Source organism: Capricornis sumatraensis, chromosome X (genome assembly GCF_032405125.1).
Source record: "Capricornis sumatraensis isolate serow.1 chromosome X, serow.2, whole genome shotgun sequence".
NCBI classification, from domain to species: Eukaryota; Metazoa; Chordata; class Mammalia; order Artiodactyla; family Bovidae; genus Capricornis; species Capricornis sumatraensis.
The window spans coordinates 37,643,376-37,715,464 of NC_091092.1; the positions used below are offsets into that span (position 1 = coordinate 37,643,376).

At 39.1% G+C, this 72,089-nt stretch overlaps 1 protein-coding gene and 1 non-coding gene across 3 annotated transcripts; both read left to right on the top strand.

The window, feature by feature from the left end:
• Positions 1-10,806: 10,806 nt before the first annotated feature.
• CUL4B (cullin 4B) lies at positions 10,807-42,946 on the top strand. Of its 2 annotated transcripts, XM_068962825.1 has the most exons (21): positions 10,807-10,849; positions 11,602-12,147; positions 14,262-14,377; positions 23,605-23,708; positions 24,342-24,411; positions 25,149-25,222; positions 26,024-26,186; positions 26,468-26,557; positions 26,798-26,880; positions 27,498-27,565; positions 28,776-28,894; positions 29,499-29,691; positions 30,672-30,776; positions 31,267-31,377; positions 31,838-31,923; positions 33,027-33,134; positions 34,072-34,185; positions 34,898-35,003; positions 35,936-36,108; positions 38,431-38,583; positions 40,625-42,946. In XM_068962825.1, the coding sequence occupies exons 1-21, from the start codon at positions 10,822-10,824 to the stop codon at positions 40,718-40,720; spliced, it is 2,706 nt and encodes a 901-aa protein (XP_068818926.1). In that variant the 5' UTR covers positions 10,807-10,821; the 3' UTR covers positions 40,721-42,946. The 2 variants fall into 2 exon arrangements, with proteins under 2 accessions (XP_068818926.1, XP_068818927.1); XM_068962826.1 differs by lacking the exons at positions 10,807-10,849; positions 11,602-12,147 and adding an exon at positions 12,429-12,450.
• A 16,347-nt stretch (positions 42,947-59,293) lies between these two features.
• TRNAG-CCC (transfer RNA glycine (anticodon CCC)) lies at positions 59,294-59,366 on the top strand. The gene has a single exon. It is a non-coding gene; the product is annotated as a tRNA-Gly (tRNA).
• Positions 59,367-72,089: the final 12,723 nt, after the last annotated feature.

Sequence of the window (72,089 nt, forward strand, 5' to 3'; positions counted from 1 at the left end):
AAGACAGGCAGCTGGCTGAGTTTGGTCCACTGGCCATCATTTCCCAAACCCTGCTCAAGTTCATCTGAATTCCTGACCACTATCGTGGTCATAATGTGCATCTGTATCATCTCATTTCTTTTTCATTATCTTATTTCCCATGCCTCATCACACCCTCATCCTGCCCTTTGTGATTCTGAGCTCCTGTAGCTAATGATGAGGCCAACTTTTAAGTCCAATTCCTAAATGAGTGTGACTCAAACCAAGAAATAGTATCAATAGCCACAGTTGCAACAGCAAGTAGGGTACAGAAGTAAGGTCCAGTATTAAGAAGCCTAGGAATTGCTATATCAGATTTGAGGCGGGGATGCTGCCTTGATTTCTCTCCTGAGCATTCTGGGGTTTCCAGTAGGACTAAAGCTATTCCCTGAAAACTAGTTTCCTTGCAATTTCCTGAATATGCCTTATTTTCTCTCACCTTCAGGATTCAAAGTGAAAGTGAAAGTTGCTCTGTTGTGTCTGACTCTTTGCCATCCCATGGACTATATAGTCCATGGAATTCTTGAGGCCAAAATACGAAAGTGGGTAGCCTTTCCCTTCTCCAGGGGATCTTCCCAATCCAGGGATCAAACCCAGGTCTCCCACATTGCAGGCAGATTCTTTACCAGCTGAGCCATGAGGGAAGCCCAATGTGCTCCCTATTTTCCTTCTTTATGCCTCCTGCTCATTCACACTCCCCTTGCCTGGCTAATTCCCACTTCCCTCTGAGATTTACTTTCTCTGAAAGCTATTCTTAACTCCCCAGCCCAACCCTTTCTCCACCCCACAACACCCTACCTTCCTAAGCTGTGCAGAAGTCTCTCCTCTGTGTTCCTATTCCAGTTCAGTCCCTCAGTAATGTCCAACTCTTTGCGACCCCTTGGACTGCAGCACACCAGGCTTCTGTGTCCATCACCAACTCCTGGAGTTTGCTCAAACTCATGTCCATCGAGTTGGTGATGCCATCCAACCATCTCATCCTCTATCGTCCCCCTCTCCTCCTGCCTTCAGTCTTTCCCAGAATCAGGGTTTCTTCCAATGAGTCAATTCTTCACATCAGGTGGCCAAAGTATTGGAGCTTCAGCTTCTGCAGCGGTCCTTCCAATGAATAATCCAGATTGATTTCCTTTAGAGTGACTACTTTGATCCCCTTGCTGTCCAAGGGACTCTGAAGAGTCTTCTCCAATACCACAGTTCAAAAGCATCAATTCTTCAGTGCTCAGCTTTCTTTATTGTCCAACTCTCACTTCCATATGTGACTACTGGAAAAACCATAACTTTGACTAGATGGACCTTTCTCGGCAAAGTAATGTCTCTGCTTTTTAATATGCTATCTAGGTTGGTCATCGCTTTTCTTCCAAGGAGCAAGCGTCTTTTCATTTCATGGCTGCAGTCACCATCTGCAGTGGTTTTGGAGCCCAAGAAAATGAAGTATGTCACTGTTTCTATTGTTGCCCCATCTATTTACCATAAAGTGATGGGACCAGATACCATGATCTTCATTTTTAAAATGTTGAATTTCAAGCCAGCTGTTTCACTCTCCTCTTTCACTTTCATCAAGAGGCCCTTTTGTCCCTCTTCACTTTCTGCCATAGGGTGGTATCATCTGCATATCTGAGGTTATTGATATTTCTCCTGGCAGTCTTGATTCCAGTTTGTGCTTCATCCAGCCCAGTATTTCTCATGATGTACTCTGCATACAAGTTAAATAAGCAAGGTGATAATATACAGCCTTGATGTACTCCTTTCCTAATTTGGAACCAGTCCATTGTTCCATGCCCAGTTCTAACTGTTGCTTCTTGACCTCATACAGATTTCTCAGAAGGCAGGTCATGTGGTCTGGTATTCCCCATCTCTTTAAGAATTTTCCACAGTTTATTGTGATCCATGCAACCAAAGGCTTTAACATAGTCAATAAAGGAGAAATAGATATTTTTCTGGAATTCTCTTGCTTTTTCTCTGATCCAGTGGATGTTGGCAATTTGATCTCTGGTTCTTCTGCTTTTTCTAAAACCAGCTTGAACATCTGGAAGTTCTTGGTTCGTGTACTGCTGAAGCCTAGATTGGAGAATTCTGAGCATTACCCTGCTAGAGTGTTCAATGAATGCAGTTGTGCAGTAGTCTGAACATTCTTTGACATTGCCTTTCTTTGGGATTGAAATGAAAACTGACGGTTTCCAGTCTTGTGGCCACTGCTGAGTTTTCCTAATTTTGCTGGCATATTGAGTGCAGCACTTTAACAACATCATCTTTTGCTCATCTCACTTTTCACTTTCATGCATTGGAGAAGGAAATGACAACCCACTCCAGTGTTCTTGCCTGGAGAATCCCAGGGACGGGGGAGCCTGGTGGGCTGCTGTCTCTGGGGTCGCACAGAGTTGAACACGACTGAAGCGACTTAACAGCAGCAGCTCAGCTGGAATTCCATCACCTCCACTAGCTTTGTTCCTAGTGATGCTTCCCTAAGACCCACTTGACTTCACATTCCAGGATGTCTGGCTCTAGGTGAGGGATCACACCATCATGGTTATCTGGGTCATGAAGATCTTTATTGTACAGTTCTTCTGTGCATTCTTGCCACCTCTTCTTAATATCTTCTGCTTCTGTTAGGTCCATATCATTTCTGTCCTTTATTGTGCCCATCTTTGTGTGAAATGTTCCCTTGGTATCTCTAATTTTCTTGAAGAGATCTCTAGTCTTTCCCATTCTATTGTTTCTCTCTATTTCTTTGCATTGATCACTTAGGAAGGCTTTCTTATCTCTCCTTGCTATTCTTTGGAACTCTGCATCCAGATGGATATATCTTTCCTTTTCTCATTTGCCTTTTGCTTCTCTTCTTTTCTCAGCTATTTGTAAGGTCTCCTCAGACAACCATTTTGCCTTTTTGCATTTCTTTTTCTTGGGGATGGTTTTGATCACCGCCTCCTGTACAGTGTCACAAACCTCCATCCATATTTCTTCAGGCACTCTATCAGATCTAATCCCTTGAATCTTTGTCACTTCCACTGTGTAATTGTCAGGGACTGTGTTCCTATTACCAGCCTTTATCCACACTGTCCTATAATCATCTTCCTCACCCACTAGGGCAGTTGAGAACTGTTTGAGGGCAAGGGTTGTCTTTGTATACTCAGTGACTGGATCATAACTGGTCCTGAGACAAGGTTTGTTCAGTGTTTGCCTGGATTTGACTAGGAGAAGGAGCTGGATTCAACCTCCAGTGAAGATCACCACTGGCTGAGGGTCCAGCCAGGGGATGGGCTGACTTTCTATAGCCAAATTGCCACTCTGTCCTTGAATGTGCACTGCTTGCTGCTGTGTCCTGTGTACTTGATGATAGCCTGCACTAAATCCAAGAAGCTTGTTCTCCTTTTGGATTTGGCTCACCTCAATAAAGGCATTGTTTCATTATTCCTCATTTTTTTCTCCTAGTGAGTGGGGCTCTGGACATTTTTTTCCTAACTTGTCTATACTTGAAACAATTTAATGGCATATCTCCTTACTAAATTATAAACTATGGGAAGTACTGTATTTGGAGTTAGAGAAAAGCTGGATTTGGTTAAGTCTGTGCTTTTTTGGGCTTCCCTGGTGGTTCAGATGGTAAAGAATCCACCTGCAGTATGGGAGACCTGGGTTGGATCCCTGGGTTGAGAAGATCCACTGGAGAAGAGAATGGCTCCCACTCCAGTATTCTTGCCTGGAGAATTCCATGGGCAGAGGAACCTGGCAGGCTGTAGTCTATGGGGTCACAAAGAGTCACACATGACTGAGAGACTTAAATGTCAGTATTCAAATGTTTGTGACTTTGGCAAGTCATTTTAACCTCCTTCCACAAGCCTGTTTCTCATCTGTAAAATTCGGATGGCACTTGACCTATCTCACAGTGTGGTTATGAGGATAAAATAAGATTGTGTGTGAAAGTGCTTTGGAAAACTGTAAAATCAACTGCAAATGGAATTTTGTATTAGTTCTGTATTCCCTTCTGACATCTAGCACCATGCCTTGCCCAGAGTAGTTTGCTCAATACATTTTTGTTGAATGACCAAATGAATTGGCAAGAGAGATGATGCTATCTGTGGGAATAAAGGACATTTAATAGAATCAGGGAAAACAGATCATTTGGCAATAGAAACATCCATATGGTGAGTGATAATTCAGAAGTTGGGCATTTATGGATAGCTCCAAACCCACATTCCCAATGTCTGCTCTTTGTTTTGCTTTTTTTAAAAAGATGAATTTTCTTTTAACATGACTTTGGCAGCTGAGATAAGCTGTTAAATTTGACTTGAAGCTAAAAATGCAGTCCTTTCAAAGCAGGGTTGGCCCCAGGCAATACTGTGAGGTCAGCAAAATGTACTCTCAGAAATCTTTCCTCCCTTGATGGTAACTTTTCCTCCTACCCACACTGCAGGGCCTGGATAAAGTTCTGTTTACTTCCAAGCACTGAAGACTTTTGTATTATCCTTTGTTTCTAAGAAGCATTCACCTAAAAGGGTCAGGAACTAAGTCTCTCTGGTTAATATGCATTTGAAAGAAGGATTCCTAGAGATGGACTATTTTTATCAAAAAGAATAAATAAATAGTTGTGAAATTTCAGGCATTAAAAGAAATACAAAGGGTTATCAGCCTCATTCAGATCACTGTGGTACTTATTTCACCTACTGCTGTGGTCTCAATCCTGGAGTTATTTAGAATCACCCAGAGAACTTCTTAAAAATACTGATAATTGAGATTTAATTCCATTGGACTAGGTTTAGTCAGTCCAGTTGCTCAGTTGTGTCTGACTCTTTGTGACCCCATGGATTGCAGCACACCAGTTCTCCCTGTCCATCACCAATTCCCAGAACTTGCTCAAACTCATGTCCATCGAGTCAGCAAAGCCAACCAACCATCTCATTGTCTGTGGTCCCCTTCTCCTCCTGCCTTCAGTCTTTCCCAGCATCAGGGTCTTTTCAAATGAGTCAGCTCTTCGCATCAGGTGGCCAAAGTATTGGAGCTTCAGCTTCAACATCGGTCCTTCCAATGAAATTTCAGGATTGATTTCCTTTAGGATTGACTGGTTGGATCTCCTTGCAGTCCAAGGGACTCTGAAGAGTCTTCTCCAACACCACAGTTCAAAACCATCATTTCTTACCCACTCAGCTTTCTTTATGGTCCAACTCTCACATCCAAACATGAAAAGTGAAAGTGAAAGTCACTCAGTTGTGTCTGACTCTTTGCAACCCCATGGACTACACAGTCCATGGAATTCTCCAGGCCAGAATACTGGACTGGGTAGCCTTTCCTTTCTCCAGGGGATCTTCCCAACCCAGGGATCGAACCCAGGTCTCTTGCATTGCAGGCAGATTCTTTACCAGCTGAGCCACCACATGACTACTGGAAAAATCATAGCTTTGACTAGACGGACCTTTGTCGGCAAAGGAATGTCTCTGCTTTTTAATATGCTGTCTAGGTTGGTCATAGCTTTTCTTCCAAGGAGCAAGATTCTTTTCATTTCATGGCTGCAGTCACCATCTGCAGTGATTTTGGAGCCCAAGAAAATAAAGTATGTCACTGTTTCCATTTTTACCCCATCTATTTGCCATGAAGTGATGGGATCGCATGCCATGATCTTCGTTTTTTGAATGTTGAATTTTAAGCCAGCTGTTTCACTCTCCTCTTTCACTTTCATCAAGAGGCCCTTTAGTCCCTCTTTGTTTTCTACCATAAGGGTGGTGTCATCCACATATCTGAGGTTATTGATATTTCTCCTGGCAGTCTTGATTCCAGCTTGTGCTTCATCCAGCCTGGCATTTCGCATGATGTACACTGCATATAATTTAAATAAGCAAGGTGACAATATACAGCCTCGATGTACTCCTTTCCTAATTTGAAACCAGTCTGTTGTTCCATGTCCAGTTCTAACTGTTGCTTCTTGACCTCATACAGATTTCTCAGGAGGCAGGTCAGGTGGTCTGGTATGCCCATCTCTTTTAAGAATTTTCCACAGTTTATTGTGACCCACACAGTCAAAAGCTTTAACATGGTCAATAAAGCAGATGTTTTTCTGGAATTCTCTTGCTTTTTCAATGATCCAATGGATGTTGGCAATTGATCTCTGGTTCCTCTGCCTTTTCTAAATCCAGTTTGAACATCTGGAAGTTCTTCATTCACACACTGTTGAAGCCTGGCTTGGAGAATTTTGAGCATTGCTTTGCTAGCATGTGAGATAAATGTAATTGTGCAGTAGTTTGAACATTCTTTGGCATTGCCTTTCTTGGGGATTTGAATGAAAACTGACCTTTTCCAGTCCTGTGGCCACTGCTGAGTTTTCCAAATTTGCTGGCATATTGAGTACAGCACTTTCACAGCATCATCTTTTAGGATTTTCAATAGCTCAGCTGGAGTTCCATCAACTCCACTAACTTTGTTCATAGTGATGCTTCCTAAGGACTAGGTTCAGACCTGGGCATAGGTGTTTTGGGGGAACCTCTGATTTAAACCTAAATTGGCCCTGCTTTTGAGAGAAGGAAAAGCTGAATGCCATTGGAAGATTAAACCTTAAAGTAGGATGGAGGTAGAAAGACTCAACTCCATAATAAGCAAGTACCTGGTAGCACCAAAGGAAGTAGTCTGTGACTGATTTGTCCCCCACTCCCAAACCCCCAGGGGAAACTGCCTGGCCCTGTTAGTCCTTAAATCTACTTTCCAGATGGTTCACAGGTAGGACAGTGCATAAAATTTCTGAAACAAGGGGATAAATACTCTAATGGTTGCTATACCCAAGTCAGTAAATCTTCAGTTGATAACTTTAGAAATGATATAACATAGAAACGATCTTGTTTTTAAAAATGAGATGTGTCATTTATTTACATTTTACTGAACATCATAGATTCAGCATTTGTAATTAAGTTCCTTGCTTTATAAAGCAATTCCAGGATGGGCAAAGGATGAATACACAGTGTATAGTTGGAGCATCATTGCTTAAGCTTTGGCCTCCTCAGTCATCCCCCAGCAGTCCCTTGTTGCTGATAGCATAACAAAGCCCTCATTATGATAAAATTTTTACTATGTCACCATTGCTTGGTTTGACGCATCTGTATTTCTCTCCTTCAAAGATCGTCCTTCAGAAAAATAGATAAAGAACATGCACCACCTTTTCCCCAGAAGTTGTCTTTTCTGGACACATTCTTAAACAAGGCTTGCTGCAGAAACATGTTTCTGAGCAAGCACTGTCTGCTGTTTTTAAGGAAAATCCCACCCATGAATAACAAGGCTTCAAAGAGTGACTATTCACTGACAAGCCCCTCCTCAGAGATGTCTAGAGAAGAACCCAAACCAAGCACCCTGGGGAATCCCTGTGATCAAAAAAGGAAAACTGCTTACACTCTGCCTTTTTAGAGAGATGCCTACAGAAAAAGAGGGATGGACATTAGATAGTTCTGTCTTTATTTGTATCTCTTCCTTTATGCATATATTTACCTTTATAAATAGCTACAGATTTATTTATTTACTTGATTAAAAGAAGGCCGGTAATAATTATACTTCATCTGGCGGTATTAAGTTTAATTAATGTTTCTAAGGTATGAGTTAAACTCACAAGTTGAAAGATTCTGTGTACAGAATATGTGTACAGTGCCCAATTGGGTTTAATCTGATAATGCCATAAATGTATGGTGTCTACATTGCACAACTTTATTATTGTGGTTTCATTGAGTTAACCATGAAAAACGTATTTTACTGTTGAGAATGTCTTTAATATTTGTTGACAAACATTTCGGTAGACACCCAGGTGGCGCTAGAGGTAAAGAATCCACCTGCCAATGCAGGCGACACAGGAGACAAGGGTTTGAGCCCTGGGTCAGGAAGATCCCCTGGAGGAGGAAGTGGCAACCCACTCCAGTATTCTTGCTTGGGAAGTCCCATGGACAGAGGAGCCTGGTGGGCTACAGTCCATTGGAGTCACAAAGAGTTGGACACGACTGAACATGCACGCATGATTGTATGTTTTGGTTAGCCCCAATTAGTTGATTCTTGACATCAAAGATATTTTACAAAGCAATGTGGGTTTTTCTTCCTTTTAAATTGGTCCAAAGTTCCAAAAAGACACAAAGTTCTAGTCGTCATACATTAGACAGTAATATCTAAGTTGGTTTGTGCCACAAAATGTAAATGTTAAATTTTTTAAATTACATAAATTACATATCCATACTAAGATGTGCTAAATATGTAAGAATCGACCTGGACAAAATTAAGGTTGTAAAATGTCAAAAGGAAGATTTTTATTAATCAAAAAGAAAAAATATTTTCCTCTAAATCTCACTTAAGGATATTTCATGGAAAACTTAACTAGTAGGTTAGCTACGGGGTCATTCAAAGTGAGCCTAGAGCTCAAGAGCCAAGTATCTGTGCTTTCAGAGCTAACATGTAACACAGAAGACTGAAGGGCTTAGATAACCACGTCAGATTGGGAGCTATTATTACAACCACATAGTTGAATATTAACAGGACTCGGCTATCCTGTATGTTAGCATAAAAGTTTATCTTTGTATGGCACTAAGATTTGTAATTTTTTAAATAGCTAGCACTTCCATACATCCTTCTAAGGAATATAATTACATAAATTGGAACATGGCCTACTTTTTTTTTTTTTTTTGGTCTTGAAAGGTCCCTGGTTAAACTGCAAATCCTCCTAGAAACGGTACCACTTTTGAGCTATTATCAGTTGGCCCATCCATATAACCTTCTAAGGAATATAACTACATAAATGAGAATGATCTTTATCATTTAGTCCTGAAAATTGGCCAGTTAATCTTCCCTGATAAAGACATGGTGTTATTTTATTCTCATTCAATGAAATATTCAACTCAATAAGTATTTACTCTGTATTTACAGTTGTTCAGCACCATGTGAAATGTGAGACACAATAAGGGAGGGTTTAATATTTTGGGACACCTTCCCTGGCCTTAAGAGCTTACATGTCTCATATTGGGCAGGAAGAACAACATGGCACATTCAAAACAAATAGGAGCCCAATCTTTCCCCTTTGAGGCCTCCCATCTCTCTTCTCTGTGGCCCTGGGCCCTAAGTTCCATTAGAGCCTTGCTTTCAGCCTGTTGTCATCAAACCGCACACAGCTGGATAGTGGCCCAAGGTGGTACCTTTTCTAGGAGGATTTGCTTTTTAATGAAGGACTTTTTAAGACAATAAAAAGTGGAACTGTGTAAACAAAATTAGAAACTGACTTATTCTTAGGATTCTGATTTGTCTGTCTCAAACTATACAATACAAACTGCTTTTATTCCCTCACAATCCCATTACTACCCTGCTTTTAAAAGCCCAGTTTGGTCTCCATACTGTCTACTTTGGCCTGCAGGGTAGACTCCAAAATTTTTTACTTCACCTGCCAGGCATCCTTGAGCCTCATCTTTCTTACTTCCAACCAGACATACTATTTTCCAGCCTCACTGCATTTTTCATATTTCCATAAAGAGGCCAGGTCGTTTCGCAACTCCCTGCTTTGCCCCTGTTTCCACTGCCCAGGGTGCCTTTCAGTCCTCTCCCCTCATCTTTTTGGCAGCTCCCTCTTTGAGACCCAGCATAAACTTCAATTCCTCTGTGAAGCTCAAACTATTCTAGACTTCTCTCAAATGTCTTTCACCTGTTCCCACGGAACTTTGTACGTTGGTTATCGTACTATTATAGAAACTTAATTTTGAAACTCTTCTCCCACTGCTTCTCAGTGACAGGACCTGGTATTGTGTCTGGCATACGAAGTGTTTTGGTACATGCTCCTTGAATGTTTCTGCGGTTAGGAAGAGCAACAGGTTGGAAAATTTAGTTTTGTTTGTTAGGTTCTCCTACCTCCCCTTCCCCAATACCCTCGGGTTAAAGAAAAACTCCCAACAAGGGATTTACGTGGCTTATTGTTGTTAATATAACCAAATTTAAAGGTTTGTTTTTAGGATTAATGTTTTAAAATTTGGGCTTGTGTACTATATTGGTAGAAAACATTGACTTTTACCGATATTGCTCTCTTAAAATGTCTGGAGAAATAACATGAACCAGGATTTCGTAAAAAGAAGTGGCTTTGTTTAGTCTGTAAATTACCGACCGGGTTAACGGCTGATGGGAGTTGGAGCTGGGATTGGCCCTAGGAATTGTGCTAGAGGGACATGTTAGTTACCTTCCTGTTTCTTGGCCTTAAAATGCACCCTTTTAACTCTAGCCAGCCATCTTAGAGAATGCTTCCGGTAGGGTAGGAAGGTAACAGGATTTGCCTGTATGTTACTGAGAAAAGTATCAAAACTCAGTATTGAGTCAGCGCTGTCCTTGACATGAAAGAGAAACAATGTATATAGCTCAACTGAATGAAAAACTCATTTATCTTCTTTGTATCTAAGCTCTTTTCCTTTCCTGTCCTATCTTAACATCGTGACATCCTCCCTAGCATCAGGCATAATGGCATGACTATGTTTTCCTCCATTTCGAGTTACTCCTCTCGCCTTGCAACCCCTCCTTATTCCTTTATCTCTTTCAAAGTTTCTATTCTCCGTTCCTTTACTTTTTACTCCCTCCCTCCCTCTTATTTTCCCAGCTAGCTCACCCCGCCCCTCACCGTCACCACCTTCCCTCCCCTGCAGACTCCTTCCCGCTCCTGCTCCCGCCACCACCCCTCCCTGCCCGCCTCGCATTCTGGAAGCTCCAATCCGGAGCTCCGAAGGTGTCTCGAAGGCCCGCCCCCTCCTTCCTTTCCCCATCTCTGCCCCCCCCTTCTCCCTCCCCCCCCAAGTCCTGCAGACCTGGGGGCTTCGGGATCTGGGCGCTATGAAAAGTGTCTGCCCAGTCACTTCCGGTAAGGGCGTTGCGGAGCGAAGCTTCCCGCGGGACCTTTTAGGAGAGGGTGGGAGTTATCGGTGGGCCGGGGGAGGAGAGTGCTGCCTAGGAAGGGGAACTGGAGAGGGAGGGGTAGGTAGAGCGAGTGCGAGGGCAGAAGCGCGAGCGTCTCCGGCGCCTCAGCGGCCCCTTTCCCACCGCCTCCCCCCACTCCAGCTCCCCCGCCCCCCGGGCGCCTGCAGTGTTGCTTTCCACCCCCCCTTTCGCGGACTGACGCCGCTCCTCCCTCGGCGCCGCGTGACCGGAAGTGGCGCCATCTTTAGCCTCCTGTGCTATTGACAATAACAAGCTCCGGTTCTCTCCCCCTCCCCCCTCCCCCCAAGCACTGCATCTCCCCTCCCAGAGAGAGGGAGAAAAGGAGGAGGAGCTGCAGCCTCACAGACTTACTGAGTCGCTCCTGCAGAAAGGGGGGAGAGAGACTGAAAAGCAGGGGAGGGGGACGGCACGGCCGTTTACCTGTCTGCCTCCTCATTCGCTCTCCCCCCTTGTTCTGCTCACTCCTGGTGTCAGCCTATCCTCCTTCCCAAACCCTCCCATTCCCCGGGTGGAGCCCCCCCTTCACTTTCCTTCTCGTCCTCTGTGTTTCTCCTCTCTTTATTCCCTTCCCCCTCTAGCATTGCCACCTTCTCTCCTACACGCACGCAGGCATATAAACGTAGGTTTTTGATGCTCGTCTGCCTGTTGACCCCGCTATTTTCATGTTTCCAACAGGTTTTTCTTCCCCCAATCCCTCAGCTGCTGCTGCTGCTCAAGAGGTCAGATCAGCCACTGATGGTAATACCAGCACCACTCCGCCCACCTCTGCCAAGAAGAGAAAGTTAAACAGCAGCAGCAGCAGTAGCGGCAGTAACAGTAGTAACGAGAGAGAAGACTTTGATTCCACCTCTTCCTCCTCTTCCACTCCTCCTTTACAACCCAGGGATTCGGCATCCCCTTCAACCTCGTCCTTCTCGTGCCTGGGGGTCCCAGTGACTGCTCCCAGCCACGTACCGATACAGAAGAAGCTGCGTTTTGAAGAAAACCTGGAGTTTGTAGGGTTTGATGCGAAGATGGCTGAGGAATCCTCGTCCTCGTCCTCATCTTCACCAACTGCTGCAACATCTCAGCAGCAGCAACTTAAAAATAAGAGTATATTAATCTCTACTGTGGCTTCGGTGCATCACGCAAACGGCCTGGCCAAATCTTCCACCACCGTCTCTAGCTTTGCTAACAGCAAGCCTGGCTCTGCTAAGAAGTTAGTGATCAAGAACTTTAAAGGTAACCAGGGCCAAAATCCATGATCACGTACTCAGGATTTGACACTTGAGTGGTCACGTGCTCTATTTATGCTAATATGTTAAACAGTATAGAGGTGGCCTAATGTTTTATGCATAATCAATGAGGAGGAGGGAGGTCCTTTTTGGGTGGAGGGTTCATTTTCCGGGGGTGGTTAGTATCCTTCTGCTGAAGCGTACACCAGGTATTTCTGTGCAGTATTTTGAGGTCTGTCTCAGCCTGTTGTATCTGATCTGTTATTCTTCATAACATTGACAGTCGGTATGATTGATCCGGATTTTACAGGTGAGAAATTTGTACTCTAAAAATGTTTATTTATTTCAGGTGCACAGTGAATCTTGGCACTGCTGGGATTTTTATTTTTATGCTTCAGTAGGCCATATTATCTAGTCCCTAGAAATTCAGGTAGCAATAGTGATCTTTTGATGTTCCAAGAAGACTTTTGGTTAGATTTATAATGTTGAATACTACATTCTTGAAACTCATGGAAGCAGTAGTTGGAGAAAAGTATTTATGATCTCTGCATTTGTTTCCAAAGGTAGGGTTTGGAAGTGAAAAATACTGTGCATACACAGAAGTAGTAACTCTAGTAGTAACTCATCTGTTTTTTTTAATCACTGAAATGGGTTTTAAAGTACTGACCTGCAGCTTTTAGGAGAATTTGTTCAAGTTTTTGAGGTATGTGATTGAGAGTATTGTGAATGCATTGATGCAAATATAAGATCCGCAATTTTGCATAATGTAATTGAGCTGAATTACTTTTTAATCTATTGAGTGTGTTTCGGTTTCTCTGCCTGACTTTTTCAACACCCTAACTGGCAACTAATGCTACAATGTTTATTAAGTGGAGAAGTCAAATGAATGAACTAAAGTAATATTGACCAGATCAGTGCCTTGCGACTAAATATTAGTATTGAGAAAATTAGATTCCCCGTGCTTGTATTTTCACCATTAGCGTAGAAATCAGGAATATGCTCTATTTTGTCTCAAGCAAAGGGATGTTGATTTTTTAACCTTTTCTTTTTCCTATCACTCCCACTCCCACCTCCAGGTTCTCAAGTGTTGTAATCTTGCTGATTTAATAGTAGACCTTTCTGAAGTAAATATGAATTGTTATTGACTAGCTTGTTCACTGTTTTACTTTAAATATATCAATTTAACAGCCAAGGATTTTTAAAGAGATGAGCTATGACTCTAATTGTATTTGTATACTGGTCTCAGAGATTTTCTTTGAGTTTTTGTTTCTCCCCCTCGTAAACTGCAACACATTATTAAGGTATCTAGAAACAATTGCTGGTCAAGGAAGTTTAAATTAAAGCCTGGATTAAGATGTTCCTGTTCATTCTGAATGTGCTACATAGGTTCTGGAGTTACCAGGATATTTTGATTTTCTTATATTTCATTCTGCTCATAAATGTAGTTTAAATTAAACCATGAGTTAAGATGTTTCTCTCCATTTCTGTAGATGGTACATAAATATGGGAGTCAAATAGACCTGAATTAGAATCCCAGTTTTGCCATTGACCATCTGTGGTGACCTTGGGCAAACTTTAGTAAATGAGTCTTCCAGCCTCAGTTTTCCTTAGTTGCAAAATAAGGATAATAATACCATCCTTAGGTCTATGGGGTCGCACAGAGTCGGACACGACTGAAGCGACTTAGCAGCAGCAGCAGCAGCAGCAGGACATTTTTAGGAAGATTAAGATGTTTATAAAGTACTTTGTACATAAGAGGCACTCAGTATTTTAAATCTCAGGTACAAAATTCATGTTGACTTAGGTTTTACACATGATGGAATAGGATCAGGATTAGTTTTATCTGTCATTTTCAGATTTTTATCTTTTGAAACAATTCAGACAATAGAAAAAACTCTCACCTTCAGTTTTAATAGGTGAGATAAAATGACTTACACAGTGTTCTGGCATTTGAAATTTTATTACTAAGCCTAAATATAATGGTTACTTTAATAATTAGGTATGATAATTATAAACATCACAATTTACGCTTGGAGAGCAATAATACTAGTAGTTTATAGATCCTTTTGTTAGTATATCTTGCATGTTATTCTGATTATCAACCTTTTATATATCATCTAGATAAGCCTAAATTACCAGAAAACTACACAGATGAAACATGGCAGAAGCTGAAAGAAGCAGTGGAAGCTATCCAGAATAGTACTTCAATTAAGTACAATTTAGAAGAACTCTATCAGGTATGTCTGGATGTGGATAACCAGATTTGGTTAGCGTAAATTGAGGCGCAGTGCATATGGAGTTTACTTTCCGAAATGGGTGCTTATGTAGATTTTTGGTTCCCTTCTCGTTCCAATTTCTTGATTAATGCATACACTGTTTTATAAACAGACCGTATATTCTGACATCAACTATGGCTACAGTCTGATTGGTATAAATTGGGCTTATCTTGGACCCTTCTAATTAGGATTTACAGTTAGGAGTACCTTGGTATAGTAAGTTTTATCTGTAATAGAAACCTATAGCTTGGATCCCAAAGATAATTTCTGGTGACATTTTCTGTTGTGATACTTCTTGCTAAGTGGTGTTACCTATAGGAAAGGCCTCAAGAAATGCTGTATACTTTATTCTACCTCTTTCCTGTTAGCATGCTTTTGTCATTTATTTCTCTTTTTCTGTTTGTCTTATCTCTTGGCCTACAAGACACACCTTAGCCCCCAAAATGACCAGCAGGTTGTTCATCAACTTGGTCTGAGGTTCAGACTTGTTTCTTTTGCTTAACAAATGGATCTGTCCTTGAAATGTTTAACTTAAAAATACAGTTACTGATTTAGACTTCTGTTACCAAGATACTTTGCCCTACTGTATTTTTGCCACAACCAATTCAAGAAGTTACTTTCCATTCTGGTGTCAACAGTTTGATATTTTTAAAAAGTGCTGCACAGTCCAGTGGCTTGAGTTTTTGTATTGATGAGTATCTTGTAAGAAATTATGTTGGTCCAGTTTATCAAAATTTGTAGTTTTCATCTATTCATTTTAGTTGAAGAAGTAGTATGGTGATGGACAAATAGTGGATCAGGAGTCAAAAGACAAAGGGATCTAGTTTTGGCTGTATTAGCCTGCGATCTTGGGCAAGGTGTTAAACCTCTCTCAGCTTCTGTTTCCTCCTCTGTAAACAGGGGGAAGAACTGCTGTATCTATTTCACCAAGTTGCCCATAGGACTCAAATAAGATGTTTGTGAAAAATACCATGAAGCACTATGATAGAAATATAAGTTGATGTTATCACTAGTTATTTCATAAGCCACAGTATGATTTTTTTACTTACAGTGTGTCAATTGAGATCACCAGTGTTTGTTTATATTTAAATAAAATATATCAGTACATGCCAAACTCAGAATGGTGCCCGCTGCATAGTAATAATGCTGTGTGGTACACACAAGTGTCAGGTAATAGTAGTAGTACTAAGGTATTACTAAGGATAAGCCCACCTCATTTGGCTGTGTTGGTACATTACACATGTGGATCTTGAGTTGTACAATAATAAATGTAGAATTGCAGTTAGACTTGAAGCGGTTATGTGGTCCAGTGTCTTTTCTTCATATAGTGTCTATGATAGCCTACAAAGTAGGGTTATCTCATTTAAGCATTATAGAAACACTTTGTGAACTAGATAAGGCAGTAGTTACTATCCCCACTCTATGAGGAAATGAAATCTCAAAGGGACTCTATGCACTGGAGAGCATATTGGCAGAGCAGGGGACTTAAACTGAGATGCCCAAATTTTTAGTCCAGTGCACGCACTCCACATGCCTCTGTAGTGCAGTGTTTGAAGCAAATAAATATTCTTACTTTAGGGGAAAAAACTCTGTCATCAGAGAAGGTAATTTTTGTCCATGCATGCATGTATATGGTGTTTCTTTGGATATGCTGGCATACAGCTTTAATTTCAGTAATGTGTTACATATTTCATGTTTATAACATTTAGTTTCTAAATTTTATTTTTTAATTGGTGGAAAATTGCTTTACAGGGTCATGTTGGTTTCTGCTGTACAACACAAATCAGTCATAATTATATATCCATATATATATATATTCTTTCCCTCTTGAGTGTCCCTCCCCCCTCATGCCACCCCCTTGGGTCATCACAGAGGGCCAGACAGGGCTCCCCGTGTTCTGTAGCAGCTTCCCACTATCTGTCTGTTTTACACGTGATAGTGTACATATGTCGGTGCTACTTTCTCAGTTCATCCCTCGCCTTCCCCTGCTGTGTCCACAAGTCCATTCTCTACTAGGTTTCATCCACTACCATTTTTCTAGGTTCTATATAAGTGCCTTAATACATGATGCTTGTTTTTAGCGTTGTGATGATTGTAGTTGTTAATGAACTCTATTTACTTTACTTTGAATATTTTTCTGGAGCTTGTAGGTTAAAAACTATTTTTCCTGATAATTTTTTTTTTTTTTGGCCATGCAGTGTGGTTTGTGGAATCTTAGTTCCCTGACTAGGGATAAAACCCGCACCCCCTACAGTGGAAGCACGGGGTCTTAACCCCTGGACTGCCAAGGAAGTCCCTTTTCCTGATAAATTGTTTCTGTTAAATCTCTTTATGTTTCAGGAGCTCATAGCTCACATATTTTGTGTGTTTTTCCTTTCTTATACTTTGGAACTTCTATCTGGTGTTGTTCAGTTGCATTTCTTTAGCCTAAAATCAGTTATAACTTTTCACTGTTAGCATTTTTAATAATACTTTACTACTTCTGCTATAATCAATTTAAAAGCATTTGTTTCTAGCTCTTTTGTTGTTTTCTACCTTAACTTTGTAAATGCTCCTTTGGATTGTTTTCAGAAAAGATTATACTGAGATGTTCAAGTTCAAAAAAGAGGATAAAAAAGTTACACTGTTTCATGCTATCTGGATTTCAGGTGCTTGTTTGATTTTTGAGTGGTTGAAATGTAATTTAAAAGTACTCTCCTGAAATTGAAACAATATAGAAATATATAACATACCAAACAAAAGTTCTCCAAACTCCTCGTTCCCCACCTCTCTCTCTATCCTTGATGTAAATACTTATTTGGCATATGTCTATGCAGAACTTTTTTCTATGAATGAAAAACCATTTTGCTTTAAAGCATAAGCATGGAAGTCTTCCCTAGTGTAGATTGCATATACTTCCTCTTAAGTTTTTAATTTCTAGGAAAGACTGAGTATATTTGCAATAAGTAAATGTCGTCTTTTAAAAGTGATTCAAAGTGAGACTTATCTTTCCTCCACAACCTTGAAATTCTGTAAGAGTGAGACAGTGGTTCATGTTGTTTTGGTTTGAATATTTTTGTTTGCTTGTTTATTTTTTAATATTTATTTATTCTTCATTGTGGCATGCGAACTCTTGGCTGCGGCATATAAGGTATAATTCCCTGACCAGGGAATTTCCCTCTGTATTGGAAACACGAAGTCTTAGCCACTGGACCACCAGGGAAGTCTCTGCTTCTTTATTTTTGATTGATAGGAATATGGTTAAATGCACTGACTTTTGAATTGATCAGCCTGCCTTAGATTAGAGATCTGCAACTCATAATAACTTCGGGTCAGTTACTTCTCTAAGCCTTGGTTTTCTCATTTGCAAAACAGGGAGACTAACACTACCTGTATGGCATGGTTGTAAATAAATACTGCGGAAAAGTACTTAACTACACAGCCTGCTATATGTCTGTGTCATCGATGATGATAATGATAATAAATAGTATGAGTCTTTAAAAAAAAGATATCTTTATTTTGAGATTACATTTTATTATACAGCTCTAAAGCCACACATTTTTAAATTCTAAATCCACACTAGGCCAGAACAGCTGGCTGGTAAATAGATTACATTCCAAAGGTGTGTCAGAAAACATCATTAGCCAAACTGAAAAAATAATAGAAAAAGAAAAGAACTGTCTAGGAACGGTGTCCCTCTGCACTTCTCAAGAATGTGTCTTGTTTTTACATGTGGTGTCTTAATAGTTGGAATCTTGGTTTTAGTGTGTGACTTTTTTTACTAAGTAATATTTTAAGTAATGGGATTATTTTCCTCATGTTCTCAGCCTTGTGTGAGTAGCTGTGTACTGTTTGGGTTTTTTTTGATAATTTTTTAAAATTTATTTTCGGCTGTGCTGGGTCTTCATTGCTGTGCCGGTGTTTCTCTAGTTGGAGCGAGCAGGGGCTTCTCTCTAGTTGCAATGCTCAGGCTTCTCATTAAGGTGGCTTCTCTTGTGGAGGACAGGCTCAATAGTTGTGGCGCATGGGCTTAGTTGCTCCATGGCATGTGGAATATTCCTGAATCAGGGATGGAAGCTGTGTCTCCTGCATTGGCGGGCAAATTCTTTACCACTGAGCCACCAGGGCAGCCCCTGTGTAGTGTTTTTAAATCAGCTGCCTTTTTTGGAGCTGGCTGGTTATTTCTATATGAAAGTGTTACATTTATTCTTAATATAAATGTCTAATTCTTATCTTTGAAAATAAGTTTAGTTCCCACTTCAGATCTGATGAAAATAATTCATTAATAATGGAAACTCTTGTTTGCTTCTTGTGAAATAAATATTAAAAATATTGAGCCAATTAGTGATTGTAAATGAATCAGTTAGTGATTTATTAATCAGTGGATGGCCACAATACTAGAAAGAAATAGTGCATCCATCCAAGTATAGTTTATTTCCCATTGTAAAATGGGTTTCTTAAGCAGTCATTGGATATGGGAGACTAGGTAGATTCTTAGCAGAGGTGATTATTCTGTGTTGATCACTAGCTATTGTGTTCTGTAAGTTTAACTTGATATTTTTAAGCTTACTCTGTCACATTACTATTACTCCTGTTTTTACTGAATTGTTAATACTATCCCTGCTATTTATCCCACTACAAATTCTTAGTCCTTGATAATTTGTCTTATTTAAGCTGTTTTTACTGGATGTAAAAAGAAAAATAATTTAGGTTTTATTATTTGGCTTCCTTCCTTCTTGCAATTCTCAGTTTTTGATATATTTTGATCATTTTATTTTAGCCATTTTTACTAAATGTAAAAAGACATAATTTGAGTTTTATTGCTATATCAGTTGAAAAGTTTTGTGATGTGCATTTTCTTTCTCTATTTAAGCATATGGTTTGAAAAATAAGCCCCAGTTCATTAGATCAGCGACCAGAGTTCAGCACCCTGGAGGGAATTGAATCTTTCTTAAGTGTCTCTTGTTGCTGAATCAGAAAATTTTCTACATTTCCTCCCTTACCATTAATTTTTGCATTCTTTGTATTTTTTATCCTTGTTTTAATCTTCACTTTATTATTTCTAGTCGTCTTAACCTCATTTCCCACTCTTCGTCCTAAATGGGAGCTTATGTGCCTTTGCTGTTTCTTAAATCTTGTATTCCATAAAGCATCAAATTTCAGGAACTATAGTTTTGTATTTCATTTGCTACACATTTATATTTTCTTTGGAGTTTTGTTTGTTTTTCTTCAGATAAACATGTTTCTGATGCATCCTGAAGGGAAGAGGCTGGGATTTGGAACAATAAAAGTTAAAACCTTATTAAAATGTTCTTATTTTGTAGCTGACACCTACAAAAAGGATTTAAGGCAGCATATTTAACCAGTAGTGATTGGGAGCTTAAATAAAAAGATAGTTTTATTTAAGAGTCTTATAGAACTATCTAGATTGTTTAATATAAATAGTTACCTGTGTAATGAGGTTATATTAGTAATAATTGTACTAGATCAAACTTCCAAGGATTTCCAGAGTGTTTAGTGAAGTGTAAAATAATACATTTCTAAAATTCCTTTTCAAAGATCTGGAATAAAATAGAGTTTACCTCAGACTCCTAAGTGGTGATTTAACTCTTATTCATATTTCTACCCCAGCCCCTAACAGGATAGAGTTCTTAGTAAACACCCCATTCTTCTTGAGTCAGTGACTGTTTACTATGTGCAAACCTAGACAAACGCCATGGACATACAGAGATCAGTTAGTCCTTGCTGCTGAGGTCTTTATATTCTAGTAGGCTCATGAAGTTAGTAGTTCATGACCAGCGTTTTTTTTAAAGAAGTAAAATAGAAAATAGCAGAGTAGGTCACATATAGTAATGGTAAATGCAGGTTCATGAAGATATTGTTTTGTTTACATAAATTTATTTTATGTGCAATGGATTGTGACATAAAATATTTCTTACTGTGGCTTGTCAAAAACTTTTGGAAGCCACTGTTTTAGGCACACATGATTGTTCCAAACAAACTTTGCTTGAAAGTGAGGAAAGCAGAGTATTTAGATCACGGGATGTATGGAAGATTATAAAGCGACATGAGAGTAAATAATGGTAATATTGAACCTTGAATTCCATGCTAGAAAGTATGATGGTGGGAAAGATAGTGTTTTATTGGGGGAGGCAAATACTTAAATTTTTTGAATATTTTATACATTCATCTGGCTCAAAACCCAAAAACTATGAGAGAGCACGTAGTGAAAAGTTTCACTTCCACTCCAACCTCCCTGCCCCAGCAAACAAATGTTATTAGGGGTATCATTCCAGAAATGTTTCATGTGTGCAAAAACAGATGTGTGGAGGTTTTCTCAATTTTCTTTTTTATATATACATAAATGATAGTAGACCACTATTCAGCACCACACCATGCAGTCCTTTGTATTTTTTTATACCTGTTAGGCAATATTTCCGTAACAGTACCTGAAGAGCTTGATGGAAAAGTTCTTAAAGATGGAAAATTACTGGATCTGGTCTGTATGTTAAGCAGTCAAGGCTAAATTAGAGACTAGTAAGGGGTTCTGTTCCATCTTGACCTTCAGAATTCACCTTAGATCCTCCTTCCTTGGCCTTTCCTTCTTTTATTGCTTCTAATAACTTAAGCCTGGTGACAGAGGATGAGATGGTTGAATGGCTTCACCAATGCAATGGATGTGAACTTGGGCAAACTCCAGGAGATGGTGAGGGACAGGGAAGCCTGGTGTGCTGCAGTCCATGGGGTTGCCAAGAATCGGACACGACTTGGTGAATGAACAACAATCTTAAACCGCTTTCTAACTAAGCACACGTGAAGCCATATGCATATAATGTGCGTGCACACGCACTTGGTTGCTCAGTTGTGTCCAGATGGTAACCCACTCCAGTATTCTTGCCTGGAGAATCCCATGGACGGAGAAGCCTGGTGGGCTACAGTCCACAGGGTCGCAGTCGGACATGACTGAGCAACTTCACTTTCACTTTCATTTTTCATGGACTGTAGCCTGCCAGGCTCCTCTGTCCATTGAGTTCTTCAGGCAGGAGTACTGGAGCGGGTTGCCATTTCCTCCTCCAGGGCATCTTCCCAACTCAGGGATCAAACCTGCATCTCTTGAATCTCCTGCATTGGCAGGTGGATTCTCTACCATTGCTCCACCTGGGCCCAATTCTCTTTTTCTCACTATTCCCATAAGCTCTTTATCCACATCCCTCTGGGTCTTTGGAACTCCACCTCTTTACTGCTGCTCAGCAAGCCTTTTCCTGACTTTTCCCTGCCATAAAGATTGAGTTAGAGACCTCACCTCTATGTTTATCCCCATCATAGCACCTAATAGTGTGTTGTAATTACATATTTTCTGACCAGTTTTCACTTTATGCTGTAAGCCTCTTCTGTGTGTAGGACACATTGCTAGTTATAAGTACATTAGTTTTTTGAATATTTATTATATTCACCTGGTTTAGAGCCCCAGAAGTATTAAAGAACATACAGGTACATGAGCCCATGGTCTGGTCTCTTTCTGTCATTAAGGAGAGTTGGGGGCCAGGATATACACATTAAAAGATACAGTGTTGATTCAGTGACAAGTCAGTATGGTATGATTGTTGCTAGTGCCATACGAGTCATTGGTAGCTGAGACAGTTAAGGAAAGTTTATTGGAAGAAGTGGAACCTAGCTGAGTAGTAAGGGAATGTGGTATCCTGTATGAGAAGATAAACAGGTGGGATGAGAACTAACGTATGGAAGAAAGTATCACAGCAGAAGGGAATGGTAGAAGTAGGACTTGGAAAAGTACTTGAAGTGGGAAATGTGAAGAAAATGCACTACAAAGACAATTTAAGCAGGGAAACAAGAAATGCTGAGAAAATCAATCATTCCAAAGGAACATCAAGATACAATGAGAAGACTACTAAAGGAGGAAGAGAGTCCATAGGGGATCATTGTGAACCAGTCAGGCACATGAAATAAACGCACTCTTAGACATTTGTGGCCTGACCCAAGGCCCCATCATAAGTGGTGGCCAGCAGGAACTTAGCTTCCTTATTCCTCGTTAGCTGCTGGATCTAAGTGGTCTGCTATTTGCTGGTAAGGTGTAGCACCTTTCCTCCTTTAGTATAAGTGGTTTCATTTAAGCTTTCTTTTCATTTATGAGTTTATTTGCTGGACCTGCATGCTGGGAATATGACTTCCAACTACATATTTATAAAATTCCAATCCAACCAACAGGACTTGGATGGTCCCTTAGAGTCAATTTTAATGGAATTTTTGCCTTCTGTTGTGGTGAGAAAGAAATCCTGGTGTTATACTTAAGTCATTACTAGTTGGAATTGTAGACTATTTCAGAGTTCTACCATGCCTGTTGTATTAAATTTGAAAGTCTTTTGATACACCTAAGAAGAAACTCAGTGAAATCTCAGTTTTGTCCTTTTGGGATTTGACTATAAAAGACCAATCCAACTATTAGAAGAAATAAAAATTCAGTATTTCTTTAGTAATTAATGTTTATTCCATTGTGCAAAATTTAAAACGTCTTTATTTAAATATTCTTAAGCTGCAGTGTTGGAGACAAATCCTTGTATAATTATTTCATTCTTATAACACTGCTTGCAACAAATTCTGGATTGCTCTGTTCAGGAAAACCAAAGAAAGTATAAATAAATTTAAATTCAGTGGTAGTTGGACTGCCCAGTGAAAGTGAAAGTCACTCAGTTGTGTCCAACTCCTTGCAACCCCATGGACTATACAGTCCATGGAATTCTCTAGGCCAGAATACTGGAGTAGGTAGCCTTTCCCTTCTCCCCAAACTACCTAATAAACAGTTGGTAAAATTATTTTTCAAACTCAAAATGGAATTCTGCTTAGGAAAACAATTAACATTTTTATGAATAAGACAGAATTTATATGTAGCAGTTGTTATAAATTCAGTGTCTTTACAAGTGGAGAATTTGGGTTGATTCCCCCCATACTTAAACTATACTGCCAGAATAAACAGATTTGGGGAGGGGTGGTATACTACACTGGTTATGAAAAAAGTTCACTAATTGCATTGATATTTGGTTGTTTTACCTTGTGTTTTAAATGGATGACATCCTTTTTAATAAGTTGACATGGTAGAAATAACAAATAATAGGAATTAGATGTAAATAATCAAGAAATATATATACAGAGACACACTCACTCCTTAAGAAAGTATGTGTTTAATTTTGCAGGCTGTGGAAAATCTCTGTTCTTACAAGATTTCTGCAAACTTGTACAAACAGCTGAGACAGATTTGTGAAGATCACATCAAAGCACAGATTCATCAGTTCAGAGAATATCCTTTTAAAAACAAAAAAACCTTGTATTTTCATCTTTTCCTCCCTCTGTCCCTCACTTTTTAAACCAGCTTAAAATGGAATGCCTATGTTTTGTAGATTTGTTGGGTTTTGTTCATCTTGCCTCTAGGGAAACGAAGTAAAATTTCACTTTTTACCTCTAATTAGGGTCCAAATCTACATTGTACCACTAACGTAAATAAAATTTCTTTATGTCTTTACTCTTATTGTCCTCACAAATTTCCATTTGAGGAAAGATAATCAGGAAATAATAAACTGAAAACACAATGCTCAATTACATCTAAGACTTGCTTTTTGTTGTTTTGTTTTGACCTTGTGGCATGTGGGTTCTTAGTTCCCAACCATAGATTGATCAAACTCATGGCCCCTGGAGTGAAAGCACAGTCTTAACCACTGGATCACTGGGGGAGTCCCTAAGACTTGTTTTTAAAGGTTTTTTCCTTTCTTAGTGGACTCTAACATGTTTTTAAGAAGTAGCATTTTGTTCTATAAGTACTATTTAGTTTCATTTAATATGTAGGGCTTTCCATATTTAAGACAAATGTGTTCTTAAACATTGCATGTATTACTTGTCCTAAGCATTTTTAAGATATCCTTAACGTGTATTTCACAGACTCTTTGGATAGTGTTCTTTTTCTGAAGAAGATTGATAGATGTTGGCAGAACCATTGTAGGCAGATGGTAAGATGGCAAAAAGTATTACATTTCAGTTAAATATTGTAGTTAAAATAAGTTTCTTCAAATACAAGAATATTAGTTTTAAAAGTTTTGCAATAGGGGGACTTAAAACTAATTTTGGTTGAGTTTTCTACTTTCAAATGGCAAGTTATGGGTAAACCAGTATTTTAGAATGACTTATACCTTAGAATCATTTTTATTTTTGTAGCACTATAAATAAGTGTTACATTTTGTCAGTCTTAATGGCTATCCAACCTGTTATTTGGTTACCTAGCAAAGTGCCTACTGGTCCTGCACTTTAGCTTATTCACATCACAACCTTTCCTTTTTCCCAATCTGGTATTATTTTAAACCTTATATTCTGCAAGTTAAAAATCTTAAAATCCATCCCACACACCCAAAATCCCACGTGTACAATTTTAAGAGTTTCACCCTGAGAACTGTTGCTGAGGAAAAATTATATGCCCCTTGATTCTGTTTTGATTTTTAGTTAATTTTCAAGTTGCAAAGAGGTCATAGACCATTTTAAGTGTCTTTTTTTCCCTAGAAACTACAGCAAGAGTTAAGATTTATTAATAGTTTAATTAAAAATGGTATGGGCATATTCTCAGATGTGTTAATCTGTATGTTTGATCCTAGTAGTCTAGTATATATATAAGTAAACCGTGTAGTCTTCTTTTATAAAATATATCAGCTTCACAACATATAAAAAATTGTTTGATTCTTTTTTTCATTGACAGATCATGATCAGGAGCATCTTTTTGTTTCTGGATAGGACTTATGTTCTTCAGAATTCAATGCTACCATCCATTTGGTAAGGATGCAAGAAAAAAATTATGAAAAGATATGTTAACAAATCATAGTCAAATCTTAATTACACTAATAGAAGAGAGTAATACAGGGAATATTCTCCTAAAAACTCACATTTAGCTTCTAGACTTGTATTTATAGCAGTTTTACCTTCTTATTTATGTCTTCTCTGCTAATATTCATAGCTAACATTCCCTGAGTATACAAAAATTTATGAAGAAGTTTTTTTGTTAGCCAAAAGGATTGAAGTTTGCTCTGGACTGTCTGAATATGCATCATTTTGTTGCTGATCAAGAGTTCACTCATTATCTTTTAACATTATTAGGGAAAATTCCATGTATACACAAAAATAGAAGAGTATAATGAGCTCTTGCCCGCACCATGTGCCTAGCATTTACCTACAGCAATTATCAGAGTTCACTCATTTTTGAGTACTGAAGGCAGATGACAAATGAGCAATTAAGCCTTCATTACAAGTACAGTGAAGACCATTTTATAGCTTTGAACTAATTTTGTCTCTTGATTTGACCAAGGAAGAAATCCACCAAAGGAAATAAATCAATAAAACTTAGTTATGGAGGAAGATGGGAATTTAGCTTCAGTTCTCATTAAAGACAATGAGTTTCCTGTATGCTTTAATCTAATAATATTATTTAAAATTAAATATGTGGATTTTATACTTCTACAGTTGTTGCTTCAAAGCCTGGAACCCTAATTAACATGTGGCGAGAAGTTAAGCAAGCTTCTCCAGAAGTGGTATCGTTTTAAATTAATTTAGATTTTGTGTATTTTTTTTTTATTTTAGGGACATGGGACTGGAATTATTTAGGGCTCATATTATAAGTGATCAGAAAGTCCAGAATAAGACAATTGATGGCATTCTTCTTTTGATTGAGAGGGAGAGGAATGGTGAAGCAATTGATAGAAGTTTACTCCGAAGCCTTCTAAGCATGCTCTCTGATTTGCAAGTAAGTTAACTACTTCACTTACTATAGAACTGATTGCTGTACCTAGTCTGATGTTTAAAAAACAAACACAGAATTTCCTGGCGGTCCAGTCGTTAGAACTCCATGCTCTCACTGCTGAGGGGCCTGGGTTCAATCCCTGTTCAGGGAACCAAGATCCCACAAACCCCATGGTGCGGCCAAAAAAACTTAAAAAAAGCCAGACTCATAATGCTGTTCACATAGAGGCATTCATAAACATTTATTGAATAATTGAGCTTCTTTACTTTGTTACCTTATCCCAGATTTATCAGGATTCTTTTGAACAACGATTTTTGGAAGAAACTAACCGACTGTACGCAGCTGAAGGCCAAAAATTAATGCAGGAAAGAGAGGTATTTAAAAATGATGATGAATAAATCTACTGTGTCTCATAATAGACCCTACTTTTATAGAACGTAAGCTGCCCTTTCATTTATCTTCCAAAAGTAATGCTGCTGTAATTTTACATGTGATTTTACATATGATTCAACCTTGTCACATTTGACAGGGCTACTCCCAGGATCTTTTGGACTTGACATTTACTAAATGATTTATGGGGAGGAAAACAATATATAAAAAACTTATCTTTGTAGGTTCCTGAATACCTTCATCATGTTAATAAACGTCTAGAAGAAGAAGCAGACAGACTTATTACTTACTTAGATCAGACCACCCAGTAAGTATTACACGCTCAGCCTAATAGCCTTAATCTGTGCTGTGGAATCACTTAAGGCACTTTGGGCATCCCAAATGTTAGTAAGTATTTTAAGGTAAAACTTAAGACTTTAACAGTTGTTTTCATAATGCAAACTTCAAGTTGTTCTTTTCCCTACTTAATTAGGTTAGTCAAGGATTTGATTATTGGTTGTCCATATGTGTTTAGCATGTAATTAAAAAATAGTATTAAAAGCTAATGTGATCTTTGACATCTTCAGGCTGATTAAAATTCAGCAAGTGTTCATAGGAGAAAGTATTTCTCTGCTTTCCTAAATATTACCAGCCAAGGAATTCCTATAAGCAGATAAATACTTCCTAGTAAAAGCAGAGAAGTTTAGGAAAAGCCAGCCATGGCAAGACCATGGAAATATTTATTTTGTGATATACCAAAATTTCGAAATACACAATGTTTTCCTTCTAGGCATAGAGTAGAGTAACTGAGCACAATAAATTTATACAGAAGAGTAGGAATACTGAAATTAACAAAGTGAGCTAGTTACTTTTTTTATCCCCCAAGAGAGACTAAATTTTCAGCAGAATCAAATGTCTAACTCTAAACTTTTTTTTTCCTTATAGAAAGTCATTAATTGCTACTGTGGAAAAACAACTTCTAGGAGAACACTTAACAGCAATTCTTCAGAAAGGTAATTGGCAATTTACAAATAAGAGATTACTTTTAAAATAGTAGCAAACAAGTAGAAACATTTTTAAAGCTTGCCTTTTTAAAGGTTTGATAGATTGCTGCATTCCTGAGGTAGGACACAATGCTTTGCCCCCGTTCATCACAGTAAACTTTCAGGAGGTGCCTCTTTCCTTAACTGTAAAGATACAAGAAATGAGATGAGAGGAGTCTTAACCAACTCCAGTAAAGAAACAGTAGGAATTTGGGGATTCTTAATTTTTAAGGAAAATTAAATAAGGAATAATAATAAGGAAATAGTAAATATTAAGTATTTAATATTAAATAAAGTATATAAATATTAAGTATATTAAATAATAAGGAAGTGCATTCCTTTTTGCACTAAAGTATTTTGTTTCTAGCATATAAAACCAAGCATGTCTATTAATCCTAAGTGATATATGAGTATACCCTGAATTTTACATTAACAGTGTTACAAACAGGCAAAAGTCTTACCTTTCCAGCCATCTTTTGTATAAAATATCTTAGAACTTTAATGCAGTTAATACTTTTATTTCATTCTGAAAATCAAATACTTTAGGATTCATTTAAACTTAGCCTATTGATGCATAATTTTTATATACCACAGGCCTTATCCAATACTCTGAAATATAACTGTGTATAGTAATACAAATATAATATGGCTATTGCACATATGAGGTATTTGTAACATGCATTTGAAAGTGAAGTGAAAGTCACTCAGTCATGTCTTACCCTTTGCGACCCCATGGACTATACAGTCCATGGAATTCTCCAGGCCAGAATACTGGAGTGGGTAGCCTTTCCCTTCTCCAGGGGATCTTCCCAACCCAGGGATCAAACCTGGATCTCCTGCATTGTAGGCGGATTCTTTACCATCTGAGCCACAAGGGAAGCCCAAGAATACCATATTTACACAGACCAATTTTTATAAGTTGGTTTATACATGTGATCTACTATGTTAAATGGTACAGACCTTTATATAATTTTTGTTTTTATATAAGTTCCCTATATTTAGTTTTCACTTGGAAAGGTAATTATCTCTGTGAGTTTCATTCAAAGCACATCTCTATATTAAAATTCACAGACTAGTCATAGTTCAAACCAGTATCAGAATAATTTTAACTTCTTTTTCATTAAAATACCTGACATTTTTGTTCACTTTTTTTTAAAATACCAAATGTTTCAAAAATCAGGTTTAAATAACCTCCTTGATGAAAACCGAATTCAAGATTTATCTCTCCTGTATCAGCTCTTCAGTAGAGTTCGAGGTGGCGTTCAGGTTCTCTTACAACAATGGATTGAATACATTAAGGTATTAACATTAACCATTTTTTTTCCTCTCATGGCTTATAATCTGTACACTTAGAGTACATACCAATAAGTGTTTTCTTATTTGTTAGATCCTTTTGTTTTTCAAGTAATGGGAGTTTTGAGAGCAGTCAACTTGAGAATGATAGCCATGTGGCAAATTAACAATAAAACAGTTCTCTTCTTGATGTCTGATGTGATTTCTAGCTCCAATAATTATAGTAGTGAATGTGGGAAAAGGAATAGGACTTTTTAAGGATCCAAATTTCTTTCCTTTGATCTTACACTGAAGGCATATTGCCATTTTAAAAAATTCAAGCTGACTTTAAAAGTAGGAAAAAAAACCCTAGAAACTTCTATAATAAGACCCCATTATGATATTTTATACCCAGTGGCTATTCCTTACCTTGTGATTATAGATGAGTGGCATCAGTCTGGATGTTTTATCACTTTTATCTTCTTTTCTTGATTTCAGAACCTGCTTTATTTTATTTAATTTTTTGAAATTTTAAAGTATGTGGGTATGTGTATACTTAAAATATGATTTGGGGGATTGTTTTCATTGCAGAGAATTAAATTCTAGTAAAAATTCATTTCTGTTTTTTTAGGCGTTTGGTAGCACTATTGTAATTAATCCTGAAAAGGATAAAACCATGGTTCAAGAATTGCTGGATTTTAAAGATAAGGTTGACCATATAATTGATATCTGTTTCCTGAAGAATGAAAAGTTTATCAATGCTATGAAAGAAGCATTTGAAACATTCATTAACAAAAGACCAAACAAGCCTGCTGAACTTATAGGTATTTTTCCACTCCCTTTTCCCATTTAATGTTCTTCTTTCATAAGGCTTTGTATATTAACATCTTTTTGCCATGTCTTTCAATAACAGTCTAATTTATTTCTAGTTGCTTAGTTGGTGGTTTCTAAGAAGCCGGATGCAAGGAGTAGTCCTTCATGCTAAAGAATATCTCAAAGCCCACATTATCAAACATGATTTTTCTTTGTAATACAGTACATTGGACCCTGTTTACTTTTTATATATAAAAAGCTTGATAGCTGTTTTACAAGCCTAGAGCAATTTAGAGGTGGGACAGGGTACTTTTTCTAGAGGCCCACACACAGGAAAGGCTAGCACAAAATTGCAGTTGCCAGTGAGAAAGAATGTTCAAGATGAAAATAAACCTTGGAATCTGGGCCAATTTAGAGTAAAGAGTGTGGTGTACTGCAGTTCTTCTCAGTTTCCCCCACCTGGGTCAGAGGAGGAGGTACCTGAGAAGATCCTTCACTAAAAGGATGAAATTTTGTTGGTTTACTATTTACCCTTAAAATTTTTGCAATTTTTGCCTCCTACTCTGTAATGTATCTGATTTGTTTCAATAGAAAAGTAGTATTTCATATTGCCTACCATCAGTGTAAAATGAACATTCCAGAAGATATTCCAAAGTCACTGTCTTTCAGTGACTTTGACTCCTGCACAAGGCTGTAAACACCTCCACCACCATCCCCCCACCAGAGTTTCTTTATCCCATCAGTATGGTAGAAAGTACATTAGGTCTGGAGCCAGAAGACTTGGGTTTGAGTTGAAGCTCTTGTATTTTTTAACTCTGTGACGCTGAACAAGTCGCTTGATCTCCCTGACTTTGGAAACTTTTAAAAAATGCATGTGTACGTGTAAAACATCGAAATACTCAGTATATCATACTCCTGTTTGGTATTTATAGTGACCAGTACCTCATGGGTACTGATGATCACTGAACAACAAACTTTTCCCCCATTTTAGCGAAGTATGTGGATTCAAAGCTTCGTGCAGGGAACAAAGAAGCTACCGATGAAGAACTTGAAAAAATGTTGGATAAGATTATGATTATATTTAGATTTATATATGGTACGTATTTTTGTTTTAATATTATTCTTTTAAAACAAAGCACTCAACAGAGAAACTGGCGAGTAAAATCAACCTGTAAGGTATATTTACTTGGGGATTAAATACTTAAAATTCTATTAAATTCTTTGCATTTAATTTATTGGGGTACTTGAGGAATGTTGCTGAATTGCCTTGTGCTCCGACTTTTCCACTGTTAAGAGTCTTGAATTTTGCTACTTATTTTAATCTCAGGAGTATTGATGCGAAAATTACTAGTCAACTAAAGCTTTTCTAAGGAGAAGTAAATTCAGTCTTAATTCTTTACAGCAAAGAAGTTTTGAAATGGCTGGCACAAAAATCTACCTCTAATGTTTCTTGCATTTAGAAAACTTGGATAAAATGTGTACATTTAAATGACTTGGGTTAATGGTGTGATTTATTAAGCACTTTGAGTCAACTGTGTCAAAACCTTATATTGGAATATAAGAGTTGTGTTTTATGATTTATATAGGTAAGGATGTTTTTGAGGCCTTCTATAAGAAAGATTTAGCCAAGCGCCTTTTAGTTGGGAAAAGTGCATCTGTAGATGCTGAAAAATCAATGCTGTCCAAACTTAAACATGGTATGTTTGTCATTCTTCTGATCCTTTTCTTCTTTAATTTCTGAGAGAAAATATTAGCTTAATTTCTACTCTTTCAGTCAGTTGCCTCTTTTGTCAGTCATTGTAAGTTCATATGACTAAAAATGTAAATTGAGTAAGCTCATGAGGTTTCCAACCTATTTACATATGCAGAGCTGTCGTGAGTTTTTTAAAAAATAAAACATTGTTCTTGTTTTTAATCATTTGTATAAAATTTCCCATTTATCTTGTGCCTAAAAAGTAGATAAAGTTACTACAGGATTAAGATTTGACTCTGATTTAGTGGGGCATACACTTTTGGGGTAAGGCTTTTTTTTATTCTTATGAATACTTACAGACCATATTTCATCCTAAAGTAAGTTTTACATTTCATGTTTTCAATTCTAAATTCTTTTTTTTTAACCACTTTAAACTATTGTAAATGTACAAACATCTTTACTAGAATGTGGAGCTGCTTTCACCAGCAAACTTGAAGGAATGTTTAAAGACATGGAACTTTCTAAAGACATCATGATTCAGTTCAAACAGGTAAAAGTGAGTTAAACTCTTAACTCCTCCAACTTAAATGTATTTAGTTATCTTCTTACTTTGGTTTGTACTGAAGAGGATAAGTAGAAACTTATATTTGTTATAAATACTTCATAGCAACTTAGATGATAGTCACAGTAGAAGAAAATAATCACCAATGAAATGTAAGTATATTTGACCTACTTCAAAATTTATTCTCAATATACTCCTGAAATAACACAAAAATAGAGATGAAATGTATTGAGCAGAAGTCAGAACAGGAAAGGCTGTAGCTAGTGAAAGCAGGGCTTCTAGCATCTAATCACTGGTGGTTGCGTGTTCAGAGCTAGTGATGGAGATGGAGGAGGTGATAGAGTGTTTGTAGAAGGCCTTTGGGGACCTTGGGAATGAAACGCTAGATCTATATATTGTGCAGATGTTGGTAGAAGCTAGTTCTGAAACATTTACGATCATAGGTAATAGTGATAGCAAGATAGATTTTCCTCTCCTAGGGTTTTAACAGTGATTTCTTTACCACTATGTTATGATGAGAGATGAGAGTGGAAGGCTCAAGAGAAAGATCAGAGTTAGTAGGATCATGGGTCCTCTGTAGTAGCTACAGAATAGGGTTTACCTGCTTTGCCCTCTCCCCTTCTTCCTCCGCCATTTCAGGTGACTCCCTGCAAACACACAGTGGAACAAGTGAAAAACCAGACACTTGGGCTGGCTGGTGGGCTGAGGAATGGGAGGTTGCTGCCAGGGTTTCCAAGCCATGTAGGGGTCTTCAAAAATGGATACTGCAGGTGGTATGGGGAAAAGAATGGAGAAGAAATCCTATAACAGCCCAGTCATATGTGAGAAATTATTTAAGTTGTTAATGCCTCTGAAGGAATCACCTGATCCTTGTGTACATAGTAGCAAAATGTTACCTGGTGTACTTCTCTGGCGCTTTTAATATAGGCTTCATTTATAGTCCTTTTAATAGTTTTGCCTTTTATTTTTAAAATGGTCAGTATTCACGTGTAGTTTTATAGTGAGGAACTTCTTGAATGGGTCATTTTTATGGCATGAAATGTATGCATTTTTATTTTTTAAGATCTCAGTGTGTGTTGATCTTATTGTAGTATATGCAGAACCAGAATGTACCTGGGAATATTGAATTAACTGTGAATATCCTGACAATGGGTTACTGGCCAACATATGTGCCTATGGAAGTTCATTTACCACCAGAGGTAAGAGTTACTGTTTTAAAAGTTTGTGTAAACACACCCACACCAAATGTCAAGTGTTTTTAATGTTTTATTCTTTTATTTATATTACTCTTGTACTTAGTATCATTAGAGCATAGCTTATTAAGATGCCAATTCCTGAGTTTGGAGCCAATGTCCTTGACTCTTCTTTCAGATCCCCAGATTGTATTAGTACCTGTCACTGCCCAACTCTCAAAAACTCTTGATGGTATATTACCTGGGCTGGAGGGTGGGATAGCTGAGTGATGGATACTTGAGTAAATCCGTCCTAACTCCTGGGGAAATGTCTTAACCCAAGACTGAAGCTTAAGAAAGGGGTTAAGGCTAGAGAGATAGATACTGAGTCCTTCATGAAGATGATCATAGAAGGCCAGGGAACAGATCTCCCTCATTAAGAGAGAAAATGTGGAAACAAGAGGAACAGGCCTAAGGCAGAACTTTGAAAAAGACTCACAATTGGTAGGTGGTAGGAAGAGGAACCTATGAAGGAAACCAATGAAGAAACACTAATGAGATAAAGGAACCAGCATGGTACAGAGGCACAAAAAGCATTGGAGATGAACGTTTCAGAAGAGGGGATGGGACTTCCCTGGTGGTCCAGTGGCTAAGACTCCCAGCTCCCAATGCAGGGGGCCCAGGTTCGATCCCTGGTCAGGGACTATATCCCATATACTGCAACTAAGTTTATAAATAAATATTTTTTTAAAAGGAGAGGATGATAAAATATTGCAGACAGATCAGAGAGGGTGAATCTGATTAATACTATTAAATTTGGTGGTTATTACCTAACATCAAAGTGATCAGTGGCCCTATTGGGTATAGTCTTTAAAACTTCCACACATTTTTACACATGTAAATATAAAAAAGTAGTGAATGTGATACTGGATACAGAGCTTAAAAAAAGCATTATTTATTGTAGATGGTAAAACTTCAGGAGATTTTCAAGACATTTTACCTTGGCAAACATAGTGGCAGGAAACTTCAATGGCAATCAACTCTAGGACACTGCGTACTAAAGGCAGAGTTTAAAGAGGTAAGTGGATATTCCCCCAACTTAGTTTTCATCTTCATCTTTGATACTGAGATCATCCCTCTTAACTTGAAGGTTTTTAAGGTGTTTTATAACTTTGTCTTATATATGTGCATGACATAGTGATAGCTTGTCACAGCTCTGTGTATATGAATGTGGTCTTTTCCACACTTGATTGGGCTCTGCTGCAAAACAAAACCAGTAACTTTTCTCCCACATCCTTTCCCCACCTGTGGATGCAAAATTCAAGCTGCCACTTTTGACAGGAAACTTCTTTTTTTGTTGCTGGGAGCTAGAGAAGAGAGTGGGTGTTAAGGGGAACAGTTCTCATATCTAATTTCAAAAAATCTTACAGCTTTTCATGACTAATCTGAATCAGACAAATTGAAAATGCATTGAAATAGTGATTTCTTACTGCTTGTAATATGTGTAGTGACACATAAGCTGAGTTATTAATTTTCATTACTTTGTTGTTCTGTTTTAATTATAAGGCTTACAAAAGACCTGTAGAAAGGTTACTCAATCCTTCCTCCCTATTTTAGGTAGGATCACACCTAAACCCTCCGTTGAACATACTGGCTTTTCTGGATAATGTTAATCTGTATTTTTAAATCCACTAATTGAAAAATGCTCTTCCAGTAAGAGATTAGTTACTCGATTAATCTTCATGTGGTTTTTAAAAAAAGTGATGGCTAAACACTTGTTTCTCCAACAGGGTAAAAAAGAACTCCAGGTCTCTCTTTTTCAAACACTGGTGCTGCTAATGTTTAATGAGGGAGAGGAGTTCAGCTTAGAAGAGATCAAGCAGGCTACTGGAATAGGTTTGTAGCAAGCATTATTTGGTGTCCACTATGTGCAGCCCACTTGATTAAGTGGTCTGGGGGACCCTAAAGAAATAATCCCTCTCCTCAGCACTTAGAACCATGGGGAAAGGGGGAAATGACACTTAAAATAATTTCACAACCAGTGAGTACCAGTCTGTGGTTTTGACAGAGTGTGTTAGTTCATTGAAGCAAGAGATTACTGTGGACTGGCACAGTGGGGAGCGCCTTCATGAAGGAAGTAGGGTTTGAGCTGGGCCTTCAAATTTTAGTTATGTTGCAGGAGGAAATACCATGAGAAAAGGTACGGAAGAAAGGAATGAGCACACCTTGGGCAGGAGTCATTTGGGCAGCTTGCCTAGAATCAGTAGATAGTAGGGCAGCTTGGAAGTTGAAGAGATTCCAGGCCAGAAGCTCGTGGGGTAAAGAGCTTAGACTACAATGAGGCCAATGAGGAGAGAGACAAGGCCTCTGTAAGGAAGCAACTACTGGATACATGGAGGATGAAGGAGAGGAAAGAGTTAAAAGATGATTCCAGGATTTCTCACCAGAGTAGGTTGGTGGCTTCATGACTAACAGTTGGAAAGAAGATGCAGTTTTATGGGAAAGATGATGACTAAAATATTGGAATACTGAAATTGATGAGCATAAAAGAGCCAGGTGGAGGTAGCCTTTAAATGTGGGACTAGGGAAAAGTGGGATGTCATTTCTGAAGATGTGATGGTGATCCACATGGAGTGATAATTGAAGCCTTTAGAGGATGACCAGGAAAAAAGCGATTGGATGGGATAAGGAGGATGTTGTTCATGAACCTTCAGGAAAAGGGAAACAATTGTAATAGATGGGTAGGGTAGAAGCTAGACTGAGGTTGAATATAGCTGTCCATGTTGATGTGCTAGTAACAGATAGCTAAACCACTCTTTCTTCTTCAGAGGATGGAGAGTTAAGGAGAACATTGCAGTCATTGGCCTGTGGCAAAGCCAGAGTTCTGGCGAAAAATCCAAAGGGTAAAGATATCGAAGATGGTGACAAGTTCATTTGTAATGATGATTTCAAGCACAAACTTTTCAGGATAAAGATCAATCAAATTCAGATGAAAGAAACGGTACTTTTTTTTTTGCATTCTCCTCATCCTTATGTACTGGAATTATATGTGTTCATAGTAAAGATTTATAGAGAAGATTTTAGCCTAGAATACCACCATCAGCATTAATATTATCTGGGCCTGTATCTAGCTCAGTGTATTTCAGTATTTGATTTTGCAGGGTTTTGCAGGGGGTAGGGGAGAAGGCAACGGCATCCCACTCCAGTGTTCTTGCCTGGAGAGTCCCAGGGATGGCAGAGCCTGGTGGGCTGCCGTCTATGGGGTCACACAGAGTCAGACACGACTGAAGCAACTTGGCTGCAGCAGCAGCAGCAGGGGGTAGGGTGTACACAGTTGGGCCTAATACTCAACATAGTTTTATATACTGCTTTTTGTGTATTTTAGGTCTTTATTTTTCCATGCTACTAAACCTCTTGATAAAATGGGAGATGGCCACACAATATTCTTTTATGCAGCTCTAATAATTTATTCAGCCAATGTCTATTGTTGGGCAGTTAAATTTATAACTTGTTAGTATTATAAATAAAACAGCAAGGTACATCTCTGTACCTAAATCTTAATCTTTCTGATCTTTCCTTATAAATTTATCACGGAAGTAGATCTTTTGGGTTAAAGAGTGTGGACATTTTAAGAGTCTTAATACATTAATTTACACTAATAGCATGAGTGCCTGTCTCACTGTGCCCTCGCCAGCACTAAAGATTATATTTTCTGTTTCTTTCTCTGCCAGCTTCCTTGGTGAAAATGGAATGATTTAGTTAGTACTTTTTTGATCAACAGTAAATATTTTGTTTTTGTCATTTGAGTTTGTAAGAAACTTTTATTAAGGAAACCAGCAACTGGCGCATTTGCTGAAACGAGTTGGTTTCAATCCCAACAAGGTTTAATGTAGTACTTGAGAAAAAGTTTTAATATGGGGTAGAGGTCAATGTGGGCTTCCTTGATAGCTCAGTTGGTAAAGAATCTGCCTGCAATGCAGGATACCCTGGTTCAATTCCTGGGTCGGGAAGATCTGCTGGAGAAGGGATAGACTATCCACTCCAGTATTCTTGGGCTTCCCTTGTGGCTCAGCTGGTAAAGAATCCACCTGCAATGCGGGAGACCTGGGTCCAATCCCTGGGTTGGGAAGATCCCATAGAGAAGGGAAAGGCTACCCACTCTAGTATTCTGGCCTGGAGAATTCCATGGACTGTATAGTCCATGGGGTCACAAAGAGTCGGACATGACTGAGCAACCTTCACTTTCACTTTCAGAGGTCCATGTTAAGCTTCCCAGGTGGCACTAGTGATAAAGAACCCACCTGCCAATGCCAGAGACATGAGAGACACAGGTTAATCACTGGGTCAGGAAGATCCCCTGGAGGAGGGCATGGCAACCCACTCCAGTGTTCTTGCCTGGAGAATCCCATGGACAGAGGAGCCTAGTAGGCTGTAGTCCATAGGGTCGCAAAGAGTCAGACATGACTGAAGTGATTTAGCATAAAACAGAGGTCAGTGTTGCAGACAAGTTCCTGTCTTGTTAACATTCACATCAAAGGTGTGATGTTCCCTTGAATTACCATGTCATTTTAAAACATGTATGCTGTATCAGAAAGAAGCTGACTACAAATTGCCCAAACTAGGGACTTCCCTGACAGTCCAGTGGCTAAGACTCTGTGCTTCCACTTCAAGGGTCATAGATTCGATCCCTGGTCGGGGAATTTAGATCCTACAAACTGCACAGTGTGGTAAAAAATAAAAAAGCCCAAACTACTCTTAACTTAAGTACTAAAGAGGAACATGCTAGCTGTAACATTAAAATTGGTTAACTGGCTTTTTAAACTGTGCATTTCTGATTTATGTATTACAAAATAAAAATAAATTTTAAAGTTTGACTCTAAAAAAAAGAAGTTTGACTCTAATTAGCTTAGCTGGGTGGTACCATATTTTGTTTGAATCAGATGTCAGTGTCAGTCACTTTTACAGATAAGCTAATGTTATACAGAAATCTGGTCAGCAACTGCTTGTGACACATTAAGATTTTGAGAACAGAGTAAAAGGAAATGATACATTCTTCATCAGCTGTCTCTCTAGAAAAACCAAGATGGTATTTTTCTATTAACTAAAATTGGCATTACTTCATTGATACAGGACACTAGGACAAACAGGAATTATGTTTGTAGGGTATTTTTTTTTTTGTCATTGTCTGTATTTATGAGGTTTCTTTTGATAATTCAGCATATTTAAAGTGTTAATTGTGTCATGGCCCTAAAACGTACAGTTATTGTAAGTATTTAGGTTTCACTTCAGGTACAGTTTCTAAGTTTAAAACTTTTTTTATTAGGTTGAAGAACAAGCTAGTACCACAGAAAGAGTATTTCAAGATAGACAATATCAAATTGATGCTGCAATTGTTCGAATTATGAAGATGAGAAAGACACTTAGCCACAATCTCCTTGTTTCAGAAGTGTACAACCAGTTGAAATTTCCAGTCAAGGTAGGTACTTCAGTATTTTGTTACTGAGCTGCTTATATATAAAAATTATATTGTTTTATATGTATGTATAAATTAGATTTTTAAGATACAAATCTTAAAAACATTGACTAAAACCTCAAGACCATTTACAGGGACAAAAGTTTTCATTTCTCATGCTCATATATATGATTTTTGAAAAAAAAAAAACCTTTGTTGGCATATGTGGGCAGCTATGACAAAAGGGGAAAACAATTTATAAAAGCTCTTATACCTGAAACTTGAAATTTTCAAGTTTATTCACTTTAATTTTTTTTAGCTTCTTTGTTACTTAAAAAAATTTTTTCTCCTAAGAATACCTTGCTATTTGACAGATTTGGTTATTTTAATTAAGTCTTCTGTTTAGTTAGCTTGTGTAAGGGCCATTAAAAACCATACAGGCAATTATATTCCAATTTAATAAAACTCTATAATGTCATCATTAGGCATCTTTTTGTAAACTTTAGTGATAGTTCTGGCAAACTAAAATTAGTCATCACATGGCTATGTTTCAGTATAAATCCCCAGTAATAAAGCACCTTAGACAATGTGGTAGCGTACTGGACTGTATCTCATGTTTTCGAAGGTTCCCAGACTCTTGTGATGACAAATACTTGTTAGACTTTGGATAGACTCTCGGCTGTTTTCACCTTTTGAGCTTGTTTTCCTCTTTTGTAAAATGAAGATGATAATAGTACTTACCTCATAGGATTATTGTGAAGCTTAAATGAGATGATACTTGTAAAAACTTAGCACTGGGCCTGACACATAAATGCTTGTTAGCTGACGATACTGTCTCTTCATGACCACACTCTCACCCTCATCCTATGCCTTAACAATCATTTCACCTCCAGCCAGAGAGCTCACTGATACTAGCTAGCTAAGGAAGTTTTTAGGACCACTATAATAAATATGCTGATATTTTTGGTCTTTCGCCATAATTAAGAGCAAGTCATTTTGATTTTCAAACCTTGGAATTCACACTTCACTGAAATTTTGACTGCCCAATCAAACTACTTTCCTTCTAACTTTCTTGATCAAGTAGGCATTTTATACAATCTGAAAAGCTATTAGCAAGCAAGATTATATTCTCTTTAAGGCTAGATACAAAAGACAGTGGACTTTTGTTGCCCAACAGCTAAGAATGCAATTGAAAACAAGCTATAAGCTTTCTTAATTGATTTCTCAACAAGGAGAATTTAAAAATTAAAATCATTTTGGGCAAGTAACAGTTAAATCTTATATTAAACCTGAAATACAGAGATCTGAAATATGAAATGATAACTTCACTTATCAAGCCATTTGTTGTAGTAGTCTTGTAAATAGTGATTTCCATAGTATATCTGTAATTTATAAAAATGCAACCTGACTTTGAATTTCAGTTAACTCTGAGAGTGGAGGACAGAGGAGCCTGGTGTGCTACAGTCCATTAGGTCTCAAAGAGTTGAACACAACTTGGCTACTCAACAAAAACAGCAACAAAGCCTGGCTTTGAGAACCAGCTTTTTTCCAAATTTAGGATCTGGTTATCTTCTCAAACTATCTTGGCAAAACTAATAGCATTCTGTTTCCTTAAACTATAACGTGTTCTTTGTGTGAAGTTATGATGGTCTTTTGTATTTGCACAGAGAATAGCTGGTTCTTAGCAGATCTCTTTAAAATAGAGAATGTACTATATAACAATAGGACAAGATATGACAGTATATGTATAGTAGAAAAACATTTTTAACCTGATTTATTTTCATCATGCTTTCCTCTTTAAAATTAAGGAGAAGGGAGGAGGGAGGGGGGTTCAGGATGGGGAACACGTGTACACCCGTGGCGGATTCATGTTGATGTATGGCAAAACCAATACAATATTGTAAAGTAATTAGCCTCCAATTTAAATAAATAAATTTAAGTTTAAAAAAATAAAATTAAGGAGATTTGAAGGCTGTTGTTTTTTTTCTTTTAAATTGAGTATTGGTAAAGGGGCTTGCGCCAGTGGGTTATGAACTATGCACTGAAAATTTGCCTTCTCTTACAGCCTGCTGATCTTAAGAAGAGAATAGAATCTCTAATTGACCGAGACTACATGGAAAGAGACAAAGAAAATCCAAACCAGTACAATTACATTGCATAAAATGTTGTTGGCCTTGAAGCAGTTGCTGTCATATACAGTAGCCAGTGGCTAAACTAACCTGTTGTTGTTTGAATTCTTTTATACTACCAATGACCAAATGAAACAGTGTAATGGGAATAGTTGAGTGACTTTTCAGTGGTTAACATGCCCATTTAAAGAGTAATACCTTTAAAAAGAATGTTGTTGAACTCTTTGCATGTTATTTAGTATGATGTGCAGACAACTCTTTAAGAAAGTACCCGGTTTTCATGATTCCTATTTGGAACTGGGGAAGAGGTCCTTATGGCTATTAAAGAAGGAGGAGGGGGTTCTTATACACCATTTAATTATGAAGCAAAAGGTTTATTTGCTTAAAATGTCATTTAAAGATACTTAAACTGCATGCAAACTTTATTTACTGTACAGAGTTCTGGATGTATTTATCAAATAGAAAAACCACCCTGGACTTGATTGTTCACCTGTTTTGTGATTTCCCTTGAAGAGAAAAATATGTTGTCATAGCTCTTGATATTTTACTAAGTAATGTTCTGTTACACTGAAAGGGATGTTTTTAAAATTTTTATTTGGAAACAAGTTTTCAAGTAGAGGGACAGTTGCTTACATATTGTCTTGTATACACACATCCTAAAATGTTCCATTTATGAGATGTGTGTATATGGTTCAGCCCTGAGTTTACTGTGCTGATTAACAGGTACTTACAAAAATAGCTGAAATAGAAAATTGCTGATCAGTTGTGCTAGAAGAACATGGTAGGAGAGAAAAACCCAACTATTTCTTCGTATTAAAAATGAATATAATATGAACATTGCAAAAGAGACCAAACCCACATTTTGTAACTTTTTACAAGAGCAAAAATTCACAAACTAGTTTTCAACTTCCTTTAGACTTCAAAATTGTTTGGATAGTTTTGTCTTTGACTTGGACCAATTGTAGATTGTTACAGGCTTCCTGGGATTTAGCATTCCTATTTTCTCTACCAAAGTTTTTTGGAAGCACTTCAACTCTCCTTTGGAGAAGGCACTGGCAACCCACTCCAGTACTCTTGCCTGGGAAATCCCATGGATGGAGGAGCCTGGTAGGCTGCAGTCCATGGGGTCGCTAGGAGTCAGACACGACTGAAGCAACTTAGCAGCAGCAGCAACTCTCCTTTCTGTTGGCATATTAGTCTTTCCTGTTATCCTTATTTTAACTTCCTTAAAGCCCTAGATAGAACTAGATCCTTCCTCATTTTCCCCACACACCCCCTCATTGGGATTTCAAATTCTGTATTATGCTGATCTTATTCTTCGCAAAGTTGCTTGAAGGTAAAGAGTTCTCATAGCCACTGGACACCTGCTTTTCAGAGGAATGTCCTAGGATTGTTCATACATAGAAAACAGCAAAAGTATTGTTTTTTTCAAATTGATAATGTGAGTAAAAGCTCTTTACCATCAGTGGTTTTTTGGTTTTGTATTTTGGGTTTTGTTTTGCTTCCTTGTTTGTTTTTCCTTGAAGTTTTGAAGGGAATTGATCTTGGAAGAGAAGCAGAAATTTTGTTTTGGTTTATAAAAATCAGAACTGCTATTATGCTTTTTGCAGCAGTTTATTTCCTTGACTATTTGAAGCTATTGGGAAGAATACCTAGGTCCTAACCCTCAGCTGAGAAGACTTTCAGCTCTTGTGTTTGCTCTTGATTGATTTATTGAGTTCTCAAGGACCTGTGACCATATTTTTTTTAAGCTGCCTGTTTTCTAATTGCATCAATTTACACACTGTTGTCCAATAATATGTGGTATTTAGAATGCCACCTTAATTATTTTGAGCAGCCATTGCCTGTATTTTCTTAGCACCTTGTTGGTTTTCTTACGTGAATTCATCTGACAGGGAAATGTAGCTTTTTTGTTTGCCCTCTGCATACTGGACCATCTAAGTCAGTGTTCTAACTAATCCCTGATGGTCTCTGAGCTACTGTTCTACCAGACTCAGTAGTTATGTGCTTCAGGAATTTTTCGGTAGAATTGGTCCTGTTAGAAGACACTTGGTGTCACCTTTGTTATCTTAAAAGCTGGTCCCTTCGCTGAGGCTCTTAGTGTTTTGAAAATTTGATGCTATTTCAGCTGAAAAAAATAGGCAAGACTATTTTAAAAATTGAGGGAAGCCATTTAAGAAATGGAAAAGTAATCGCAAACAACATTGGGTAGTTGTGACTTTCAGTTCTGTATCAGTTGAATTTTTGTGCTCTTTTCCCTGTGTACGTGGTGGTTCTATTTTTCTCCAATAAAACTTTTTATTTAAAAAAATTTCTGGAGCAGATCTTTAAAATTCAGATATTGTAAGAATGTTACAAAACCACAGAACTTAAAATCTTCTTCCTAATGATTAATGAATTCATAGTTGTCAGTTTTATTTTTAAAATTTCTCTTTATTTTTGTGGTGGTTTGATGATAATGCTATAGGAGTGTAGAGGGGAAGGGATGATAATGGGTGATTTCTAGGAATCCTCAAGGTGAGTATTTCTTCTTAACTGTCCTATTTTAGAAAAATCAAGCACAAGTATGACCATTGTTTCATCCAAATCTTTAAGTCAGATAGTTTATAAAGTCAGTATGAAACTAGTCTACATTAAAGTTGAGAAGTTATTTGTTGTTTTTGTCACTAAGTTGTGTTTGACTCTTTTACAACCCCATGAAGTGACTATAGCCTACCGTGTTTCTCTGTCCATGGAATTTTCCAGGCAGGAATATTGGAATGAGTTGCCACTTCCTTCTTCAGGGATCTTCCTGACCCAGGGATTGAACCCAACCATATCTCCTGCATTGTTAAGGCAGGTTCTTACCATTCAGCCACTGAGGAAGCCCCAAAGTTGAGAAAGAAAGAAAGTGAAGTTGCTCAGTCGTGTCCAACTGTTTGTGACCCCATGGGACTGTAGCCCACCAGGCTCCTCTGTCCATGGGATTTTCCAGGCAAGAATACTGGAGTGGGTTGCCATTTCCTTCTTGGAGATCTTCCCAACCCAAGGATTGAACCCAGGTCTCCCGCATTCTAGGCAGACACTTTACCATCTGAGCCACCAGGGAAGTCCTCAAAGTTGAGGATTGGTGTTTGTAAATATTTACTAGAATTCACCAATGGAGCTATCTGGTCCTGGGCTTGCCTTTATGGGGAATTTTTGATTATTGATTCAATCTCTCCACTTATCAGTTTTTTTCTGATTTTCTATTTCTTCTTGAGTTGGTTTTAGTATTCTGTTGTAAAATAACTACTCTGACTTTTGTCTAGTATTTGCTTGGTATAGCTCTTCATTGCTTAACAGCCTTTCTTTATATTCTCTTATTTTGGTGAGGCTCTTCATGTTAGATGAATTTTCTCATTTTTTCCCGTAATCTGACAAATTTTTGTCCTTTTTTTTTAACATAATATACATTAACATTTTTTTTACTTAAATATAGTTGACAATTTCTGTCCTTTAACTGGAAAAGTATATCTGTTTGCATTTGTTTCTAACATCTTACTGATTGCTCTCTATCCTAATTTTCTTTGCTTTTTCTCCTTTCTCAGCTTTTAAAAAAAATACATATATTGAGTTCTGTTTGTTTACTTTCTTATTCCATTTTCCCCACTACTTATTTGGAAATTATATATTCTATTTCTTTTCTTTTACTGATTACCTTCAATATCTTAGTATGTGTGCTTAAAATCTAAAATGAATGTCTAAATTTTCCTCCCAATTAATATAAAGATGTTAGAAAACTTTAATACTGATCACCTCTTCCCCAACTTACACAATATTATTGTCCAGTGCTTTAGTTTTGTCCTCTTTTTAAAAAATGAATACCGCAAATTAAAACATTAGTCTCAAACACCACCTTCTCTGGGAAGCTTACCATAGCCATTGTATTTAAAATTTCAACTTGCCCACCAGCCATACCACACATTATCAATTCCACACTCACCCTACTTTTTTGCCTTTTTCACGTATCATTTGTCACCTTTTACATGCTATGCAGTTTACTTGTTAATGATACTCATGGCATATTGTCTGTTGAGAATAGAGTTTAAGCTCTATTAGGGTAGAGACCTTTGTTTTGTTCAAACGCTTAGGGAAGTCTCTAGCGATGGTACGTGCATTAGTTCCCTGTGGCTGCTGTAACAAATTACCACAGATGTCATGGCTTAAAACAACAGAAATCAATTCTCTCACAGTTCTAGAGGCCAAAAGTTGGAAATCAGCTTTACTGGGCTGAAATCAAGGTGTTGGCAGGGCCACACTCCCTCTGGAGCTACATTCCTTGACTCATGTTCCTTTCTTCACTTTAAAAGCTGGTTCCATAGCATCTTTTCTCCGACTCTGTTTCTATCACCTGACTGACTGCTGTGTGTAATTTCTCTTTTATGTGTGTGAGTCGCTCAGTCGTGCCCAACTCTGTGACCCCATGGACTGCAGCCCACCAGGCTCCTCTGTCCATTAGATTGTCCAGGCCAAGGATACTGGAGTGGGTTGCCATTTCCTTTTCCAGGGAATCTTCCCAACCCAGGGATTGAATCCGGGTCTCCTGCACTGCAGGCAGATTCTTCATCAACTGAGCTACAAGGGAAGCCGTTGGCATTTTGGATCCATCCAGATAATCCCAAAATAATTTCATCTCAAAATCCTTAAATCACATCTGTAAAAGCCCCTTTTCCAAATAAGGTGTGGCATTTTACATGTTCCAGGGATTAAGACCTAATATCTTTCAGTTCAGTTCAGTTCAGTTCAGTCACTCAGTCGTGTCCGACTCTGCAACCCCATGAACTGCAGCACACCAGGCCTCCCTGTCCATCACCAACTCCTGGAGTTCACTCAGACTCACATCCATTGAGTCAGTGATGCCATCCAGCCATCTCATCCTCGGTTGTCCCCTTCTCCTGCCCCCAAACCCTCCCAGCATCAGAGTCTTTTCCAATGAGTCAACTCTTCACATGAGGTGGCCAAAGTACTGGAGTTTCAGCTTTAGCATCATTCCTTCCAAAGAAATCCCAGGTCTGATCAGAATGGACTGGCTGGATCTCCTTGCAGTCCAAAGGACTCTCAAGAGTCTTCTCCAACACCCCAGTTCAAAAGCATCAATTCTTCGGCGCTCAGCCTTCTTCACAGTCCAACTCACATCCATACATGACTACTGGAAAAACCATAGCCTTGACTAGACAGACCTTAGTCGGCAAAGTAATGTCTCTGCTTTTGAATATGCTGTATTATTCAGTTTACTATAGCAGGTGATACATAATACATGCTAAATAAATGAACAATTTATTTTATACCAAGTATAGATTATATACTTGTCAGATTTTTCCTTCACCATCCTGGCATCTCAGAGCTTCTCAGTTAATTTTCTTTCCTTCTTGAAGTACATCTTTTATGAATGTATTGGGTTGTAGGTATATTGTGTAAATTTGTTTTTTCTTGACCAAGAACATTTTTTTTTTCAACTCTGTTTTGAAATGTTATTTTTCAAGCCACACAATTCTTGGTTGCCTGTTATTTTTTCTCAGCACTTGGAAGATACCATCATACTGCCTTCCAGGTTCCATTATTGTGATAAAGAATCTGCCCGTTACCCTCATTTTTTTCCTTTACAGATGATCATGACTTATCAGTCTGATTACAGTTTAGATTGCCTCTTTGCAGCAGATGTTGTGCAGTTTCAGTATGGAGAACTGTGGATTTGCTTTTATTTATCCTTGGCATATAATAGTGCTTCATTTGCATGTGAATTCATGTCTTAAATTAGTTCTGAAAAAATCTCAACCGTTATTTTGTTTTTCAACTATTGCCTCCTCCATTCTTTCTCCTTTCTCCCCCTGAACTTAAGTCAGACATATAAAGCTTCTTATTTTTACCATGTCTCTCTCTCTCGTATTTTCAAACCGTAAGGCTTCATTCTTGGTAATTTCTTTAGAACTGTTTTCCAATAAACTAATTCTGTCTTCAGTGCCCAATCTTCTGTTTAATTCATCTACTGAACTTTAAAACAGTTTGCATTTTTTTAATTTCTAAAAATCCTGTTTGCTTCTTTTATAAATCTACTTGATCATTTCGATAGTCTGCTGTTGATGGCTCATTTTTGTGGTTCTTTCAATTAAATATTTTTTTTTACATTAGCAACTTTGTTTTCTGTATCAGGTAATTCCAATATCTAAAGCACTTGAGGGATATGTACTTGTTGTTTATTATTTCTGAGAATTCATTGAGAGTGGTTTGTTTCCTTGCATATTTGTTATCATCCCCATTGTGATTTTAATTTTCATTTTCTTGATTACTAATAAGGTTAAGCATGTTTTTCACATATTAATTTAACCATATGGATTTCCTCTTTTGTAGTGTTCAAATATTTTGCCATTTTTCTTATAGTCTGTCTTATCCTTTTCTTAATTTTTCTCTTTGTTTTGGGGTGTTTTTTTTTGTTTGTTTTTTTGTGGGTTTTTTTTTTTTTTTTGCCGCTTCACTTAACTTTCGAGATCTTAGTTCCCCAAGCTGGGATTGAACCCAGGCCATGGCAGTGAAAATGCTGAATCCTAACCACTGGAATGTCAAGGAATTCCCTCTGATTTCCTGTTTGAATAACATTTTTGGTATCCACTTGTTTGTACTTTTCCCATTTTCTTCCTGTATTGGTTTCTAGTTTCATGCCATTATGATTGGGGAAAAAAATGCTTGATATAGGGTGTTCCCTGGTTGCCTAATGGTTAGGAATATTAGCTTTCAGTCTGTGTGTGTCCTTGCAGTCTGTCTGACTCTTTGTGATCCCATGGACTGTAGGCCACTAGGCTCCTCTGTCATGGAATTCTCAGGCAAGAATACTGGAATGGGTTGCCATGCCTTTTTCCAGGGTATCTTCCCAACTCAGGGATTGAATCCAAGTCTACTGCATTAGCAGGCAGATTCTTTACCATCTGAGCCACTGGGGAAGCCCTTCGTCCTGAAGTGAGTCTCTTGCAGGCACCATATTGAAATATATGGGTTTTTTTTTTTAATCAAATCACCCTATGTCTTTTGATTGGCAATAACTTGATGTGGTTAAGAACTCTTTCTTTATTATTACTTAAAATAATTATTGATCCATGGAGTTGCAAAAAAGTTGGACACAACTTAGCAACTAAAACAACAACATTGTACTTATTGCCAGTTTATCACTTGTTTTCCAGTTGTTTTTGTAGTTCTCTGTTTATTTCTTCTGTTTCATCCTGTGTGGTTTGATGATTTTCTTTAGTAATATTCTTGAGTACCTATCTTTTTAGTTTTTGTGGATGTTTTGTTTTTAATTACTGTTACCATAGGGTTCATATATGTTGACCTATAATTATATCTATTCATTTTAAACTGGTAGTCATTTAAATTCAAACACATTCTAAAAGATAACATTTTTTTACTCCCTTCCATTCCATTTTGTATTTTTGATGTCCTATTTTATATCTTCATGCTTATCCCTTAATTGTTTTAGTTTTTATGAATTTTTGTCTTTCTATATTCAAACTGGCCTATTTAAGTGGCTGATTTTCAGTCCTTACTGTATAATTGCCTTTCTGAATGGGATTTTCCCTTTCCTGTAGATTCTTTTTATCCACTTAGAGAATTTTTTCAGGGTAGGTTTAGTATTGATGAATCTTTTAGATTTTGCTTATCTTAGAAGGTCCTTTATCTCATTTTCTTTTCTAAATGATAATCTTTTTTAACTTTTCATTTTATATTGGAATATAGCTGATTAACAATGTGATAATTTCAGGTGGACAGTGAAGGGACTCAGCCATATGTATACATGTATCCATTCTCCTCCAAATTCCCCTCTTATCCAGACTGCCATATAACATTGAGCAGAGTTCCCTGTTCTATACAATAGGACCTTGTTGGTTATCCATATAAATGATAATCTTATTGGGTAGAGTATCCTAGGTTATAGGTTTTTCCCTTTCAGCACTTTAAATATATCATGCCATTCCCTACTGGCCTGCAAAGTGTCTGCAGAGAAATAAATTGATGGCCTTACGGGGATTCCCTTGTACATGACTCTTCGTTTTTCTCTTGCTTCCTTTAAAACTCATTCCATGTAAAATGCTGAATTTTTCCCAAACAGGGATTGAACCCATGCTCCCTGCAGTGGAAGCATTGAATCTTAACCACTGGACCACCAGGGAAGTCCCAAGAACTCTTTATTTTTAACTTTTACCATTTTAATTATGATATGTCATTGTGTGGATCTTGTTTGGGAATGTCTGTGCTTCCTGTACAGATGTTTCCTTCTTCAGATTTGGGAAATTTTCAGCCATAATTTCATTAAATACATTTTCAATCTTCTCTCTCCTCCTGGGACCCTTATAATGCAAATGTTGGTACACTTAATGTTATCCCAGAGATCTCTTAAATCGGTTTCAATTTTAAAATTTTCTCGTGGTCTTAATGTGTAAAACTATAAAACTTTTGGGAAAAAAACAGGGAAAAATCTATGGGGACTTATGCTAAAATTTTCTCAGATCAAATCAAAATATGATTTGATTCATAAATGGAAAAAGTGATGATTAGACTTAGTATTAATTGAACATTATTTTTACCACTTTTACTGGTTTATTAACTGTTCTGAAGGTATTTTAGTGGTTACTTTAGATTTTATAGTCATACAATTTAACCTGTCATATTCTACTTTTGGGTGATACTATATCACTTCATTTATACTATAAGAATCACATTCTATTTACATATTTTATAAACTACATGAAATGCTGTTACTGTTTTTGTTTTAAATCAAATATAAAGAGATTTAAATGATTTTTTAAACTCTTACATATTGAGACTTCCCTGGTGATCCAGTGGTTAAGACTCTGCACTCCCAATGCAGGGAGCCTGAGTTCAATCCCTGGTCAGGGAACTAGATCCCACATGCCACAACTAAGAGTTTGCATGCCGAAACTGAAAGATCCTGCAAGCCACAATGAAGATTAAAGAACCATGACAGCTAAATAAGTAAAAAAAAGTTTTTTAGTCTTACATATTTACCCATGTAGTTATCATTTGCAAAGCTGTTCATTCCCTATATAGATCCAGATTTCCACCTAGCATAATTTTTCTTCTGTCTGAAGGACATCATTGAGCATTTCTTTTAGTGGGGGATCTGTTGGTAATGAGTTCTTTCTGTTTTCTTTTTTATGTCTGAACATACTTCACCTTCATTTTTAGAAGATATTAGATATAGAATTCTAGGTTTATAGTTTTTTTTCTTTTAGTATTTTCAATGTTTTATTCCACAGCCTTCTTGTTTGCATAGTTTCCAGTGAGAAATCTGATGTCATTCTTTGTGTACAAAACCTCTTTTTTTCTCTGGTTCCTTTTAAGTTTTTTTGTTTGCCACATGTTTTGAACTGTTTCATTGTGATGTTCCTTATGGTGGTGTTTCTTCCTGTTGTAATTTGGGGTTCATCGAGCTTTTTGGATCTGTGAGTTTATAGTAGTCATAAAGTTTGGAAACTCTTTTGCCTTTTTTTCAGACATTTTCTCGCTCTCTCCCTTCTTTATGAACTTCAGTTAGGCCATTTAAGATTCACAGTTCATTTATGCTTTTTGGTCTTGTTTTTCTGTTTCCTTTTTTTCTTCTTGGCCATGAGGTATGCAGGATCTTAGTTTCCCAACCAGGGATCAAACCCTCACCCCCTGCATTGAAAACTCTGAGTCTTAACCACTGGACTGCCAGGGAAGTCCCTTTATATTTCCTTTTGGATAGTTTTGTTTGTTGCTTGTTTATTTTCAAAAGCAGTTTTATTATTACAGTTTTCAATTTATATCTCAAAATGGGTCAAAAATAAATGAGCTGTTAAAGACTTGGGTTAAGGATCACTGCTGTTATTTGCAAATGGATCTATCTTAAGATAAAATGATTCAATGATCATATACATCTGATATTTAACTGTTATAAACTACATTGTTCTATACAATGTGTTCAAATTATTCAATATACAATATTCAAATTTGAAGTATTCAAGAACATGGCAAATATTTAATAGAATAAGTAATTTATTTCTTGCTTTAAAACATTAACGCAGGTAGCATTTATCTAGGTTACAAACTAAATAGGTGATAACAAGAAAATAATCTCCACAACTCAACTTTAAAAGAAGAGTCTCGGGACTTCCCTGGTAGTCCAGTGATTAAGAATCTTCCTTCAACATAGGGGACACATGTTTGACCCCTGATTGGAGAACTAAGGTCTCACGTGCTGCAGGGCAACTAAGCCTATGTGCCAGCAACCAAGAGCTGGAATAAGACCCAATGTGGCTAGATAAATAGTAAAAATAAACGAGTCTCTTAATGGCTTTATTTTTATGTATAGATCCCTCGCCACTGAAAAGAATGTTTCTCATCTATGAACAATTCTAAAGAAACCCAGTAAAATTAATTTTCTGGATATAATTTTATACTATTTTAAGACTTTCAGTTAATAGTTTGAATTCTCTAAGTAGTTTATTAGCAAGAAATCAGGAGTTATAAATTAGGACCCATGAATAAATCACTGTATGATTTCTCAAGCTTTGGACCATATAATGTTTATTTTAATTTTTCTCTGCTTTTCTAGATCTGCCTGTTTTCTCTTTTTTATTATTACTATTTATTTATTTGGCTGTGTCAGGTCTTAGTTTCAGCACACGGACTCTCTAGTTGTGGTTCACGGCCTCCAGAGCACAGAGGCCCAGTAGTTGCAGTACTCGGGTATAGTTGTTCCATGGATGTGGGATCCTAGTTCCTTAATCAGGGATCTAACCTGTATCCCCTGCATTGCAAGGTGGATTCTTAACTACTGGATCACCAAGGAAGTCCCTCCTGCCTGTTTTCAAGGATAAATACACCAACAATAAGAGGGAGGGTGTACTACATTATATAATTTTTTATATAATTATTTATTTTTGGCTTTGCTGAGTCTTCATAGCTGCACAGGCTTTTATCCAGTTGGGCCGAGTGGGGGTTACTCTCTGGTTGCAGTCCACAGGCTTATTGCCATGCTTCTCTTGTTGCAGAGCATGGGCTCTAGGGCGGGTGGGCTTCAGTACTTGCAACTCCTAGGCTCTACAGCACAGTCTCAGTAGTTGTGGTGCACAAGTTTAGTTGCTCTACAGCATGTGGGATCTCTAGACCAGGGATCAAACTCGTGTCTCCTGTGTTGCCAGGCGGATTCTTTACAACTGAGCCACCAGGGAAGCCCTAAAGAAAAGGTAAGCCATCAGATTGATTATATTCTTTGCAGCCAAGGATGGAAAAGCTCTATACAGTCAGCAAAAACAAGACTGGGAGCTGACTGTGGCTTAGATCATGAACTCCTTATTGCCAAATTCAGACTTAAATTGAAGTAGGGAAAACCACTAGACCATTCAGGTATGACCTAAATCAAATCCCTTACGATTATACACTGGAAGTGATGAATAGATTCAAGGGATTAGATCTGATAGATGGAGTGCATGAAGAACTATGGACAGAGATTCCTGACATTGTACAAGACGCAGTGATCAAGATCATCGCCAAGAAAAAGAAATGCAAAAAGGCAAAATGGTTGTCTGAGGAGGCCCTACAAATAGCTGTGAAAAGGAAAGATACACCCATTTGAATGCAGAGTTCCAAAGAATAGCAATGAGAGAGAAGAAAGCCTTCCTCAATGATCAATGCAAAGAAATAGAGGAAAACAATAGAATGGGAAATACTAGAGAGCTCTTCAAGAAAAATTAAAGATACCAAGGGAATTGTGATCCACACAGTCAGAGGCTTTGCCGTAGTCAATAAAGCAGAAATAGATGTTTCTCTGAAACTTGCTTTTTCGATGATCCAGCGGATGTTGGCCATTTGATCTGTGGTTCCTCTGCCTTTTCTAAAACCAGCTTGAACATCTGGAAATTCACAGTTCACGTATTGCTGAAGCCTGGCTTGGAGAATTTTGAGCATTAGTTTGCTAGCATGTGAGATGAGTGCAATTGTGTGGTAGTTTGATCATTCTTTGGCATTGCCTTTCTGGGATTGGAATGAAAACTGACCTTTTCCAGTCCTGTGGCCACTGCTGAGTTTTCCAAATTTGCTAGCATATTGAGTACAGCACTTTCACAGCATTATCTTTCAGAATTTGAAATAGCTCCACTGGAATTCATCACCTCCACTAGCTTTGTTCATAGTGATGCTTCCTAAGGCCCACTTGACTTCACATTCCAGGATGTCTGGTTCTAGGTGAGTGATCATACCATCATGATTATCTGGGTCTTGAAGATCTTTATTGTACAGTTCTTCTGTGTATTCTTGCCACCTCTTTTTAATATCTTCTGCTTCTGTTGGATCCATACCATTTCTGTCAATAAAGATTGAGTCCATCTTTGCATGAAATGTTCCCTTGGTATCTCTAATTTTCTTGAAGAGATCTCTAGTCTTTCCCATTCTATTGTTTGCCTCTATTTCTTTGCACTGATCACTGAGGAAGACTTTCTTATCTGTCCTTGCTATTCTTCAGAACTCTGCATTCAAGTGGGTATATCTTTGCTTTCGCTTCTCTTCTTTTCACAGCTATTTGTAAGGCCTCCTCAGACAGCCATTTGCTTTTTTGCATTTCTTTTTCTTAGGGATGGTCTTCATTCCTGTCTCCTGTACAGTGTCACGAACCTCCATCCATAGTTCATCAGGCACTCTATCTATCAGATCAAATCCCTTGAATCTATTTGTCACTTCCAGGGTATAATCGTAAGGGATTTGATTTAGGTCATACCTGAATGGTCTAGTGGTTTTCCCTACTTTCTTCAATTTAAGTCTGAATTTGGCAATAAGGAGTTCATGATCTGAGCCACAGTCAGCTCCCAGTCTTATTTTTGCTGACTGTATAGAGCTTCTCTATCTTTGGCTGCAAAGAATATGATCAGTCTGATTTCAGTGTTGGCCATCTGGTGATGTCCATGTATAGAGTCTTCTCTTGTGTTGTTGGAACAGGGTGTTTGCTATGACCAGTGCATTCTCTTGGCAAAGCTCTGTTAGCCTTTTCCCTGCTTCATTCTGTACTCCAAGGCCAAATTTGCCTGTTACTCCAGGTGTTTCTTGACTTCCTACTTTTGCATTCCAATCCCCTATAATGAAAAGGACATCTTTTTTGGGTGTTAGTTCTAAAAGGTCTTGTAGGTCTTCATAGAACCATTCAACTTAAGCTTCTTCAGTGTTATTGGTCGGGCCACAGGCTTGGATTACCCTGATATTGAATGGTTTGCCTTCAAAACGAACAGAGATCATTTTGTCGTTTTTTGAGATTGCATCCAAGTACTGCATTTTGGACTCTTGTTGACTATGATGGCTACTCCATTTCTTCTAACGGATTCTTGGCCACAGTAGTAGATATAATGGTCATCTGTGTTAAATTCACCCATTCCAGTCCATTGTAATTCACTGATTCCTAAAATGTCAATGTTCACTCTTGCCATCTCCTGTTTGACCACTTCCAATTTGCCTTGATTCATGGACCTGACATTCCAGGTTCCTATGCAATATTGCTCTTTAGAGCATTGGACCTTGCTTCTATCACCAGTCACATCCGCAACTGGATATTGTTTTTGCTTTGGCTCCATCCCTTCATTCTTTCTGGAGTTATTTCTCCACTGATCTCCAGTAGCATATTGGGCACCTACCAACCTGGGGAGTTCCTCCTTCAGTATCCTATCATTTTGCCTTTTCATACTGTTCATGGGGTTCTCAAGGCAAGAATGCTGAAGTGGTTTACCAATCTCTTCTCCAGTGGACCACATTTTATCAGACCTCTCCACCATGACCCATCCATCTTGGGTGGCCCTACAAGACATGACTCATAGTTTCATTGAGTTAGACAAGGCTGTGATCCATGTGATCAGATTGGCTAGTTGTCTGTGATTGTGGTTTCAGTCTGTCTGCCCTCTGATGCCCTCTCTCAGTGCCTACCATCTTACTTGGGTTTCTCTTACCTTGGACGTGGGGTATCTCTTCACGGCTGCTCCTGCAAAGTGCAGCCGCTGCTCCTTACCTTGGACATGGGGTATCACCTCGTGGCTGCCACTACTGACCTTGGACGTGGGGTATGTTACCGCTCATATATATGTATATTGTGAAGGAGTTTCCACCAATACATCCATCACCTCATTATTTACTTAATTATACAATACAGTGTTAACTATAGTGACCATGTTCTATATTAGGTCCTCAGACCATATTTATCTTATAACTGAAAGTTTGTATCCCTTTACCAACAATTCCAGCCCCTGGAAACAATTTTTCTACTCTCTTCTTATGAGTTTGACTTTTTTTAAAAAATTCCACAGTAGTGATTTCATACAGTATTTGCCTTTCTCTGTCTTATTTCTCTTCAGGGCATAATGCCCTCAAACACCATCCATACTGTCACAAATGGGAAGATTTACTTCTTAATCATAACAATAATATTCCATGATATATATATATATATATATATATATATCCATTATATATGGACAAATATGTATATCCATTTATATATTTATCCATATCCTTGTCCATTCATCCGTTGATAGGCATTTAGATTGTTTCCATACTTTGGCTATTGTGAGTAATGCTTCAGTGAACATGGGAGGGCAAATATCTCTGAGATCCTTTATTCATTTCCATTGGATCTAAACCCAGAAGTAGAATTGCTGAATCATATGGAAAGACTATTTTTAAGTTTTTGAGGAACCTCCATACTGTTTTCACCTGTGGCTGCACCAATTTACCTTCCCACCAATAGTGTGTAAGTATTTCCTCTTCTCTACATCCTCTCCAGCATTTGTTATTTGTAGACATTTTGTTGATTTGTATTCCTTTTAACAGGCATGAGGTGACATCTCATTGTTTTGATTTGTGTTTCATTGATGCTTAATGATGTTGAACATCTTTTATTATACCTGTCAGCCATTTGCTGACATCTTCTTTAGAAAAATATCTGTGCAGTTCTTCTGCCCATTGATTGATTGGATGTTTTGTTTTTGTTTTGTTTCTGTTGAATTCTATGAGTTCTTTAATTTATCAATCTAGGTCTTAAAGTCTTTAATCCGTTTTGAGGTGATATTTGTGCATGGTATAAGATAGGGGTCCAATTTCATTCTTTTTTGTCAGATATTTTCAATTGCTATACCTTTAAGATCACTAATATGTTCTTTCACAATGTCTAATTTGCAGTTAATTCCATCTGATATATATTTCATATTGAACATTGTAGTTTTTATCTCTGTGAGTTCATTTTGTGTCTTTATCTTCCATGTGACTACTTAATTTTTTGAACATATGAAATACAGTTATAACTGGTTTAATATTTCCTGCTCCTTCTAACATTTCTGCTTTGTTTTTGATCAAGTGATTATGCTCCTCCTCATGGGTTGTGTTTCCTTGCTTCTTTGCATGTCTAGTAATTTTAATTGGATGCTGGGCACTGTCAATCTTACCATTTGGGTCTTGTATATTTTTGTACTACTATGAATTTTCTTGAGCTTTCTAGTGTTAATTATTCTCCACTACTCCAGCAAGACTTATCTGTCTCCTCAATGCCCTGTGAGTCACGAGGGTTTCTATTCAGGCTGGTGGGAACAGGCACTATTCCTGGCCTTACAGGAGCACCACGCATTGTTTGTTCACATTCTTTCAGATGGTCCTCTTCTCTGTGGGTTATTTTCCTCACATGAATGCACTGCTTACTTTTCTGCTGAACACTTGAGGGGTGACACCTGCAGATCTTTGGAGATCCACCTCTGTGCAGTTCTCTCCTCTCTGTGATTCTGTCTTAGGTGCTCCAGTTGCCGTGGAGCCTCCAGATGTTCATCTATGTCTACTCAGTCTAGGAAGTCTGCCAGGCTCCCTTGGTTCATCTTTTTTGGTAAACAAAGCTGACTCCATGGACCTGTGACAGTAGTGCAGGGCCCCAAGCTTCAAAAGGGCCCATGTTTGGCTTTAATACTCTGTGGCCACCATCTTGAACTTCACAATAATTTTACTTTTGTGTTTTGTAAGTGAAATCCCATGAGACAAAAGAGCATACACTGGGGGCTTGGAGCCTGGGTTCACACGCTGCCCTTCCTCTCTCTGTTTTACTACTTCTTTGGATAGTTTCTTGCCAACCACTCTCTCTCTAGAACCCCAGCCTCCTCCCTCATCCCCTCACCTAACAACTAATGCTGCTGTCTGTCAGCAATGGGGGCTTGGGCATGGGTACAAGGAAGTTCAGTTCAGTTCAGTTGCTCAGTCATGTCCGACTCTTTGTGACCCCATGAATCGCAGCACGCCAAGCCTCCCTGTCCATCACCAACTCTCGGAGTTCACTCAGACTCACATCCATCGAGTCAGTGATGCCATCCAGCCATCTCATCCTCTGTCGTCCCCTTCTTCTCCTGCCCCCAATCCCTCCCAGCATCAGAGTCTTTTCCAATGAGTCAACTCTTCGCATGAGGTGGCCAAAGTACTGGAGTTTCAGCTTTAGCATCATTCCTTCCAAAGAAATCCCAGGGCTGATCTCCTTCAGAATGCACTGGTTGGATCTCCTTGCAGTCCAAGGGACTCTCAAGAGTCTTCTCCAACACCACAGTTCAAAAGCATCAATTCTTCGGCACACAGCCTTCTTCACAGTCCAACTCTCACACCCATACATAACTACTGGAAAAACCATAGCCTTGACTAGACGGACCTTAGTCAGCAAAGTAATGTCTCTGCTTTTCAATATGCTATCTAGGATGGTCATAACTTTCCTTCCAAGGAGTAAGTGTCTTTTAATTTCATGGCTGCAGTCACCATCTGCAGTGATTTTGGAGCCCCAAAAAATAAAGTCTGACACTGTTTCCACTGTTTCTCCATCTATTTCCCATGGAGTGATGGGACCAGATGCCATGATCTTCGTTTTCTGAATGTTGAGCTTTAAGCCAACTTTTTCACTCTCCTCTTTTACTTTCATCAAGAGGCTTTTTAGTTCCTCTTCACTTTCTGCCATAAGAGTGGTGTCATCTGCATATCTGAGGTTATTGATATTTCTCCTGGCAATCTTGATTCCAGCTTGGGTTTCTTCCAGTCCAGCATTTCTCATGATGTCAGGATCAAATGCTTGTCCCTGTGGCATCTCAGGTAGGGGCATGGTGGCAACCATCCCTACCACAAGCTGGCAGCATCACAGGAGACCCAGCTAAGATGAACCTCTTGCCTACTTTCTTAGTTATCTACCCATCTTGGCACAGAAGTTTCAGTACTCTTGGGGGCTGCCCATCCACAGTGGTTTGGGGTGTCAGATCCATGGGAAGTGGAAATTCCTGGCTTACCTTTCTGAGGGCACTGACTCAGTGGTTGGTATGCAAGATGGCAAAAATGGTTGTCTGAGGAGGCCATACAAATAGCTGAGAAAAGAAGAGAAGCAAAAGGCAAAGGAGAAATGGAAAAATATACACAACTGAATTCAGAGTTCCAAAGAATAGCAAGGAGAGACAAGAAAGCCTTCTTAAGTGAACAATGCAAAGAAATAGAGGAAAACAACAGAATGGGGGAAATTAAAGATCTCTTCAAGAAAATTAGAGATACCAAGGGAACATTTCATGCAAATATGGGCTCGATAAAGGACAGAAATGGTATTAACCTAACAGAAGCAGAAGAGACTAAGAAGAGGCAGCAAGAATACACAGAAGAACTGTACAAAAAAGGTCTTAATGACTCAGATAACCATGATGGGTCCATCATTCACCTAGAGCCAGATATCCTGGAATGTGAAGTCAAGTCAAGTGGAAGTATCCCTACAAACAAAGCTAGTGGCGGTGATGGAATTCCAGCTGAGCTATTGAAAATCCTAAAAGATGATGCTGTCAAAGCATTGCACTCAATATGCCACCAATTTGGAAAACTCAGCAGTGGCCACAGGACTGGAAACGGTCAGTTTTCATTCCAGTCCCAAAGAAAGGCAATGCCAAAGAATGTTCAAACTACAACACAATTGCACTCATCTCACATGCTAGCAAGGTAATGCTCAAAATTCTTCAAGCTACACTTCAGCAGTATGTGAACTGAGAAATTTCAGATGTACAAGCTGTATTTAGAAAAAGCAGAGGAACCAGAGATCAAATTGCCAACATCTGTTGGATCATCGAAAAGGCAAGAGAGTTCCAGAAAAAACATCTTACTTCTGCTTCATTGTCTATATTAAAGCCTTTGACTGTGCGGATCACAACAAACTGTGGAAAATTCTTCAAGAGATGGGAATACCAGACCACCTTACCTGCCTCCTGAGAAACCAGTATGAAGATCAAGAAAGGACAGTTAGAACCAGACATGGAACAATGGACTGGTTCCAAATTGGGAAAGGAATACATCAAGGCTATGTCACCCTGCTTATTTAACTTGTATGCAGAGTACATCATGCAAAATACCAGGCTAGATGAATCACACCCTGGAATCAACATTGCTGGGAGAAACATCAATAACCTCAGATATGCAGATGACACCCCCTAATGGCAGAATGCAAAGAGGAACTAAAGAGCCTCTTGATGAACATGAAAGAGGAGAGTGCAAAAGCTGGCTTACAACTCAGCATTCAGAAAACTAAGATCATGGGAACTTCCCTGATGGTCCAGTGGCTAAGACCCTGTGCTCCCAATGTAGGGGGCCCAGGTTCGATCCCTGGTCAGGGAACTAGATCCCACATGCTGCAACTAAGGCCTGGCAAAGTCAAATAAATAAGTAAAAATAAATATTATTAAAAAAAAAAACCCTAAGATCATGGTATCTGGTCCCATCACGCCATGGCAAGTGTGTGTGTGTGTGTGTGTGTGTGTGTGTGTGAGTTGCTTGGTCATGTCTGACTCATTGCAACCCCATGGACTGAAGCTCGCCAAGCTCCTCTGTCCATGGGATTCTGGCAAATAGATGGGGGGGAAAATGGAAACTGTGACAAGCTTATTTAACTTATATGCAGAGTACATCATGAGAAACACTGGACTGGAAGAAACACAAGCTGGAATCAAGATTGCTGGGAGAAATATCAATAACCTCAGATATGCAGATGACACCACCCTTATGGCAGAAAGTGGAGAGGAACTAAGAAGCCTCTTGATGAAAGTGAAAGAGGAGAGTGAAAAAGTTAGCTTAAAGCTCAACATTCAGAAAACTAAGATCATGGCATCTGGCCCCATCACTTCATGGGAAATATATGGGGAAACAGTGGAAACGGTGTCAGACTTTATTTTGGGGGGCTCCAAAATCACTGCAGATGGTGACTGCAGCCATGAAATTAAAAGATGCTTACTCCTTGGAAGAAAAGTTATGACCATCCTAGATAGCATATTGAAAAGCAGAGACATTACTTTGCTGACAAAGGTCTGTCTAGTCAAGGCTATGGTTTTCTCAGTGGTTTTGTATGGATGTGATAGTTGGAATGTGAAGAAAGCTGAATGCCAAAGAATTGATGCTTTTGAACTGTGGTGTTGGAGAAGGCCCTTGAGAGTCCCTTGGACTGCAAGGAGATCCAACCAGTCCATCCTAAAGGAGATCGGTCCTGGGTGTTCATTGGAAGGACTGATGCTGAAGCTGAAACTCCAATACTTTGGCCACCTCATGTGACGAGTTGACTCATTGGAAAAGACTTTGATGCTGGGAGGGATTGGGGGCAGGAGGAGAAGGGGATGACAGAGGATGAGATGGCTGGATGGCATCACTGACTCGATGGATGTGAGTCTGAGTGAACTCTGGGAGTTGGTGATGGACAGGGAGGCCTGGTGTGCTGCAGTTCATGGAGTCGCAAAGAGTCGGACACGACTGAGCGACTGAACTGAACTGTGACAAGCTTTATTTTCTTGGGCTCTAAAATCACTGTGGACAGTGACTGCAGCCACGAAATTAAAAGATGCTTGCCCCTTGGAAGAAAAGCTATGACAAACCTAGACAGCATATTAAAAAACAGAGACATCACTTTGCCAACAAAGGTCCATATAGTCAAAGCCATGTTTTTTTTTCCCAGTTGTCCTGTACAGATGTGAGGGTTGGACCACAAAGAAGACTGTGCGCCAAAGAACTGATGCTTTTGAACTGTGGTGTTGGAGAAGACTCTTGAGAGTCCCTTGGACTTCAAGGAGATCAAACCAGGCAATCCTAAAGGAAATCAGTCCTGAATATTCACTGAAAGGACTGATGCTGAAGCTGCAGCTCCAATACTTTGGCCACCTGATATGAAGAATTGATTCATTGGAAAAGACCCTGATGCTGGGAAAGATTGAGGGCAGGAGGAGAAGGGGATGACAGAGGATGAGATGGTTGGATGGCATCACTGACTCAATGGACATGAGTTTGAGCAAACTCTGGAGAGATGGTGAAGGACAAGGAAGCCTAGAATACTGCAGTCCATGGGGTCACAAGGATTCAGACACAACTGAGCAAATGAACACTATGGGGCAGAAGCCAGCAGCTGGTTTGCTGCAAGCATGTGTGTGCATGCCTTGTCAGAGGCACAGCCTCTGGGCACCTCTGTGAGGGTCTGCACTTGACCTGCAAGTATCCCGTGTCTGAGAGAGTGTAGCATTAAACAGCACATAATAGCCACCATGGTGGGTTAAGAGAGAGACTGGGGGGGTGGGGAAGGAAAACTTTTTTGTGTGCCTTTTGCTAAAGGCGTTTACATTTCCATTTTGACTGGGCCCTGCAGCTTATGTAGCCGGCATCCATCAGAGGACTCACCTAATTTTGTAACCATCTTTGAGAGATCAGTTTTTTTTTATTGCCTGATGTGTGTTTAAAAAACAATCATTGTCTCATGAATTTTGTATTTTTTTTTAATCTTTTTTGGTTGTTCCAGGCAGGACATAAATTCAGTCCTCGTTACTCCATCTTGGCTGAAGGCAGGAGTCCTCTACATTTCCATACATTTATCTTGAGTATTATGCATTAGTATTGTGCATAGGTATTATGCAACTGCATAAAAGCTCAACATCAGATTAATGGCAAGCTAAACTAATAATAATATTTGAAATCCTTAAAGATAGATATGTCAGACATGGCAACAATTTTGGGGACTTCCCTGGTGGTCCAGTGGTTAAGGATCCGCCTTCCACAGCAAAAGAGACACAGATGTAAAGAACAGACTTTTGGACTCTATGGGAGAAGGCGAGGGTGGGATGGTTTGAGAGGATAGCATTGAAACGTGTATATTGCCATATGTAAAATAGATGACCAGTTTAAGTTCAACACATGAAGCAGGGCACTCAAAGCTGGTGCTGAGACAACCCAGAGGGATGGGTGGGGAGGTAGGTGGGAGGGGGGCTCAGAATGAGGGGACACGTGTACCTGTGGCCGATTCATGTCAATGTATGGCAAAAACCATCACAATACTGTAAAGTAATTATCCTGCAATTAAATTAATTTTTTTAATTGGAAAAACAAACGAACAAACAAAAGAAATCACCTTCCAATGCAGGGGACGTGAGTTCAGTCCCTGGTCAGGGAACTAAGATCCCACATGCCGCAGGGCAACTAAGCCTGTGTGCCACAATTAGAGCGCCCCTGCACGCTAAAGCCCATGTTCTGCAATAAGACAGGCCTGTGCACTGCAACTGGAGAAGCTCCCATGCCACAATGAAGACCCAGCACAGCCAAAAATAAATTTAACATTTTTTAAAAAAGAAAGAATTGGATACAATCTCATTAAAATGAAAAACATATAGCTCTCAGGGAAATCATTTCAGGAAATTTGACCAGCATCTGTTCTCAGGCTTTGATATCTGCTCCAGGACCATGGCAAGCTCCTGGGCAGCCCTGAGTTCCAGGATAGCATAGTGAAAGTGTTAGTTGCTCAGTCAGTTCTGACTCTTTGCAACCCCATGGACTGTAGCTCACCAGGCTACTCTGTCCATGGGATTCTCTAGGCAAGAATCCTGGAGTGGGTTGCCATTCCCTTCTCCAGGGTATCTTCCTAACCCAGAGATCGAACCTAGGTCTCCCACATTGCAGGCAGCTTCTTTACCGTCGGAGCCACAAGGGAAGCCCTATAAAGCATTAATCCACAAATGGGTCATCCTGTTCAATTTCCCTAAAGACACAAGCTGGCAATTAACCATACAAGACCAGTTTGTCACCAAACCAATTATCCAGAGGCCTCCTCATCCAGAACACAGTGTTTTGAAAAAAGTGAAAAAAAAGTGAAGTCGCTCAGTCATGTCCAACTCTTTGCGACCCCATGGACACTAGGCTCCTCCGTCCATGGGATTTTCTAGGTAAGAGTACTGGAGTGGGTTGCCATTTCCTTCTCCAGGGAACTTCCCGACCCAGGGATCGAACCCAGGTCTCCCACACTGTAGACAGACGCTTTCCGTCTGAGCCACCACTTGATCTTAGCCAAAAAGCCAAGAAAGGACACACGAAATCTATCATACCCCATATAGCCTGGCCAGGATTGCATTTGAAGAGTAAAGGTCAACAAGGGACAATTTCCCTCGGACAGATTAGGAATGTCACTAAAAGGCCAGGGCAAGGGCAAGTACCTAGAAGCTGCTGCTGCTGCTAAGTCGCTTCAGTCGTGTCCGACTCTGTGCGACCCCATAGACGGCAGCCCACCAGGCTCCCCCGTCCCTGGGATTCTCCAGGCAAGAACACTGGAGTGGGTTGCCATTTCCTTCTCCAATGCAGGAAAGTGAAAACTGAAAACCTAGAAGCTGGGAGACAAGATCCAAGGGCCAGGGCCTCAGGCGCAGCTCCCTCCCTCATCCCACCAAAAGAGCACACCGCCCCTCCCTTACCTCTCCTCAGGCCATTAAGGCCCAACCCGTAAAGGCTCCAACCATGAGCATTTAACCAGTCTATGAAGAAGCAAAGGTATGGTCACCTGGAAAGAGCACTGGACTTAGAGAGAAAAGATTTGAGTTTAGGGCTTCTGTGGTTAGAATTCTGGGCTTTCCCTGCCCAGGTTCAATCCCTGGTTGAGGAACAAGATCCCGCAAGTGGAGCGGAACCACAAAAAAAGAGATTGGCGTTTACCTCTGTTTCTCACACTACCTAATGGTGGGACCTTGAGCATTTCTGGGCTTCCCTGCTTCATCTGAAGACGGAGAAATACTTTGCTTACCTTCATTTGTATGACTGTTGTGAGGATGAAATTAGATAATAGGGAAGGCTAGTTGGTGTAGTGAAAAGAGCATGTTGGGACTTCCCTGGTGGCCCAGTGGTTAAGAATCTGCCTGCCAATGCTGGGAACATGGGTTTGATCCCTGATCTGGGAAGATCCCAGATGCTTCAGATCAACTAAGCCCATGTGCCACAACTACTGAGCCCGAGTTCTACAGCCAGTGCTCCACAAGAGAAACCACCACAATGGAAAACCCACGCGCTGCGACTAGAGAGAAGCCCCCATTTGCAGAAACTAGAGAAAGAGCCTGTGCAACAATGAAGACCCAGCACAGCCAAAAATTTAAAACTTAATTATTAAAAAAATAAGACATGGGACATGTAGGAAAGAAAAGTAGAATACAGGATGTAAATCCAACTATATCAATAATAAAATTGAATATAATGGGATGAAAATTTAAAAAAAAAGAGCATGTTGGATTCAACAAAATTATGCTTCCAACTCCAATATAAACACTTCATAGTTGTGTGACTTTCGGGAAGCAGCTCAGACAGTAAAGAATCCGCTTGCAGTGCAGGATATCCAGGTTCAATCCTTGGGTTGGGAAGATCCCCTGGAGAAAGGCATGGCCACCCACTCCAGCATTCTTACTTGGAGAATTCCATGGACAGAGGAGCCTGGTGGGCTCCATGGTGTCGCAGAGTCAGACACAACTGAGCGACTAACACTTTCTTTCATATGTTTCCAATTCCAATATAAATACTCCATAGTTGTGTGACTTTCAGGAAGTTAACCTTTCAAGGCCAGTTTCCTAATCTGTAGAATGGGATAACAGTATCTGTCTCACAGGGATATTGTGAGGATTAAGTGAGATAATGTTCAGAAGTGCTTGACCTCTAACAGGCATTCAAGAAGTAATAATCAATTATAAAACCTAGATGATAATATTTTATAAAATTCTATACAAATGGAACAATGGGGGCAACTTGCTTTTTTTTTTTTTTTTTTTTTTTTAAGGATGTAGCTCTTCTTCATAAAGATTGATTATCCTGGCTCTTGGCTACAACATCTTTAAATTCAAGATTTCACAATAATGGTTTTCAGTGAAGCTCTGACAGTAGTGTCATTAAAGGACTGAAAAATGACTTCCGGAAAGTTGGCAGAGACCTCTATCTCTCCCCATAATAAGGTGCTCTCGGAATTAGCTTAGGACATTAATTTCCTCAGGCGAAATACATATTTCTTCTTGATTTTTTGGCCTCCATAGGCTCCGCATTGTTCGCATGTTGCATAATCTAGTGTTTGCCCATCAGAATATTTGGGGCTTCCGTGGTGGCTCAGATGGTAAAGCGTCTGCTTGCAATACAGGAGACCCAGGTTCGATCCCTAGGTCAGGAAGATCCTCTGGAGAAGGAAATAGCAACCCACTCCAGTACTCTTGCCTGGAAAATTCCATGGACAGAGGAGCCTGGTAGGCTAGAGTCCATGGGATTGCAGAGTCGGACATGACTATTCTTCAATTATTCATGTATATTTTTGTACAACACTGGTAATTTTCATACCTATTCTAATTTCCTTTCTATTGTAACCCTACATCACTTATTACTAAGACTTTCAACACTCTTACTGCTTTTGTATGTATTATATATATTAACAATGTTCATTGAAGTGGTCAAACATAGGCAAAATCACAAGAAACACACCTGATGAATGCCAATGCCAGAGACCAAAATGACAGTCGATAAGCTGCTGCAAGCAGAGAAAGTTGATGACATTTGCCCTCCATAAAGCTTTGTGGCTCTAAGAAATGTCTCAAGTAGAGGAGTTTCTGTACATATAGGGGACTTACTTATGCCAGGCGTTGTGCCAGGAGCTGGGAGTGCAATGGCCAGCAAGAGAGACCTAGTCTCTGCTCTCCCCAAATTCTCAACAGATCAGGAAACGGACAACTGCCATGCAGTGTGAGGATATGACGGGGAGCTAGAGAAGCAGAAAGGAAGGTCACCTAAACCAGACTTGCAAAGCAGAGAAGACTGCTAGAGGAAGTGAGGTCTACGGTGAGACCAGAAGGACAAGTGGGATTGAGTCGGGTAAAGATGGAGAGAAGAGGGTTCTAAGCAGGAAGCATGGTCTGTTCAGGGAACTGGACTTCATTCCTGCTGGATGCAAATTGTGATGAGGAAGGCTGCAGAGAGAAGCTGGAGCCAGGCCACAGAGGGCCTTATAAACCATGGGGAGGGAATGAGGAGGACACTTGCAGTCTCCGCTGTCTCTTCTTAGTGTAAAATTGGACAAGTCATTTAAGATTTTAAGCCTCAAAAAAAAATTGTTTAAGCCTCAGTTTCCACATGTGTAAAACAAGGACAGTACTCTAATAATACTTACTTCATAGGCTTGTATAAGAGTTCCTGAGGTAGCGCACATAAGATACTAATACCTAGAATGTGCTTAATAAATATTAGCAATTATTATTTCTATGTTATTTCATCTAATATGAACTTGACATAATTTGGCTGGTTGGAAAATTGCTGATCTCATATATTTTTATAGTATATATGTATGTATATGTAGATACATATACATATATACATAAATAAACAACCATATCTATACAATTTTTTCAAATTACATTTATCTTTGTTTTGTTGTTTATAAAGCAGAAGTTTTATACATTGATATACTCCTATTCAGCCTCCCTTTATTTTCTAATTTATCTTCCATGACTTTATATCTTAAATATTATCATGCCTCTAGTGACAATATCTTCTGTCTTCTTCAGTCAGCCTTTTTTTTAACCTTTTATTCTTTTTTCCATTTAATTCTTTTTAATATAAATTTATTTATTTTAATTGGAGGTTAATTACCTTACAATATTGTATTGGTTTTGCCTTACATCAACATGAATCCGCCACAGGTATACACGTGTTCCCCATCCTGAACCCCCTGCCTTCCTCCCTCCCCGTACCATCCCTCTGGGTCGTCCCAGTGCAGTCTTTATTTGAAGCTCGCTGGTTCTGTGGCTTCCTACTCTTCGCGTCTAAATTGATAGCCTTGGGAACGGGCGCCCTCTGGCGTTCATCTTGTGTCAGTTCAAGAGACAATGTCCCAGTAACTGTGATCCGTGGTCCCTTGCCTATTGCATTATGTGCAAGAAACTCTCAGTCCCAGAGAATGTGAAGGTTGTTAAAGCTGCAGGTTTTGCAATAGAAAACCTCTGGCTATCATAAAGTGTCCTTGGCCTTGAATTTTCAAAGGTATCAAACAGCTACTTATTAGCCTACAGTTCACATTATTGTTGTTGCTGTTGTTCAGTCGCTCAGTCATGTCTGACTCTACAACACGCCAGGGTTCCCTGTCCTTCACTATCTCCTGGAGTTTACTCAAACTCATGTCTGTTGAATCAGTGATGCCATCCAACTATCTCATCCTCTGTTGCCCCTTTCTCCTTCTGCCCTCACTCTTTCCGAGCATCAGGGTCTTTTCCAGTGAGTTGACTCTTCACATCAGGTGGCCAAAGTATTGGAGTTTCAGCTTCAGCATCAGTTCTTCCAATGAATATTCGGGACTGACTCCCTTTAGGATGGACTGGTTGGATCTCCTTGCAGTCCAAGGGACTCTCAAGAGTCTTCTCCAACACCACAGTTCAAAAGCATCAATTCTTCGGCGCTCAGCCTTGTTTGTGCTCCAACTCTCACAACCATATATGACTACTGGAAAAAAACCATAGCTTTGACTCTACAGACCTTCGTCAGCAAAGGTCTCTGCTTTTTTAATATGCTGTCTAGGTTTGTCATAGCTTTCCTTCCAAGGAACAAGTGTCTTTTAATTTTGTGGCTGTAGTCACCATTCACAGTGATTTTGGAGCCCAAGAAAATGAAGTCTGTCACTGTTTCCATTGTTTCCCCATTTATTTGCCATGAAACGATGGGACCAGATGCCATGATCTTTATTTTTTGAATGTTGAGTTTTAAGCCAGCTTTATCACATTCCTCTCTCACCTTCCTCAAGAGGCTCTTTAGTTCCTCACTTTCTGCCATCAGGGGGTTGTCATCTCCATGTCATTACTGTTTGAGCCACCAGGGAAGCCCAAGTTGGACCATAAAGAAGACTGAGTGCCGAAGAATGGACGCTTTCAAACTGTGGTGTTGGAGAAGACTCTTCAGAGTCCCTTGAGCTGCAAGGAGATCAAACCAGTCAATCCTAAAGGAAATCAACCCTGAGTATTCGCAGGAAAGACTGATGCTGAAGCTGAAGCTCCAATATATTGGCCACCTGATTCGAAGAGCCAACTCATTGGAAAAGACCCTGATGCTGGGAAAGACTGAGGGCGGGAGGAGAAAGGGGACGACAGAAGATGAGATGGACTCAATGGACATGAGTTTGAGCAAGCTTGGGGAGATGGTGGACAGGAAGCCTGGCTTACTACAGTCCATAGGGCCACAGAGTCAGACATGACTGAGCAACAACAACATCTGCATATCTGAGGTTATTGATATTTCTCCTGGCAATCTTGATTCAACCTTGTGATTCATCCAGCCTGGCATTTGGCATGATGCACTCTACATAGAAGTTAAAAAAGCAGGGTGACAATATACAGCCTTGATGTACTCCTTTCCAAATTTGGAACCAGTCGGTTGTTCCATGTCTGGTTCTAACTGTCGCTTCCTGACCTTCATACAGGATTCTCGGGAAGCAGGTCAGGTGGTCTGGTATTCCCATCTCTTTCAGAATTTTCCAGTTTGTGGTGCTCCACCCAAAGGCTTTAACATAGTCAATGAAGCAGATGTTTTTCTGGAACTCTCTTGCCTTTTCGATGATCCAATAGATGTTGACAATTTGATCTCTGGTTCCTCTGCCTTTTCTAAATCCAGCTTGAACATCTGGAAGTTCATGGTTCACGTACTGTTGAAGCCTGGCTTGGAGAATTTTGAGCATTACTTTGCTCGCGTGTGAGATGAGTGCAATTGTGTGGTAGTTTGAACATTCTTCGGCTTTGCCTTTCTTTGGGATTGGAAGGAAAACTGACTTTTTCCAGTCTTGTGGCCACTGCTGAGTTTTCCAAATTTGCTGGCATATTGAGGACAGCACTTTCACAGCATCATCTTTCAGGATTTGAAATAGCTCAACTGGAATTCCATCATGTCCACTAGCTTTGTTTGTAGTGATGCTTCCTAAGGCCCATTTGACTTTGCACTCCAGGATGTCAGGTTCTAGGTGACTGATTACACCATTGTGATTATCTGGGTCGTGAAGCTCTCTTTTGTACAGTTCTTCTGTGTATTCTTGCCACCTCTTCTTAGTCTCTTCTGCTTCTGTTAGGTCCATACCATTTCTGTCTTTTATTGTGCTCATCTTGGCATGAAATACTCCCTTGGTATCTCTGATTTTCTTGAAGAGATCTCTGTTCTTTTTCATTCTCTTGTTTTCCTCTGTTACTTTGGACTGATCACTGAGGAAGGCTTTCATGTCTCTCCTTGCTATTCTTTGGAACTCTGCATTCAGTTGGGTATATCTTTCCCTTTCTCCTTTGCCCTTGCCTTTCACTTCTCTTCTTTTCTCAGCTATTTGTAAGGCCTCCTCAGACAACCATTTTGCCTTCTTGCATTCCTTTTCCTTGGGGATAGCTTTGGTCATCACCTCTTGTACAATGTTATAAACCTCTGTCCATAGTTCTTCAAGCACTCTGTCTATCAGATCTAATCCCTTGAATCTATTTGTCAGTGCCACTGCATAATCATACGGGATTTGATTTAGGTCATACGTGAATGGTCTAGTGGTTTTCCTTGCTGTTGCTGCTGCTGCTGCTGCTGCTGCTAAGTCGCTTCAGTCGTGTCCGACTCTGTGCAACCCCATCGACGGAAGCCCATCAGATTCCCCAGTCCCTGGGATTCTCCAGGCAAGAACACTGGAGTGGGTTGCCACTTCCTTCTCCAATGGATGAAAGTGAAAAGTGAAAGTGAATTCGCTCAGTCGTGTCTGACTCTTCGCGACCCCATGGACTGAAGCCTACCAGGATCCTCTGTACACGGAATTTTCCAGGCAAGAGTACTGGAGTGGGGTGCCATTGCCTTCTCCTAGCGGTTTTCCCTACTTTCTTCAATTTAAGTCTGAATTTTACAACAAGGAGTTCATGATCTGAGCCACAGTCAGCTCCTGGTCTTGTTTTTTGCTAACTGTATAGAGCTTCTCCATCTTTGGCTGCAAAGAATATAATTGATCTGGTTTTGGTATTGACCATCTGGTGATACCATGTCCATGTGTAGAGTCTTGTGTTTTTGGAAGAGTGTGTTTGCTACAACCAGTCTGTTACTCGGCAAAACTCTGTTAGCATTTGCCCTGCTTCATTTTGTACTCCAAGGCCAAACTTGCCTGTTACTCCAGATATCTCTTGACTTCCTACTTTTGCATTCCAGGGCCATATTTTGAAAAGGACATCTGTTTTTTGGTGTTAGTTCTAGAAGGTCTTGTAGATCGTCATAGAACCATTCAACTTCAGCTTCTTTGGCATTCGTAGCTGGGGCACAGACTTGGAATCCTGTGATGTTGAATGGTTTGCCTTGGAAACAAACAGAGATCATTCTGTTGTTTTTGAGATTGCACCCAAGTACTGCATTTTGGACTCTTTTGTTGACTATGAGGGCTACTTAATTCCTTCTAAGTGGTTCTTGCCCACAGTAGTAGATATAATGATCATCTGAATTAAATTCGCCCATTCCTGTCCATTTTAGTTCACTGATTCCTAAAATGTCGACATTCCCTCTTGCCATCTCCTGCTTGACCACGTCCATTTTACCTTGATTCATGGACCTAACATTCCAGGTTCCTACGCAATATTGTTCTTTACAGCATCGGACTTTACTTCCATCACCAGTCACATCCACAGCTAGGTGTCATTTCTGCTTTGGCTCAGGCTCTTCATTCTTTCTGGAGCTATTTCTCCACTCTTCTCCAGTAGCATATTGGACACCTACTGACCTAGGGGGCTCATATTTCAGTGTCCTATCTTTTTGCCTTTTCATACTGTTCATGGGGTTCTCAAGGCAAGAATGCTGAAGTGGTTTGCTGTTCCCTTCTCCAGTGGACCATGATTATTGCATACAAAGAGACTTTCCTAGAAGAAAAGACATAAGGATTTGGAGACCTGGAGTCAAGGCCTATGTATCTATTATTACTGTGTGACCTTGGGGAAAGTCCTTCTCCCAATTAGGTCTCCCATTTTTCAAATGAAAAAGTTAGACAAGGACTTCCTGGTGATCTGTGGTTAAGAATCCACCTGTCAGTGCAGGGGACATGGGTTCCATCCTTGGTCCAGGAAGATTCCACATGCTTCATGGCAACTAAGCCTGCACGTCACAACTAGAGAGTTAGCCCCTGCTCCCTGAAACTAGAGAAAGCCCTCATGAAGCAATGAAGACCCAGTGCGACCAAAACTAACTAAATAAATAAATTTTTTAAAAAGTTAGACAAAATCCGTGTTTCATGGAATATACTTTGTAGACTACTCTATTAATTTTGAGATACCACATACACATAACTGAGAGAGGAGAGGTTACCTTAGCAAATAAATCTGGAAAATGGAGATTAAACAAAATAAGTTTCTTGACCGCAGGAGCTCTCAGATTTTGCAGTGCTCATACAGTGCATGTTATAACTTGGCAAGATGTGACTATAGCTTTTCAGTGTCTCTTGACTGCAGAACCCTTTGCTGGCAGAGCATCTTGCAATGTCAGTATTCTAAGAAAAATATGCTTGAAAATGCTGGTCTGTGCTAATTTGGCGAATCTTCCTGACCACCCATGGCAAGGTTAAATGAGCAATCTGCTAATGTCAGGACACCAAGTCAGTGATACAGTCTGACAACAATCAATATCATGGCTTCTTAATAATCATAACAACCATGGCTATGATATTTATGGTTATTCAGGGCTGGGTAAGCCAAGGCATTGTGCCAAGTGCCTTACAAGTGTTATTTCATCCTCACAACAACCCAATGAAAGAATTTCTGTTTTTTTCCCATCTTAAAGTTGAGGAAATCGAGTTTGAGAGAGATCAGAGAAGTTACTTAAGGTCAGTTCAGTTCAGTTTAGTCACTCAGTCGTGTCCGACTCTTTGCAACCCCATGAACTGCAGTACGCCAGGCCTCCCTTGTCCATCACCAACTCCCAGAGCTTGCTCAAAATCATGTCTATCAAGTCAGTGATGTTATCCAACCATCTCATCCTCTGTCATCACCTTCTCCTGCCTTCAATCTTTTCCAGCATCAGGGTCTTTTCCAATGAGTCAGTTCTTCGCTTCAGGTGATCAAA

Bases quoted from the DNA above. Each gene is read 5' to 3' on its own strand.
- CUL4B (XM_068962825.1), top strand. From the start codon at position 10,822: ATGAAAAGTGTCTGCCCAGTCACTTCCG. The intron at 12,148-14,261 runs GTAACCAGGGCC...TATATCATCTAG, and splicing joins AGTGATCAAGAACTTTAAAG to ATAAGCCTAAATTACCAGAA. The intron at 31,378-31,837 runs GTATGTTTGTCA...CATCTTTACTAG, and splicing joins GCTGTCCAAACTTAAACATG to AATGTGGAGCTGCTTTCACC.